At 42.7% G+C, this 60,948-nt stretch overlaps 2 long non-coding RNA genes across 4 annotated transcripts; one reads left to right on the top strand and one right to left on the bottom strand.

Moving 5' to 3' along the window:
• On the top strand, window positions 3,426-31,593 carry LOC102161624. 2 transcript variants are annotated; one of them, XR_002345330.1, is made up of 3 exons: window positions 3,426-4,147; window positions 30,181-30,295; window positions 31,334-31,593. It is a non-coding gene; the product is annotated as an uncharacterized LOC102161624 (long non-coding RNA). The 2 variants fall into 2 exon arrangements; XR_001309099.2 differs by lacking the exon at window positions 3,426-4,147 and having other exon boundaries at window positions 29,791-30,295.
• Window positions 18,108-41,504, bottom strand: LOC100736945. Of its 2 annotated transcripts, XR_002345327.1 has the most exons (4): window positions 40,894-41,504; window positions 33,215-33,335; window positions 19,819-19,969; window positions 18,108-18,384 (listed from the first exon to the last, which is right to left on the bottom strand). It is a non-coding gene; the product is annotated as an uncharacterized LOC100736945 (long non-coding RNA). The 2 variants fall into 2 exon arrangements; XR_002345326.1 differs by lacking the exon at window positions 18,108-18,384 and having other exon boundaries at window positions 19,355-19,969.

Raw genomic sequence — 60,948 nt, 5'->3', positions numbered from 1 at the left:
TGGTTTAGGTTGGAGATGCAGCTTGGATCTGGTGTTGCTGTGGCTGTGGCGTAGGCCAGCAGCTGTAGTTCCAATTCGACCCCTAGCCTGGGAACTTCCATATGCCACAGGTGGGGCCCTAAAAAGAAAAAAGACCAAATACATCTAAGAGTTCCTAAAATGAATAAATATGGTCTTTTTCTCTCTGTCTGCTTCCCAAAACACAAAGATACCAGGACACACAAAAATCAGAACAAAGCTAAGCCTTTACCATACCTCAGGCAACTCAGCTGTACAGGAATGGACTTGGGGCAGAGGGAACTCGGCAACAAAATAGGAACCCGGGAACTTCAGCAGGAGGATTTCTGGTCACTTCCTCACCCTGCACACAGCACTCCAAAGGGGTGGGCAAACCACCTAAGCCACCCTTCCTGCCCGACCCCTGCACCCAGCCCTACCCTCACCCTATAAAAGGGACCACCCTGCCCCTCCTCAGGAAGCGAGTAAAGGAATCTGTTACTTGTTTTCACTGCCTTGGGCTGCAGCAGCGTCCCGATAAAGGCTTGTCTGAATTTCTTGTCTGGCCTGTTATCAATTTCTATTAATTAAAGAGTCCAAAAACCCTGGTTGGTAAGTGTGACCTCTACTTTGTCATGAAAAACACAAATATAGGCCTATATTGCTCCTGATCTATAGAAAACTGATGGATAATGACTTTAAAATCTCCACACAGTAACAGCAGCATTTATTTATTCAGCAATGTGCCAGGCATTCTTCTAGGGAGTCACTTTTTTCTCCCCCTTTATGGCCGCACTTGCAGCATATGGAAGTTCCCAGGCCAGGGTTCGAATTGGAGCTGCAGCTGCCAGACTACACCATAGCCACGGCAACACCAGATCCGAGTCTCAATGGCAACTAGGTCTTCACACTTAACTCTGCTAAGCCTCGAAGCAATCCTGTGAGCTGATACTCCTATTCTCAGTCTACAGAAGAGAAACTATGGAATAGAGAGATTATTTGCCTAAACTCACACAATTTCAGAGGTAGGATTGGAACCCAGATACTCTAGATCCAAAGATGCTACAGCATATTGCCTTTCACAGTCCACATAAATATGTGATCTTAGACTTTCTGTCAAGTCTCACACACCTGTTAACACACGCACACACAATCTCCTCATAGATTCTCTAAGAGAATACTTCTGTTGATGCAGACATCTCTGCTCAAAACCAATCACATCCTCCTCAAAAAGCCAAAATCAGTCAAAAGCCCCATGAAGAAACCATGTCACTTTCTGATTGAAACTCCTCAACTCATCTTCTATCTAGTTTTGCTTCTAAATTTATGTCTGGAGCCAAAGAAAGCACTAATCTTCTTAACAAATCGCTAAAGCTATAATACTATTCTCCAGAATACCTGTTTCTGTTTATCAGAATGCTGAGGAAAGACACACACATGGGGTCTTGAACAATTTGTCAAGGTGAAGGCAAATATTACCTGAAAAGTAGAAGCGGATTTAAGGAATACTTGGAGGGAACCCCATCTCATGATCCCATCATTAACTGGGAAGCCTAGGACCAGGAGATAGATAGGTCATTATCAGGCGGGGCATCTTGGGAGGAGGAAATCAAATATTACAAACCCTAAAATATAAAAATGCGGCGTTCCCTTCATGGCTCAGATGTAACGAACTCAACTAGGATCCATGAGGAGGGGGGTTCAATCCCTGGCCTCGATCAGTAGGTTAAGGATCCCTTGTTGCTGTGGCTGTTCTGTAGGCCGGCAGCTGCAGTTCCAATTCAACTCTTAGCCTGGGAACTTCCATATGCTGCACATGTGGCCCTAAAAAGCAAAAAAAAAAAAAAAAAAAAAAAAAAAAGAAAAGAAAAGAAAAAGAAAATGAATGTTTAAGAAAGAAATACAAAACTTGACTTTCCCCCTTCTCAGGGCTTTTCCCTTATGGAACTGAAGATCTATCGAAGGAGAAAAGTGTCTTAAGAAAACAGTTCTTTCTTGCAGACTGGTTACAATAGAACTGTCCACAACTACATTTGTCTCATCATCTACAACAAAGATACCCAGTGGCAAGTAAGAAAGAGTCTTCTCTTGGAAATGTGGAGTCAGTTAATAATTTTAAAACCTCAGGATTCCCAGAGTTCTATTCCCACAAAAGTGCTATGAACTTATAGATTCCAATCCTTAGCATGAGGGAACCTGGTCTTTACCTTGATGCAGCTGAAGGGTCAGCAGTGTTCTAAAGTTTCTGAAAGACTCTTTTGAGGGAATCCTATGTCTGACATGTCACTTTCATTCTGCTGGAAGTGCTTCAAGCTCAACTTTTGTATGTGTGTGTGTCTTTTTTTTTTTTTTTTTTAGGGCTGCACCCATGTCATATGGAGGTTCTCAGGCTAGGAGTCTAATTGGAGCTGTAGTTGCTGGCCTACGCCAGAGCCACAGCAATGCAGGATCCGAGACAGGTGTGCGACACACACCACAGCTCAAGGCAACACCGGATACTTAACCCACTGAGCAAGGCCAGGGATTGAACCTGCGTCCTCATGGATAGTAATAAGATTCCTTTCCACTGAGCCACAGTGGGAACTCTCAAGCTCTAAACTTTTCAATCCATGACTGAATCTGTGCTTTTCTGCTTTAATTTCTGTCTCAAATGCCTGACTTCCCTCTTGGGGGTCATTTCTCCAGAGCTGGATCTCACATAGCTAAAACCTAGAGTGGCAGAGAGGGCAACAGGGAACCAAGTGAATAAAGTTCTAAGAAACCAAGGATCCTATAAGTGGCCCTGGGTGGTCAATATTCCACTGATGCCTCCCCTGTGTAAGTATTTTGCTGGGCATTAGGGATAGGGGCTCTGATGGAGAATGCCTACTTGCAACCATACTCTGATTTAACACAGGCACTGGGGTCTTGTGAAGTCCCCTGGGGTCTTTTTCCACAAAATTCTCTGCTCTGGGATTGCAGAAATGAAACTCTAACCATCCACACCAAATTACATAGTCTAATTAAGAGTTAAAAAAAAAAAAAAAAACTCTCACTCAGAGACTTAACCAGCAGGAAACTCATCAGAGCTATTCAAAGAGCTTTTTAAAAATACCTGGGTCCTGACCCCCGTTGCAACCTCTGAGTGAGGCCTAGACTTAAATGTTTTTTAAAACCTCCATATTAATTGTGCTACATGTTCATGGGTGTAAGAACCAATAGTTTGCAGTAAATGGAGTTCATTGCTTTTCTGTATATTTACTAATGTAATAGAAGGAAAACACAGTGCTTAAAAAAAAAAAAAAAACAACACCTCTCCACCTGAGAGTTCCCGTTGTAGCTCAGCTGGTTAAGGACCCAGCATGCAGTGAGCATGCAGTGACCCAGCAACTGTGAGCATGCAGTTTGGTCTCTGGCCTGGCTCAGTGGGTTAAGGATCCAGCATTGCCACAAGCTGCAGCAGAGGTGTCAGCAGAAACTCCAATCAGGTATTGCCATGCCTGTGGCACAGGCTGCAGCTGCCATTCCACCCCTAGCCCTGGGAACTTCCTTATGCACAGGTGCCCTGGGCAAAAGAAAAAAAAAAGCTCCACCTGGCTACATTCAGTCAAACCCAGTCTCTCTCTGGTCACAGCTGTGCAGTCACAAAATCAATCCTACAATAGGCCCTGCCCCCACTTAGAGCAAACACACTGGCGCCATCACACATCCCACACACATACATTTACACACGTACATCGCATAATGCTCCATCACTTACAGTTGCACAACCATCCTCCACAGCTCACATACACACAGGTATGGGGTGGGCGTTTTTCACCTTGAGCTCCTCCCACAATCCAGCTTTGGCCACCCCAACTCATCAATGGGAGGTGAAAAAACCGAGGGGACCCCGATTCCAGCCAAGGGTGGTGGTGGTACTGTTTGGGGGTTGGGGGTAACACAGTACAAGCCGGGAAAGCCAGGATCTGCCGATTGTGCGAGGAACCGGCCACACAGAGGATCACCAGCCCGCTCCAGATTTTGCGGCGCTCTGGCCCGCAGGACCGCGCACGCGCAGCGGGGGTAGCCTGCTGAGGCAGCTCGCTGGAACCCGACCCAGGTCCCCAAAGCCCGGAGGAAGGCGGAAGCCTCAAGCCTGCGTGTGCTTAGACCCCGACTTCAGTTCCAGGTAGGAACGCTCATGTTGACCGTGGGTGTGACCTGACGTGAGCTCCGTGGTGGGGCGCGCGGGGAATGTTTGTGTTTTGTCCTCGAGGAAGCCGTAGCGCCCGGAACCCGGTGCGGCACACGCAGAGGTTTGTGTGTAGGGGTGTGTCTCGAATGGGGGCGGCCCCCTGTGCGGGACCTCCTGCGCGGTCGCGCGTTGAGCTGCTCTGAGGAATATTGCCACCGATTGTGGAAGCGGACAGAGTCCTGTTGCCGCGTAGTGTTTCCTCTGATATGTCAATTTCTGGATGATGTCTGAGATGGGCGTGAACTTGTATGTGACGGCAGGAGGGCGGAGACCAGCTCAACAGGTGAGGGCTGAAGCATGGGTGCTGTGGAACTTAAGAAAAAGTTAACATAAAACAAGACACAGAGATATTTATCTTCATTAAAGGTGGGAACCGGGGGACTGAAGGTCTTAGGGACCAAGAGCGCCTCAAGAAACCACACTGCTTTTATTGTGCTCTTTGGGATGACGTCAAGTGAGGAGGGGGTTGTAGGGGCAGGATATAGTTTTGTTTTGTTTTTTATTATTTTAAAAGTCACAAGCTGGTAGATGGTTAAGCTTTTACTCTAACCTTTAGGCATTTAACAATCATTAGCATTTGAGGAAGCTTGGCATCAGCTGTCTACACATGGCATCTAGAGAATCATCATTATGCTTCCGCAAAGGGCAAGCCTATCTGAAGCAACTCCGCGTGCCTAGGTTTACACCTGGGTCTCCGTGCTGATGCATATTCTGCTAACTACCCGCTCATAACCCCCCTGGGGCCATGAGGTTCCTCTTTCTGTTATTTTAACAGGACACATCATGCTGTGCAAACTGCGTGCCAACCTGAACAGGTCCGGTGTGCCTAGACCAACGCATTATGTCCTCATTCAGCTGACCCTGTGAATAACTTATGCCTTTAGGTCTTTGTTCTTCAGGCGACTGTTTTTCAAGCAGGAATATGGGGTAAAGTAAAGCAGGACAAGATGGAGTTTTCAGCATAGAAAATAGAAGCAAAGAGGCTAAGAAAAGATTGTAGAAACATGTCTCTCCACAGAGGAGAAGTAACAGGTAGGGATTTGTGAGTGCGCTTTTCTGACTTTGTGGAATTATTTAGATGAGGCACAGAATGATGTGGTGCCTTTAGGACTGTGGTTTTGTTGAGTAGATGAGAAAGAAGGTAACTGTGAATGTGTCTGTTATAGTTGTCTTAGGATTTATATAATGGTCGTGGAAGGCATGTCTTGCATTTGTTGTCTAGCATGTGTTCCACGGTGGCAGACTGCTGAGTGACTCACGACTGTGCCTGACTGCCACTAGCTGAGTGTCTGATATTGGCTTTTATTTGAACCTACAGAACTGTGACTGCCAATTAAGGAAGTAAAATAATTACAGGTGTAAGCATTGAAAAGAAGGTGGTAAGACTATCATAGTTTCCAGGTGATAGCATTGTATACCTGGAAACTCCATATCAACAAACAACAAATACGTCGAATTAAGGCTCCATGCTTTGCTTGCAAAATAAAAGCTCTAACTACCACTTTGAACACTTCTGTGAGTTTTGTCCTGCTCCTGGACAGAATCTTGGCAGGTTTGATAGCTTCTTCGGTCACTGTAAGATAATAAAAATGAGAGCACTCTCAATAAGTAAAATTATTTTTGCTCATTGAAGTATTTCCTGGAAAAAGCAATGCTTCATATTCAATAAAGCAAAAACTTTCCACCTCCTACAATTTGGAAATAATAATTTTAAAAAGTTCGTTTCTTCTCACTATCCTAGACTGTAATTGGACTCCTTTACTTTATCCCTTCTCTGTAGGTGGTCCCTGGCTTTTCTGGGACTGAGCTAGGAGATGAGAAAAATAAGGAGCAAGAGGGAGTTCCTGCTGTGACTCAGTGGTTAACAAACCCAACTAGTATCCATGAGTTTTTTTTTTTTTTTTTTTTTTTTGTCTTTTGTCTTTTTTGTTGTTATTGTTGCTATTTCTTGGGCCGCTCCTGGGGCATATGGAGGTTCCCAGGCTAGGGGTCGAATCGGAGCTGTAGCCACCGGCCTACACCAGAGCCACAGCAACGCGGGATCCGAGCCGCGTCTGCAACCTACACCACAGCTCACGGCAATGCCGGATCGTTAACCCACTGAGCAAGGGCAGGGACCGAACCCGCAACCTCATGGTTCCTAGTCGGATTCGTTAACCACTGGGCCACGACGGGAACTCCTATCCATGAGATTTGATCCTTGGCCTCGCTTAGTGGGTTAAGGATCTGTTGCCGTGGGCTGTGGTGTAGGTTGAAAATGCGGCTGGGATCTGGCGCGGCTGTGGCATAGACTGGCAGCTACAGCTCTGATTCGACCCGTAGCCTGGGAACCTCCATATGCTGGGAGATGCAGCCCTAAAAAGACAAAAGGGGAGTTCCCGTCGTGGCGCAGTGGTTAACGAATCTGACTAAGAACCATGAGGTTGCGGGTTCGGTCCCTGCCCTTGCTCAGTGGGTTAACAATCCGGCGTTGCCGTGAGCTGTGATGTAGGTTGCAGATGCGGCTCGGATCCCACGTTGCTGTGGCTCTGGTGTAGGCCGGTGACTACAGCTCCGATTGGACCCCTAGCCTGGGAACCTCCATATGCCTCGGGAGTGGCCCTAGAAAAAGGCAAAAAAAAAGACACAAAAAAATTATTGACTTAAGTAATTCTTTATGTATGTATCCTGGATACCAGTCCTTTGTTAGATATGTTTTTTGACTATTTTCTCCTAGTTTGTTCCTTGCCTGTTTGTTTTCACAAAGATGTTATTTGGTGGGAAGTATTTAATTTTGAAGAACTCTTAACACTTTTAACTTCTAATGGTTCTTGTTTTCTGTCACATAAGAAACACGTGCCTATCCCCAAGTCACAGTTGTGTTTTCCAGTAATCGCTCTTTGGCTTTAGCTTTTATGTTTAGGTATGTGGCCAAACTTTTATTTTTTATTTATTATTTATTTTATATGATGGCTAAATAGGGTAAATAATAGTTCTCTTGTGGCTCAGTGGGTTAACAAGGATCCTTTCTTGTCACTGTAGTAGCTTGGGTTGCTGCAGTGGTACTGGTTGGATCCCTGACCTGGGAACTTCTGCATACCACGAGTGCAGCCAAAAATGGGAAAAAAATAGGGTAAATAATCATGTCCTTTGCAAAAAGATAGTTTTACTTATTTCTAAGTGATGTGCTTTTTATTTCTGCTTCTGCTTTATTATAATGGCTAAGACCTCTAACACATGTTGAAAGTGATAGGAGTGGGTACCCTCAGCGTCGTGCTCCTAATCTTAAAATTTACCGTTAAGTGTGATGTCAACAGTTTGTTTGGGGGAAGTTTTTTTGGTGGATGCCCTTTTTTTTTTTTTTTTTTTTTTTGTCTGTTGTCTTTTTTAGGGCCGCACCTGCCGCATATGGAGGTTCCCAGGCTAGGGGTCGAAACCGAGCTACAGCTGCTGGCCTACACCACAGCCACAGCAACACGGGATCCGAGCTGCATCTGCAACCTACACCACAGCTTGCAGCAACACCTGATCCTTAACCCACTGAGCAAGGCCAGGGATCAAACCTGCAACCTCATGGTTCCTAGTCGGATTCGTTTCCACTGAGCCACAACGGAAACTCCTAAAACATTTTCTAATGTCCTGTAAGATTTATTCTTTGAACCATGGGTTATTTGAAAGTGTCTATTTTATTTCTAGATATATAGAGTTTTCCTACATATATTTATTTCTAATTTAATTCTCTTGTGGTCAGAGAACACATTCTGTACGATTTCAGTCATTTTAACTTGATTGATATTTCTTTTATGGCCCAGCATATCCTCGTGAATAAACATTCACTTGGAACCTCGAAAAGAATGTGTATCCTACTGTTGCACGGGTACAGTGTTCTATAAATATCAGGTCAAAGTGGGTGATAGTTTTTAGTTTAGGTCAGCTTGTATATGTCTCTTCTGATTTTCTTTTTGTCTAATTATTGTATCAGTTGTTGAAAGGGGTGTTAAAATCTCCACCTTTTAAAGTGAAGTTATTTATTTCTCCTTTTAATTCTTTCTATTTTATTTCATGTATTTTGAAACTCTGTTGATAAACACATAAATATTTATGATGAACTGACCTTTTATCATTATTAAATGTCCCTCATTTCTGGTAATACACTTTGTCTTGAAGTCTAGTTTGTCTAATATTAATATATCAATTATATTAATGTATTAATATGATTTATTAATAATATAATACATATTAATATAGCCACTCCAATCTTCCTATAGTTACTGTTACATATATAATTATATATATGTTATTCTATATAATTTCAACCTATCTATAGCTTTACATTTGAGATAAATCTATTTTTTTATTTTTTCTGACAATTCCCACCTTTTATTCAAAGTACTAACTTTTTTTTTTTTACTCAAATGAATTTATCACATCTGTAGTTGTATAATGATTGTAACAATCTGATTTCACAGGATTTCCATCCCACAGCCCAGGCACATCCCCCCACCCCCCAAACTGTCTCCTCTGGAGACCATAAGTTTTTCCATGTCTGTGAGTCAGCATCTGTTCTGCAAAGAAGTTCCGTCTGTCCTTTTTTCAGATTCCACATGTCAGTGAAAGCATTTGATGTTGGTGTCTCATTGTATGGCTGATTTCACTTAGCATGATAGTTTCTAGGTCCATCCGTGTTGCAAAAAATGCTGGTATTTCATTCTTTTTAATGGCTGAGTAATACTCCATTGTGTATATGTACAACATCTTCTGGATCCACTCCTCTGTCAATGGACATTTAGGTTGTTTCCATGTCTTGGCTATTGTAAAGAGTGCTGCAATGAACATCGGAGTACATGTGTCTTTTCGAGTCGTGGTTTTCTCTGGATAGATGCCCAGGAGTGGGATTGCTGGATCAAATGGTAGTTCTATGTTTAGTTTTCTGAGGAATCTCCATACTGCTTTGCACAGTGGTTGCACCAATTGACAATCCCACCAACAGTGTACTAGGGTTCCTTTTTCTCCACACCCTCTCCAGCACTTCTTGTTTGTAGACTTTTGGATGATGGCCATTCTGGCTGGTGGAAGGTGGTACCTCATCGTGGTTTTGATTTGCATCTCTCTAATAATGAGTGACGTTGAACATCTTTTCATGTGTTTCTTGGCCATCTGTATGTCTTCTTTGGAGAACTGTCTGTTTAGATCTTCTGCCCATTTTTTGATGGGGTTGATTGTTTTTTTGGTATGGAGCTGCAGGAGGTGTTTATAAATTTTGGAGATGAATCCCTTGTCAGTGGATGCCCTTGCAAAGATTTTCTCCCCTTCTGTGGGTTGTCTTTTTGTGTTGTTTAGGGTTTCCTTTGCTGTGCAGAAACTTTGAAGTTGGATTAGGTCCCATTTGTTTATTTTTCTTTTTATTGTCAGTACTCTGATAGGTGGATCTGAGAAGATGTTGCTGTCGTTTATGTCAGAGAGTGTTTGGCCTATGTTTTCCTCTAGGAGTTTGATAGTGTCTGGTCTTATATCTAGGTCTTTCATCCATTTGGAGTTTCTTTTTGCATATGGTGTTAGGGAGTGTTCTAATTTCATTCTTTTCCATGTGGCTGTCCAGTTTTCCCAGCACCACTTATTGAACAAGCTGTCCTTTCTCCATTGTATATTCTTGCCTCCTTTGTCATAGTGAGTTGGCTGTAGGTGCGTGGGTTGAATTCTGGGCTTTCTATCCCATTCCACTGATCTATATTTCTGTCTTTGTGCCAGTACTATGCAGTTTTGATGACTGTTGCTTCAAAGTACTAACATTTAAAGTAATTATTTTTATAGTTGGAGTGCATATAGTTGGCCACCATGTATTATTTGTTTTCTATTGGTTACATCTTATTTATCTAACCTGAACACCCCACTGTCTTTTATTTATTTATTTATTTATTTATTTATTTTTGTCTTTTGTCTTTTTGTCTTTTGTTGTTGTTGTTGTTGCTATTTCTTGGGCCGCTCCCGCGGCATATGGAGGTTCCCAGGCTAGGGGTTGAATCGGAGCTGTAGCCACCGGCCTACGCCAGAGGCACAGCAACGCAGGATCCGAGCCGCGTCTGCAACCTACACCACAGCTCACGGCAACGCCGGATCGTTAATCCACTGAGCAAGGGCAGGGACCGAACCCGCAACCTCATGGTTCCTAGTCGGATTCGTTAACCACTGCACCACGACGGGAACTCCCCACTGTCTTTTATAATTGAATGTTTTAGAATTCCATTGTAATTTATCTAATTGTTGCATAGTGTTATAGTTACCAGATGTATAATAGCTGCATACATTATAAAAACACAAGACAGTGTTTCCATTGTGGCTCAGTGGGTTAAGGACCTGACATAGTGTCCATGAGGATGTGGGTTCAATCCCTGACCTCATCCAGTGGGTTAAGGATCCAGCATCGCCACGAGCTGTGGCATAAGTCACAGATGCAGCTCAGATCCAGTGTTCCTGTGCCTGTGGCATAGACAGGCAGCTGCAGCTTCAATTCTACCCCTAGCCTGGGAACTTCCATGTGCCGTGGGTGCCACACTAAAAAAAGCAAAAAAAAAAAAAAAAAAAGGAAGCAGCAGCAGCTTCATTGCATACATCCCCGTGTGAAGCTTTCCATTGCCCTTTCAGTGACAAGTCTGACATGTGTTTTGAGAGGCCAGGCCTAGGCACAGGGGCATTAATTCAAGAGGGTTAATAGTGAGGTTGTGCTGCAAGTATGAATGCTGCCTCCTATGTGGTGTGACTCCCTCGTGAATTTAAAATAGCCAGTAGGGGCTGCTTAAAACTAAACTTTTGCCCAATGGGTACATCCCCTGCTGTATAGCACAGAGAACTCTACCCTATATTCTGTGATAATCTGTGTGGGAAAAGAATCTGAAAGAGAATGTGTGTACCTGTGTAACTGAATCACTTTGTTGTATAGAACAAATGATCACAACCTTGCAAATCAACTATATGTCAATAAAATTTAAGCAAAAAAAGAGAAATTAGGAGTTCCTTTCGTGGCTCAGTGGTTCACGAACCCAACTAGGATCCATGAGGATGCAGGTTTGATCCCTGGCCACTGTGGGTTAAGGATGCAGTGTCGCCATGAGCTATGGTGTAGGTCACATATGTGGCTCAGATCCTATGTTACTGCGGCTGTGGTGTAGGCTGACAGCTATAGCTCTGATTCGACTTCTGGCCTGGGAACTTCCATATGCCTCCATGCAGCCCTAAAAAGGAAAAAAGAAAGAAAGAAAAACTAAACTTTTGCCAGCAAGGCAGGAATGGAATTTTAGTGCCCTCTAGTGTTGGGCTATGGCAATGATGTTGAAGAGATCAAGTGACTATGGGTGACAGTGCCACCCCAAAACCCACTGGCTGTCATGTTGCCTGCTGGGGTCTGCTCAGTGGCCTGCAGTGTACCAGGCCCAGACTATTACCCAAAGCAACCATAGCTGGGATATGAAAATCTCAAAGGCCAAGCACTAACATTTGCTCCGTGTGTGTTGGAGCCTGAAGCACCGGGGGCTGCTGACCAGTACGGGGCTAGTGCAGACCGTTGTCCCAGTTTCAGGTCTCAGTTGTCTGGGGAGATCCTGCATTCCTCAGTAGGGGCTGCTCTTGGATGTGACAACGTTTTAAAATGTAGATCTTATTTTTACTCAGGTATGGTGAGACTAACAGATCAGGAGGTGAAAGCTAGGTGGTTGTTATCATAGTTCCAAAGTGTGGGGGGGGGCACACCGTGCCACACAGGGCCACATGAAGGAACATAGGGTCAGTGGTAGGCAGAGAGAGGGACGGAACTCTGGGAGAGCCTTTATTGTGGCTTTCATGGAAAGGAATGGGCAAGGCAGGTAAGCAGGCTAAGCAGGTTTGGAATTGGCTTGTTTGAATAATTTCACTGGGCTCAGGGTGTAGGTGCTGCCCCAGTTGAATGATACCTGGTTCTGGGGTGATTAGGGCAGAAAAGTCATAACCCCCAGTATAAGGGAGTATAAAAGTCAGATAGAGGATCTGATTTGGGATTAGGGCCCTGGATTGGTTAGTTTGCATATGAAAGGCACACTCACAGGAGAATCATTTGCTAACTCTAGGAATCTAATGCTGAGAGCATCAGTCTCTCTTGGTCAGCAAGGCCCCAGATGTCAAAGCATCAGATACAGAAATTAGAAAATGTGGTTAATACAGACCTATTTTAATCTTCCTTGGCCTTTTTCTGCTCTCCACACCATGGTGGGTATGGGTCCTGGAATTGTCAATTAGGTCTCCTTTATAGCTTGAAAATTTTGGCAAAGCTTGTGGCTTAAGCAAATCATCATCATCAGGGCGCCTGAATAGCTCTAGCAGATAACCGAGGGGCGTTCGACCGTGAATGGGTAATAATCAACAACCTCCAAAGTCTGATTTCCATCAAAATTGGGATGGGAATGGAGTTCCCATTGTGGCTCAGTGGTAATGAACCTGACTAGTATCCATGAAGATGCAGGTTCGATCCCTGGCCTCACTCAGTAGGTTAAGGGTCTGGCATTGCTGTGAGCTGCCGTGTAGATCGCAGATGCAGCTTGGATCTGGCATTGCTGTGGCTGTGGTGTAGGTCAGCAGCTGCAGCTCCAATTCGACTGCTAGCCTGGGAGCTTCCATATGCTGAGTGTGAGGACTGAAAAAAAAAGAAAAAAAAAATTGGGATGGGAGCAAGATTCCAAAGGGATAGAAGCAGGGAGGAATTTCCTCTCTGGTGTGATCTTGATTTGTGAAGCGTCACCACAGAGAGCAAGGAAAGGCAATTGAGATGTTATCAGTGCATTTTGCCATAGGGTAGAGCGCCCGTAGGGGCCAGGTATTTAGTTTAATGAAGGCCATCTGGCAGGAGATAGACTCATTTAGAAGGCCTATTTTTCTGGCAAGAGAGAGACTCATTTACAAAATATTGATTTTGCAATTTTGTTAAGGTTTATTTAAATAAACCATGTGGAAGCTTATACAATCAGCAGCCTTGGGCTGAGAGGGAAGGTGAAAGTTTTATTGAATGCTTAGTTCAAGAGGCCAAGGTTGTGTATTTGAGAAGTGAGTGCTTTGGTCAGTAATGTCTGGAACTCCAAGGGGAATGAAGAGCATTCTACTGAGGCCAGGTAGGGAGATTCTGCAGTCACATGTCTAGTGGGCTAGGCCTGTAAGCTGCTCAGGTGGGCATGCGCCATGGTCAAGGCATAATGAATGGCACCAGCAGAGGAGGGCAGTGGCCTGATAAAATCTATTTGCCAGCCACTGTAGGGGCAGGACCTACAGCAATTATACTGCCAATGACAGGTCTGCCTGCAGAGAGTGCATTGGCTTGTCACCACGTTGATCATGACAGAACAGAGGAAAAGCTTTCTGCAATCACATCAAGCACTAAAGGAGCACTAAAGTCTCCCCTGATTTCTGATATTTCATGGGCCATTGGACCAGAAGTAGAGAAATGGAATCTGAGGAAGTTTTTACCTTAGTTTCTAAAATTTGTGCTCCTCTGTCAGCTTGGGCATTAAATAGGGCGGAAGCAATACGAGCCTTGGTGTAGGCAGAGACACCTGTGACCTTAGGACTACAGAGTCCAGAGAAACAGAGGCTGGAGCAATGAGATCACAAGCAGGTGTATCGACCAACAGAGTGGCTGGGAGCACTGGGCAGAGCGAACTCAGGCTCCCCCCTATTGGGGCAAGGGCTTTTTTATAGTTAGGGTTTCATGTGATAGGTCACGTAGTCACAAGGAGAAAGGGGAAGGGGGCTTGGGAAACAGGGAAGGGGGATTTAGGTCATCAAGTGTAACCTTCTGGCTCTGTTTATTCTGAGGTTTAACAGCTCCTTAAATTATCTTGGTCCTGGGGCCTTCATCCATGCTGGAGTCTGTTTTTCCTGTTTGTTTGGTCAGACGAAATCGTGGCTGGAGCCTGGGTGGGATCTTGATGGTATGGTTGTTTTATGTCTTCTCTTTGGTATTTTCCATCCAGTTTATAGATACCACCTAACACCTGTATTTTTATCTTTGATAGCTAAGAGGCAAGGCAAGGCCCAAAGTTCTTTATATTATACCAAAGGCGGAGGCCTTGAATGAGGAATTGCTGTTGCCATTGACTGGATTAAATGGCTTGATTATTGGCAGTCATCCAGGATTGTTGACCAGGACATCTTCCAGTGCCATGATGGCCACCCACAGTACAGCCAATTGTGCTGACCCTTAGATCCCATCCTTTATCAGAGATGTCTTGGATGAGGGATAAAAAAAACAGCAGCCCTCTAGCGAGCTGTCATGCGAAACGGTGGTGCTACCATCTATAAAATAAGCAAACTCAATTTCTCTTTACTCCAATGATCCCAAAGGGCTCCCCAGGTAACCAAGGGGTCTGGGAGAGGGAAGACCTCCTCCAGTATGACGGCATCTGGCAAGGGACTGAGGACAGAGGAGGTTACTTCCTCCTACAGGTGGGATACACCAGATCCCAGGTGTGGCACTGTCCTGAAAGTACCACTTCCATTTCAACAGTGGGAGCTCAGAGGCCCTGAAGGGTGCTGTTTCCATGACCCAGAACATAATGGGCAGCTAGGTGTGAAGTCACAGGGGGGCAGGTCCTTTGAGAGCTTCCACATCCAGGTTGACTCCGTTTATAGCCAGCAGTTGTAGCTCTAATGGCGCATAACATATGGAAGGAGAGGGCAGATTTTTGCACCCGAAGTCCATAGGCAACTTATGGCCAGTTGGGGTGGTCCACAGACCCCAAGAAGTGTAACAGGTGGTTGCAGAGCTTCCACCATGAAGGAGTCTCCATGAGGTAGTAAAGGAAGCAGCGTTATATGGTCATCTGAACCGACTCTAGGTCCTCCTGTTGTAAAGGGCCCACATGCACAGGGCTTGCAAATGAAAGCATAACTAAGCTAGTAACTAAATTAGTTACATTGGTAAATAGGAATATGTTTCTTCTAGAAGCCAAAGGAGTCTAATAGGTGTTGGTCTTGGTCGAAAGTGGTTGGGGCTGATAAAGTTCGAAGTTGCCTTTTAACTGCATCAGGAATGGAGTTGCCTTCAGCAGACCAGATGGGGCCTGAGAATTTAACTGAGGTGATAGGCCCCTAGGCAGAAAAATAGCCATCCCCTCTCAGTAAGTGCAGTGGTAAATGTTTGTATGTCCTGTGTCAGAGTGTCTAGTGAATATCCTAACTTGAGGATGTTGCCATACCTTGGAACATAGGGATTCCTGGATCTGATTGAGGTCCTTATTTTTGGGGGGCTATGCCCATAGCATGCAGAAGTTCCTGGGCCAGGGATCGAACTCTGGCCACGGTGGTGACAATGCCAGATCCTTAATCTGCTGAGCCACCAGGGAACTCCTGGTTGAGGTCTTTATCAGCAGAGATTGTGTGCAACACCCAGGCGACTTAGGTACCCCATGGGCAACCGAGTAAAAATGTACTACATCTGTCTAAAGCTGAATTTGAACTGAAAATCTTTTGAAATTGATGCGGAATAGAATATAGGAGCCAAGTCTATAAGAGCAAAGCATTTAGCGGTAGAAAATTGGATGGTGTTGGTCATTTATTCCCCCACCTCAGCTTTACTAAGATAAAACTGACAAGTAAAATTATATATGTTAAAATATTTATTTACGTATGTGTAATGTGGCTCCCATTGTGGCTCAGTGGGTTGTGAACCTGACTGGTATCCATGAGGATGAGGGTTCGATCCCTGGCCTTGCTCAGTGGGTTAAGGATCAGGTGTTGCTGCGAGCTGTGGTGTAGGTCACAGGCTCTGCTGGGATCCTCCAGTGCTGTGGCTGTGGCATAGGCCAGCAGCTGTAGCTCCACTTTGACCCCTAGCCTGGAAACTTCCATATGCTGCAGGTGCAGCCCTAAAAAGCAAAAATAAATAAATAAATAAATAAATAAAGTATACAACATTTTATACACACACACAGTGAAATGATTTCCACAATCAGGTTAACACAGTCACCTTATAGTTAGCTTTGTGTGTTTGTATGTGGTGAGAATACCCAAGGTTTACTGTCTTGGCAAATTTCAAGTGTATAGTACAGTATTATTAACTATTATTAACTAAGGTCACCATGCTATATATTAGGTCCCCAGAACTTACTTTATAACTGAAAGCTTATACACCTTTGGTCATTTCAGTTTTGTTAGAGCCCATTTTAATGGGTGGGACCATGGCATTAAGGTTATAGTAATCCACTGTGAGGTACCACTCATTCTTTCCATGTTCAAGACAAGCCATATTTGATTGTATAATGGAGAAACAGTGGTGATAATCACCTCGTCTCTTAATAGATCTTGTGTAATGGCTCTCCATCCATAAAGGCCCTGTTTCAATTTATATTGGGCCATATCAACAGTTTTAATGGGTTGGGGAAGATCCAGAAGGTCCCATTTGGTGAGGCCAACACTAAAGGCCAAAGTTTTAATTTTATTCAAATGACCATTTGACTGATGGGAGCATCTGTATTGACAATGGAAAATCCAAAGAAGGTGTGAGGTATGACCACTGGAAAATTAGGCAGTTATTGTGCCAATAGTCAAGGTAAGGTGGACTCATTTGCCTTTAATTTTATGTCCAGTAATGTCCCCAAAGAACACAGTGAGTTCCTCCTTTAAATTTAGTGGGGTTTCTGGGAATTATCATGATTTGGAAACTGGTATCAATAAAGACTATAAAAGGTTATGTATTATGTGGTGACCAGTGGACCACTATGGTTGTAGAGGGTTTATTGTGGATGGTGGTTGGGGTTCTGAGGGCATGCTATGTCCCTATGAGGCTAGGGAGGTAGCCACTTACTCTGGTTAGGGAATGCTGAAGAAGATCCTACACCTTAGGGACCTGGGGTTGGGTGAGGAGGTGAGGGGTCTTCAGTGAAGACTGTCATAGAAGGACCTGGAGCTCCTTGTGGGGTAGGGGGGGGGAGTCTTATAGGGATAAGATCATTGGAAAAGCTCTGAGTGCAGTCTTTAGGTGAGGGTTCTACAGTGGTAGAAGGTAGCCCTGACAATCTTGAAATGGGGGCTGACTTCAGTAGCAGGATCTGTTAAATAAGTATCTGTGCCACAGGGAACCATAGGTGTTTTTTTTTTTTCTCCCAGATAATCCAGAGTCAGGATCTTTGTTGTGACAGTGGCATGGGTAGCAGCAGCAGAAGAAATATTTTAAGGTCTTAGTCAGCCATCTGCTCTTAAAGAGTATAGACCTCAGCAAACCCCATGACTGCTTTCTCTAATGACTGCTAATGGCTGCATATATTCTGCAGGGACCAGTCTTCCCCCCCAAATATGTCTAAAGAACAGAGGCCAGTGCCCAGTTGAGACACACAATCAGCAGTCACAGGCTGCATCATTCCCCTGAGCAGTCACAGCTTATGTTCGAACTGAGACACACAATTCTAAGACACATACAGATGTATCCAGGGAAAGACATACAGCCTAGGACCACCTTAAGGAGAGCCCCCATCCTATTAGCCAAACCCTAAGCACCAGCTATCAAAATTTTTGACTTAGGTTGATTAAATCTATAACTGAGGCTCTGGAGGACACAGCATATGTTGTACAGAGAAGAATGCAAAGTGTAACCTTGACAACAAGTAGCAGAACCATCTCCCACACTATTTAAGTGGTTTGTACCCAGTTCCCTTTGTGGCTCAGCAGAAACATATCTGTCTGGTATCCATGAGGACACAGGTTTGATCCCTGGCCTCACTCAGTGGGTTAAGGATCTAGCGTTGCCATGAGCTGTGGTGTAGGTTGCAGAGGCAGCTCGGAACTGGCATTGCTGTGGCTGTGGTGTAGGCCAGTGCTACAGCTCCAATTCAATCCCTAGCCTGCGGACCTCCATATGCGGCAAGTGCAGCCCTAAAAAGCAAAAACAAAACAAATCAAAACTGGAGTCAAGGTCTTTATTACAAATAGATACTCTTACTATCAACAGTTTACCACTTAGTATTTAAGCACAGAGATGCCTCATGTCAAATAAATAGTAAATGGTAGCATTTTCTCATTCACCACATTCTCTAGTGTAAATCTGTAGAACTTTAATAAGGTTTGAATCATGATAGAAAACTCTTCTGAATTCCCTGATGTTTGGTGGGTTGGGGATCTGGCATTGTCACTGCTATGGTGTGGGTTCCGTTCTTGGCCTAGGAACTTCCGCATGCCATGGACTAGGCAAAAAAGAAAAAAGAAAACTCTTCTATATTCATTATCAGTTTTTCTCAGTATCAAGTTTTCTGGTTCTGAGTAAATCGAATACCAGGTAAAAGGAGTTGATACATCCACTGTATTTTACTCTAGCTTGAAATCTGATTATCAGTGACAAATGAATGGCAAGATTATGTTAGAGTATGAATCTACTGATATTGAGCAAGGTGTGCAGTCTGTCTAAAGCCCTTCCCACATTTCTTACATTCATAGGATTTTTTGCCAGTGTGAAGGCTCTGATGTCGGGCAAGTTCTGAGCCACAGATAAAGGCTTTCCCACATTCCTTGCATTTATAGGGCTTCTTGGCAGTATGAGTTCTCTGATATTGAGTAAGTTGTGAGGCACAAATAAAGGTCTTCCCACATTGTGCACATTCATAGAATTTCTCTCCAGTATGAATCTGATGTTGTTAGAAAAGTTGGGAACCACAAATAAAGGCCTTCCCACATTCTTCACATTCATAGTATTTCATAACAGGATGAGTTCTCTGGTGTTCTGTAAGTTGTGAGCCATGAGGAAAGGTCTTCCCACATTCCCTACATTGATAAGTTTTCTCACCAGTATAGATTTGCTGATGTTGACCAAGTTGGGAACGCAGTCTAAAGGCCTTCCCACATTCCTTACAACCATAGGGATTCTCACCAGTATGAATTCTCTGATGCCAAGTGAATTCTGAGCCACAAATAAAAGAGTTCCTACATGCTTTATGTTTATAAGGTTTGTCACCACTATGAATTCTCAGATGTCGAGTAAGGTGTGAAGATTGGGAGTTCCCGTCATGGCTCAGTGGTTAACAAACCCGACTAGCATCCATGAAGACATGGGTTTGATCCCTGGCCTCACTCAATGGGTTAAGGATCCTGCATTGCTGTGTCTGTGGTGTAGGCTGGAAGCTATAACTCCAATTGGACCCCTATCCTGGGAACCTCCATATGCCACGGGTGTGGCCCTAAAAAGACAAAAGACCAAAAAAAAAAAGAAAAGAAAAGAGAGGTGTGCAGATTGTCTAAAGGCCTTCCCACATTCCTGACATTCATAGGGTTTCTCATCTGTATGGATTCTCTGATGTTGAATAAGATGTGAGTCACAAAAAAAGGTTTTCTACATTCCTTACATTCATAGTGCTTCTCAACAGTGTGAACTCTTTAATGTTCAGTAAGATAGGAAAAATGACTAAAGACCTTGTCACATTCCTTACATTTATAGGGTTTCCTACCAATATGAATTCCTTGCTATCCTATAAATCCTGAACCATAAAGGCCTTCCTACATTCTTTGAATTTATAGAATTTCTCTTCAGGATAAATTTGCTGATGTAGAGTAAGAGGTCTTTGTAGGCTGAAAGCTGGCATTTTTTCGTAGGTCATTAATGCTTGGCCCAGATATCCCCCTGTTACCTCTTAAACTGGCCTTTGCATGTCCAGGCATCTCTGATACTGGAGCCCACAAGGCTATGACTTGTTTTCATTATCTTCTGTTGGGATGATGTTACTTCACAGATTTCTTTTTGCAGACATGATTCCTTGGTTTTACATCTGAACTCCAAGTCTGAGAGATAACCAGAGAGTAAACACATGATGTTTCCTCTGTGGGGAGATATAAAACTTCTCTGGTAGAAATGGGGGGAAAACTGAACCATCCTGGATTCCCCTGACACTAACATTTCCATCAACAGTCATATATTAGGGTGTGTGTACTCCATTAGAACCCAGCAAAGTTTTCCTCCTGCCTGTTTACATTAAAAATATTCATTATGGGAGTTCCATTGTGACTCAGAGGTAAAGAACATAACTAGTATCCATGAGGATGCAGGTTTGATCCCCAGCCTTGCTCAGTGATTTAAGGATCCAGCACTGGCGTGAGCTATGGTGTAGGTTATAGATGTGGCTCCGATCTGGCATTGCTGTGGCTGTGATGTAGGCCAGCAGCTACAGCTCCGATTTGACCCCTAGCCTGGGAACTTCCATATGCAGCAGGTGTGGCCCTAAAAAGACAACAAACAAACAAAAACAACAAAAAAACCCCACCCCATTATGATTCAGATTGCTTTCAAATTATACTCATCTGGATTTTTTGGTTTTTATAAAGACTTCCACAGAGTTCCCATCATGGCTCAGCAGTAATGAACCTGACTAGTATCCATGAGGACACGGGTTCTATTCCTGACCTCACTCAAGAGCTTAAGGATCCCGAGTTGCTGTGGCTGTGGTGTAGGTCAGCAGCTACAGCTCCCATTTGACCCCTAGCCTGGGAACTTCCATATGCCATAAGTGCGGCCCTAAAAACATAAAATAAATATCTTCCAAAAAAAAACAACTCCCATGCCTATCTTTTGTGTTTGTTTGTTTTTGGTCTTTTCTCTTTTTAGGGCTCCAGTCTTGGCATATGGAGGTTCCCAGGCTAGGGGTCCAATGAGAGCCGAAGCCAGCGGCCACAGCCACAGCCACGCCAGATCGGAGCCACATCTGCAACCTACACCACAGCTCACAGCCATGCCAGATCCTTAACCCACTGAGCGAGGCCAGGGATTGAACCCACGTCCTCACGGATACTAGTCGGGTTCACTAACTGCTGAGCCATGACGGGAACTCCCCCATGCCTATCTCTTTCTGAGGTTATAAGTTAAAATATTTTTAATTTATGATAGAAACCGCTTTAATGGAACAAACGAATATGGAACAAATGGAATATTCTCTCATGCAATCAGATCACCTAACTTGTACATAATTCCAATAATCTGCTTTTCTTGCTGATAAAATGCTCCTGTCCAAGGCCAATATCTTAACTGGATATTGAAGGCTGTCTTCTCTGACATAACCTTTTCTTGCATGTGCTTTTGCAACCCCATCCCTTCTCTTTCACAAATAATTTTCCTGCTCTCATGCTTTTGTCCCATCAGCATATAAAGACATTTTTTAAAAGTCTCCTTTAAAGTATACACACACACACAACTTCCTTGATCCTAGAAACGCCTATAGCTACCAATCATTTTTTTGCCCTCTATTTTACAAAATTTTCACACTAGTTAGCTCTCCTCATCATCCACACATGGTCTCACTTCCTATTTTTCTGCATTAAAATAGTTTCCCATACATAAATGTAAACTGATGAAAGTGGAAAAAACCCATTATAGCAATTGCTCATCCTCAACAGTTGTCAACTTACAATCTTGTTCATCCATCCACTTCTCACAGCCAACTCCATAGATTAATCTGAAGCAAATTCTAGGCATCTTATTATTTCATCGGTAAATATTTCCACATGAATCTCTAAGACTAAGGACATCTTTGCAAAGCATAATGATATAGTAATCACATCTAAAATTTAACAGTAATTCTTTAAGATCTAATGTCCTGCTTAGGGATGTGTCCTTTCTTTCATTTATTTATTTTTATTTTTAGGGCCACAGGTGTGGCATGTAGAAGTTTCCAGGCTAGAAAATCAAATCAGAGCTATAGCTGCCAGCCTGCACCATAGCCACAGCAATGTGGGATCCGAGCTGCGTCTGCAACCTACACCCCAACTCATGGCAATACCAGATCACTGGGGACATGTCCTTTCTTAAGTGAAGATGGTATATATGGCCTTCAGTTTGAAAAAGAAGTCATAAATGCTTAAGAAAGATGAAGGAGGTTGTTTGGAAAACAAGTCAGTACTTTCCGAATTCAAGTGTAGATCAGAATCACCTGAATACTCTATTAAACAATAGATTGTTAATATACCACCTCACATCAAATAAATAAGAATTTATACCAATAGGATTTGGGTTTCCTATTTTTAATGCATTCAGTGGGTTAAGGATCCGGTGTTCGGTGTTGCTATGAGGTGTGGTGTAGGTCGCAGACACACCTGGGATCCCACATTGCTGTGGCTGTGGCTGGCAGCTGTAGCTCTGATTCAACCCCTAGCCTGGGAACTACCATATGCCAAAGGTGAGGCCCTAAAAAGCAAAAAAAAAAAAAAAAAAAAAAAAAAACAGAATAAAATTCAAACTCCTTACAGTAGCTTATGCAAGTCTCCATAATCTTATTTTTCTTTGACATATCTCAACCAAAATCCTATTCAACAACTTCTCAATCTACTTTTCCCCACTGTTCATTATGTACCAAATATTTTATCACTTCTGAGCATCTGAAATAAGCCAAGTCCTTTACCTTTTCAAAAATTTCTACAGACTGTTCAGTTTGTTAGAAATTCTCCGAACTTAGCTCTTTGCATGGCTGGCTTCATATCATACTGCAGGTCTCAGGCGAACAGTTACTTCCTTAGAAAGACTGAGCTAGACAACAATAAATTCACTTCTTCCATAGTATTTTCTCATTACAATTTTCCAGATTTTAAAAGTACACAGTACCTTAGTCATGTGTAATCTTTTATATTCTTACTGTTAAGCTTGTAAGGGGCAGGAACAATGGCAGTTTTACTCAACATAGAAAAATCAAATATTTTACTCATAAAAGATGTTCCATAAGCATTCCTTGGTGGCCTTGAGGTTAAGCGTCTAGCATTGCCACTGCTGTGGCTCAAGTTCAGTCCCTAGCCCGGATACCTCTACATGCCATGGGTGCAGCCAAAAAAAAAAAAAAAAAAGTGTTCCACAATAATTGTTTAATGAATCACTGGATTAATGAAATGGGATTATTATAGGGATAACAGGAAATAACATGCAGATATGGAACCAAGAAAGAACATAAGAGTTATCATTTGTGTGTATAATTATAGAATAAATTTAAACATCTGTCCCTGGTTTTATTCTCTCACATCAGTGAAATAATATATGTATTTTCTTTCTTTCTGTATTTTCTCTCTCCCATACTGAAAGTCTCAGTTTCAAAGACTTCAACTAGGAGTTTCCGTCATGGCTCAGTGGTTAACGAATCCAACTAGGAATGATGAGGTTGTGGGTTTGATCCCTGGCCTCATTCAGTGGGTGAAGGATCCGGCGTTGCCATGAGCTATGGTGTAGGTCACAGACGCAACTCAGATCCCATGTGGCTATGGCTGTGGTATAGGCCGGCAGCTACAGCTCCAATTCGACCCCTAGCCTGGGAACCTCCATATGCCATGGGATCAGCCCTAGAAAAGACCAAAAAAAAAAAAAAAAAAAAAAAAAAGAATCCAACTAAATTGCTCATTTATTTTATTCCAGTCTCCAAATAACAGTGGCAACACAACCATTAATATGTTTACTAAAAACAAAGTTAAGATTTTGTGAGTCTGTGTGTAGTTTGTTCTTAAGATAACCAAAGGATAAAAGGATACACATTCAAATTGAATTGTTTTCTTTCTCTTTTGGTTTCAGGGATTTTTTTTTTTTTTTTGACTGCACCTGTGGCAAATGGAAGTTCCCAGGCTAAGAGTCAAATTGGAGCTGCAGCTGCTGGCCTACACCACAGCTCACAGCAACACCAGATCCAAGACTCGTCTGCGACCTACACCACAGCTTGTGGCAATGCTGGATCCTTAACCCACTGAGCAGGGCCAAGGATCGAACCCACATCTTCATAGATACTAGTTGGGTTTGTTTCCCCTGAGCCACAATGGGAACTCCTCAGGCATTTTTTTAAGTTAATTTTGTTTTATAATTGTGTAAGGTATTTATATAGTTCCCAACCTAGATCTACCTAGGTCTATAGTGAAAGAAGTCCTCTTCATCCTATTCCTTTCCCTTTCCTGGTAGATAACAACTGAAAAACACTTTATTTCCTTTCTAGTCATTCCTATCTCCTTCCTTCTTCGGACTTTAGGTTTCCTTTGTTCTTCTTTTTCTATTCTTTTAGGCAGTAGTTTAGGTTGTTTGAGATTTTTCTTTTTTTCTCTTTTGGCCATGCCCACAGCATGTGGAAGTTCCTGGGCCAGGGATCAAACCCACACCACAGTAGTGACCTAAGCCACTGAAGTGACACCACCAGATCCTTAACCCATTGCACCACAGGAGAACTTAAGATTTTTCTTGTGTGTTTTTTTTTTTTTTTTTTTTTTTTTTTTGAGGAAGGCCCTGTATCACTATAATTTCACTTGGGAGTGCTTTTGCTGCATCCCATAGACTATATTTGTTTGTTTTTTTTGTCTTTTTGCTATTTCTTGGGCCGCTCCCGCGGCATATGGAGGTTCCTAGGCTAGGGGTCTAATCGGAACTGTAGCCACTGGCCTACGCCAGAGCCACAGCAACGCTGGATCCGAGCCGAGTCTGCAACCTACACCACAGCTCACAGCAATGCCGGATCGTTAACCCACTGAGCAAGGGCAGGGACCGAACCTGCAACCTCATGGTTCCTAGTCAGATTCGTTAACCACTGCGCCACCACGGGAACTCCTATATTTGTATGACTGTGTTTTCATTGTCATTTGTCTCAGGGTATTTTTAATTTTCTCTTTGACTTCATCATTGACCCACTGGCTTTTCTAGTAGCATGTTGTTTAGTCTCCGTGTAATCCTTTTGTTCTCATTTTTCTTTCTGTGGTTGATTTCTGGTTTCATGACATTGTGGTCAGAAAAGATGCTTGAAATAACTTCTATCCCCTTAAGTTTGTTGAGGCTCAATTTGTGTCCTAGTATGTAGTTTATCCTAGGGACTATTCCTTGCACAATTGAAAAGAATGTGTATTCTGGTCGTGTCCTGTAAATACCAATTAAGTCTAACTGTTCTACTGTGTTAAGATCTCTGCTGCCTTATTCTAAAAAACACTTAAAAATATAATACCCTTCCTGTTTTTGGCAAATAGCAGCATTTTTTTTTGATCTTTTTAGGGCCACACCTGCAGCATATGGAGGTTCCCAGGCTAGTGGTCCAGTTGGAGCTTCAGCTACCAACCACAACCACACAAGATCCAAGCCACATCTGCAAACTGCACCACAGCTCACAGCAACACCGGATCCTTAACCCACTGATAGAGGCCAGGGATCAAACTCACATCCTCCTGGATACTAGTTGGGTTCACTACCACTGAGCCATGACAGGAACTCCAGTAACAGCATATTTTAGTATAATCAGTGTTTGGCCTCAGTTCTGTCATTTTGAATTATGATACATAAACACTTGAACATCCACACATTCATATATTTTTTCTAGACAGTCTTTCACTACATACACAGTTTTACTTACTCTTTATTTGGAGGGCATATCTCATCATATTTAGTCAAGTTTTTATTTTTGATCCAATGATTATTTTTATTCTACTAAATTTATATAATAACTTGTTTTCTTCCTCTCTTTTTGCTAGTACCTACTGGTTTCCTAATATAAGGAATATTAGGAACATGAAAATAATTAACCTCTTCTCCCTTCCCTAGGTTCTGATTTGAAATAGTCACTCCCTCTGTTAATATCTATAAAGTAATTTACAAGCTTATTGTACTTTTCATATACCCACCTCATGTTCTCACCCTACTTCCTGGATGATTATAACTACACATATCTACTATACCTAAGCATACTTTCTTCCTCATTGCTACCACTTGGTGTTAGATATACAGATTACTATATACTTAATGCTCACTCCAGTCCCTAGGTTGATATCACTCAATTTCCTTTTTTTTTTGTCTTTTTTTTTTTAGGGCCACAATCACGGCATATGGAAGTTCCCAGACTAGAGGTCAAATTGCCACAGCTACAGCAATGTGGGATCCAAACCACATCTGCAACCTACACCACAGCTCACAGCAATTCTGGATCTTTAAGCTACTGAGCAAGGCCAGGGATCAAACCCACATCTTCATGGATGCTAGTTGGGTTCATTAACTGCTGAGCCATGATGGGAACTCCTCAGTTTCCATGTTCTGAAGCTCATCTTCTGATTGATTCCTTGGGAAGGGGTTAGGGGAATAATACTCCCTGACCTTCTGCACACATATATAACAATTTGGTTAGATATAAAATTCTTGGCTCAAAATCAACATCTTTTTATAACTTAAACAGAAAAATAGGCATTGTCTTCTGGAATAAAGCTTTGCTGTAGAAAAGCCAGATGAGGAGTTCCTGCTGTGGCTCAGCCGGTTAATAACCTGACTAGTATCCATGAGGATGTGGGTTCAATCCCTGGCCTCACTCGTGGAAGGATCCCACATTGCTGTGGCTGTGGTATAGGCCAGCAGCTACAGCTCCAATTCAACCCTTGGCCCAGGAACTTCCATACGCCACAGGTGTGGCTGTAAAAAAAAATAAAAAGGCCAGATGACAATCTGATTTTCCTTTCAGGTGAATTTATACCTGGATGGCCAAAGTTATGACCTCCTGAACATATGGTTTCCTTTTTCAAAATATAGCTTCAGTCCTTTTGTCTTTAATTTTAGTTATCCTGAATCAATTTTCGCAATTGTTCTGTTCTATTGTACTCTTATTGGAATTCTTATTGGCAGATTTTTCACTGCCTAACTTCTGTATCTATTATATTCTAATTCCTCCTCTCTCCTTCATTTCTTTTTGATTTTGAAATTTTTTTTCTCCTTCCAATTCCTGTTTCTCTCAAGGCATTATCTGTCATGCATTTTCATTTTTATTTTCCTTCAAGTTTGATCCTCACCTCTGAAATGATGTTTAATTTTACTTCTAATTATTTACTGAGTTCTATCACCATCTTTGTGGATTTTTTTCTCCAAACACCTCATATCTGAGTTTTTTAAAATTCTGTTGTATTATTATTTGAGTGTTTACCATTTTCAGAAATGTGAATCTTGTTTTGAAACATTTTGACAGTTTTGTTTTATTTTTTTAAAGTATAGTTGTATAGTTGATTTACAATGTTGTTAATTTCTGCTATACACCAAAGTGATTTTTTTCATATTCTATGAAAAAAATTCTATGGTTTATTATAGGATATTGAATATATTGTCCTGTGCGATACAATAGGACATTGTTGTTTATCCATTCTGTATATATAGTTTATGGCATTTTTTTCTTAATTTTATTTTATGGCAATTTTGTGAAAGGTTAAGCCACAATCTTTGCCTATTGGTTTATTTAGAATTTTTATTTTATTTTATTTTACTTTGGTCTTTTTTTCAGGGCCGCACCCATGGCCTATGGAGGTTCCCAGGCTATGGGTCCAATCAGAGCTGTAGCCACTGGCCTACACCACAGCCACAGCAATGTGGGATTTGAGCCATGTCTGTGAGCTACACCACAGCTCACGGCAACGCCGAATCCTTAACCCACTGAGCGAGGCCAGGGATCAAACCCGCATCCTTGTGGATCCTAGTCGGGTTTGTTAACTGCTGAACCACGACGGGAACTCCTATTTAAAAATTTTTCAGGAGTTCCCATCGTGGCGCAGTGGTTAACGAATCCGACTAGGAACCATGAGGTTGTGGGTTCGGTCCCTGCCCTTGCTCAGTGGGTTAAGGATCCGGTGTTGCCATGAGCTGTGGTGTAGGTTGCAGACGCAGCCCGGATCCTGCGTTGCTGTGGCTCTGGCGTAGGCCGGTGGCTGCAGCTCCGATTCGACCCCTAGCCTGGGAACCTCCATATGCCGCGGGAGTGGCCCAAAGAAATAGCAAAAAAGCCAAAAAAAAAAAAATTTTTTTTTCATTTAAATTGACAGCAAAGCTTTCTTGTGCACAGTTCAATGAATTTTAATATGCGTAGAGATTCATATAACTACAATAATGATACAGAATAGTTCCACCCAAAAAAAGAAACTCCCTCAGGCTACCACTTTATACTCTCTTCCTCCCCTAGTCTTTCTCACAGAGCTATTCTCATTTCTACAGTTTTTTTAATTTCCAGACTGTTATATAAATGGAATTATACAGGAACCTTTAGAGATCTTTTTCCCACTCAGCATAATGCTCTTGAGATCCATGCAAGTTCTTTCATGTGCTTATAGTTCATGCCTTTTTCTTGCTGAATACTATTCCATTATATGTGTCATTCACCTACTGAAGGACATTTAGGCTGTTTTCAGTTTGGGGCAACGATGTACAGAACTACTACAAATATCCATGTGTAGGCTTTTGTGTGAATATATGTTTCCATTGCTCTAGGGTAAATACTCAGGAGTAGGATTGCTGAGTCATATATGTTTAACTTCATAAGAAACCGCCAAATTCTTTTCCAAAGTATGCCATTTTGCATCCCTTCCAGTAAATTGTAAGAGTTCCAGTTTCTGTATCCCTGCCAGCACGTGGTACTGGCAATGTATTTTATTTTAGCCATTCTAATAGATGTTTAGTAAGTAGTATCGCATCATGGTTTTCGTATGCATTTTCCCAGTGGGTAATGATGTTGAACATCTTTTCATGCATTTATTTGCCATCCCTCTATCCTCATCGATCAACTGTCTGTTCAAGTCTTCCTCTTTGACTCATAGGCTATTTAAAGGTTTATTTATTTCCAAGTGTTTGAAGGTTTTCCTCTTTGTTATTAATTTCTCATTTAATCACATCATGTCAAAGAACACAAGATGTATAGTTTCAGTTTGCTTTATGATCTAAACTATGATCCAAGATAGGGTCTATTTTAGTGAATGTTCTATACACACTTGAAGAGTGTGTATTCTAATACTGTTGTGTAAAGTATACTATAAATGTTGATTACATTCATTTACACGATTGTTACTTAGTCCTTCCATATGCTTTCTGCTTTTCTGTCTACTAGTTTTATCAATTTTTTTTTTTTGCCTTTTTTACTTTTTAGGGCTGCAGGTGGGGCATATGGAAGTGGGGCTAGGGGTCAAATTGGAGCTACAGCTGCCAGCCTATACCAGAGCCAGACCTGAGCCACATCTGCAACCTACACCTCAGCTCATGGCAATGACAGATCCTTAACCCACTGATCAAGGCCAGGGATTGAACCCCCCTCCTCATGGATGCTAGTCGAGTTCATTTCCACTGAGCCACAGCAGGAACGCCCAGTTTTATCAGTTATTGACAAAGGCATGTTGAAGTCTGTAAAACTGTATATGTCTCCGTTCATTTCTGTGAATTTTTTCTCTTGTTAGGGACATACACATTGAAAATCATTTCTCAGTGAATTGGTCCTTTTATCATTATGTCGTGTTCCTCTTTAGCCCTGGTAATTTTTACACTTTTCAGTCTTTGTTACTGTTAATTATAACTATTCTAGTTTTCTTTTTATTAGTGTTTGCATAGTGATCTTTTTCTGTCCTCTTACTTTTAATGTACCTATCTGTGAAGTAAGTTTTTCATAGGTAGCATTATATCAGTCATGTTTTTGGGGTTTTTTTTTTGTTTTTTTGGGTTTTTTTTGGTCTTTTGTCTCTTGAGGGCCGCACCTGCAGCATATGGAGGTTCCCAGGCTAGGAATTTAACTGGAGCTGTTGCTGCTGGCCTACGCCAGAGCCACAGCAACGCGGGATCCAAGCCACATTTGCGACCTACACCACAGCTCACGGCAGCGCCAAATCCTTAACCCACTGAGCAAGGCCGGGGATGGAACCTGCAACCTCATGGTTCCTACTCAGATTTGTTTCCAGTGAGCCACGACGGGAACTCCTCTTACTCCATTTTAATTGAAATGATGTTATCCTACATTTAGGAGAAGAATTAGGCAAGGGTAGATTTATGGCTTCATAGCATTAAAGCTCCTCCCCTGTGGTCTCCTAAGAGTGTTCAAAACGTAGCCTAAATACAAACTCCTGAAATCTGCTTCCTCCGCTCCCCTCCCCCAACTTTTATCTAGCCCACCTTCTTCCTTTGCTCCTGTCACCCTGTCCTGTTGTTCAATTGGGATTCTACTACCAGAAATGTCTCCTGAGTAGCAAATGTTGTCCTAAAAAGGCATCTGTGGTTTGGTTTCTAGAGTTTATGGGGCCCAGGCTGCTCTCACACTTTTATCTGCGCTGAATTTACCTGCCTATAGGAGGCTGCCTTTCACTTCCAGCTGCTGCTCTCAGACGAGCCTGCTATACTTTCTAGTAAGTATATTTATGATCCGATTATTCTTTTCTCAGAGCTGTCAGAGACTCCCCTGCTTTATTTCTGCTTCGTCCCATAAAAAGCTTATTCCCCGTTAATCCGCTGTCAGGGTTTGAGGGGATGACTTGCCACTTAGCTTTGATGTAGATGTTACCTGAGCACTTCTATTTTGCCCTGAGTTCCTCTCTTATTTGTTTTGTTTGGTAGGCGATGGGAGGATTCAAGGAAAGTGAAAAATTACCCATTCACTGCCACCATTGTTTCAGAATTCTCTTCTTTTTTTTTTTTTTTTTTTTTTTTTTTTTTGCTATTTCTTGGGCTGCTCCCGCGGCATATGGAGGTTCCCAGGCTAGGGGTCCAATCGGAGCTGTAGCCACCAGCCTACGCCAGAGCCACAGCAACGCAGGATTCCAGCTGCGTCTGCAACCTACACCACAGCTCACGGCAACGCCGGATCGTTAACCCACTGAGCAAGGACAGGGATTGAACCCGCAACCTCATGGTTCCTAGTCGGATTCGTTAACCACTGCGCCACGACGGGAACTCCTCTTCTATTTTTTTAAAAGCCATCTCAGGAGTTCTCATTGTGGCTTGGTGGTTAATGAACCTGACTAGGAATCATGCGGTTGCAGGTTCCATCCCTGGCCTTGCTCAGTAGGTTAAGGATCTGGCATTGCCGTGAGCTGTGGTGTAGGTCACAAACTCGGCTCGGATCCTGCGTTGCTGTGGCTCTGGCGTAGGCTGGGGGCTACAGCTCTGATTAGACCCCTGGCCTGGGAACCTCCACATGCCTTGGGTGCGACCCTAGAAAAGACAAAAAAAAAAAAAAAAAAAAAAAAAAAAAGCCCTTTCAAATCAGGAGTGATTTTTGTTTCATAATTCCGCTGTGAAAAACCACTCTTTCTAAGACCACCAAAACCCTCCCTTTTGTCAGTTACTGTTCTTCCAGCAGGTGTTACAGTGGATCTACTGGTGCATCCCTCCTAACTTTCATCATTTTCTACTTTGTTCACCAGTCTTTCTCATTCTCCTTTTAGATACCACGTAGGGTGATCAACCATCTCAGTTTGCCTGGAATTATCCTGGTTTTAGCGCTGCAAAGTCCTACATCCTGGAAAACTTCAGACTTGGGCAAACCAGGACCTTAGTCAACCTTATGTCCGATCCTCTTTTCTGGACTTCTAAGTGGAAGGACGTCTCAGAGCACAATCTTTGAGCCTCTTCTCCTCTCAGTATTTCACTCATTTATCAAGTGATTACATTCAGTCCAATTGCTTAATAAACTGTCTGCTGAAGATTCCCAGCTCTTAGCTTCTCCACTCTCCCAGGAGCTCACATATCCAACTACTATTGATCCTGTTGGCTCAACCTTAAAAAAACAATCTGGAATCTAGTCATTTTCTCAACATTTCTACTGTTCACGAGGGCCAGAGAATCAATATTTTAGGCTTGCAAGCCATAGTCTCAATTGCAACCATGCAGCTTGGCCACTATAGCACCAAAGTAGCCAGAGACAAAGGAATAGGTGTGGCTACGTTCCTATAAAACTTTATTCACAAAAATCAGGCAGATGCCTCATAGGCCGTACATAGTTTGCTGACCTCTAGTCCAACATACCGTCTTATGTGTGAATTACTAACACCACATCCTAACTGGTTATCTTATTCATTCCTTCTTTTAACTGCAGTAGCAGTCAGAAAGTTTTTTGTTAATTAAAACACACAAACAACAGTGTGTTGTATATCTGTATATACATGTATTAAAAGAGTACGAGGGAGTTCCTGTTGTGGCTCAGTGGTAACGAACCCAACTATATTCATGAGGGTGCAGGTTCAATCCCTGGCCCCGCTCAGTGGGTTAAAGGATCCAGCATTGCTGTGAGTTACAGTGTAGGTTGCAGACATGGCTCGGATCTGGCATTGCTGTGGCTGTGGCATAGGCCAGCAACTGAAGCTCCCATTCAACCCGTAGCCTGGGAACTCCATATGTAGAGGGTGTGGCCCTAAAAAGACCAAAAAAAAAAAAAAAAAAAAAAATTCGCACTGAGCGACAACGGGAACTCCATACTGATACAAATGAATTATTTTTTTTTTAGAAAGAAATTTATTTATTTATTTATTTATTTTTTGTCTTTTTGGTCTTTTTTTTTTTTTTTTTTTGTTATTGTTGCTATTTCTTGGGCCGCTCCCACGGCATATGGAGGTTCCCAGGCTAGGGGTTGAATTGGAGCTGTAGCCGCCAGCCTACGCCAGAGCCACAGCAACGCAGGATCCGAGCCGCGTCTGCAACCTACACCACAGCTCACGGCAACGCTGGATCCTTAACCCACTGAGCAAGGGCAGGGACCGAACCCGCAACCTCCTGGTTCCTAGTCGGATTCGTTAACCACTGCGCCACGATGGGAACTCCAAATGAATTATTGAATAAATAAATAAATAGAGGAGAACAGACAAATGGCCTGTGCAGAAGAATTTTGGTTTTTTGTTTTTGGCCATGCCAACAGCACATGAAAATTCCTGGGCCAGGGATTGAACCCAGACCCCAGCTACTGCAGTGACACCAGATCCTTAACTGGCTGAGCCACAAGACAACTCCAGAAGAATTTTAAATAACACGTAGATACTCTAAGGAGGTGGAACATAACTCCATGTCCTTAAGTGTGGATTATGTATAGCATTTCCTTCCAAAAAGTATGGTGTGGAACAGAGGAAAGTCACTTTATAGTGGAGACACCTGACAAACATGACCTGAGTCAGATGACTGTCATCAGTGTTAAGACATGTTGATCTTATGTACCCACAATATTACATGATAAGAATGGCACTTTACCTGCGGTCTTCCTCCCCCAAACCAGAACCTCAGTCTAATCATGCAGACAATACCAGACAAGTCGCAATGAGAGACAGTCTGCAACATACCTGACCGATACTCAGACCTGTCAAGGTCATCACAAACAAGGAAACTCTGAGAAACTATCACAGCCAAGAGGAGCCGAAGGAGACTTGACAGCTAGATGTATGTGGTATCCTGGATGGGATCCTGGAATAGGAAAAAAAAAAAAAAAAAAAAAAAAAAAAGGACATAAGATAAAAACTAATCTGGAGTTCCTGTCGTGGAGCAGCGGAAATGAATCCGACTAGGAACCATGAGGTTGCAGGTTCGATCCCTGGCCTTGCTCAGTGGGGTTCAGGATCTGGCATTGCCGTGAGCTGTAGTATAGGTCACAGACACGGCTCGGACCTGGCGTTGCTGTGGCTCTGGCATAGGCTGGCAGCAACAGCTCTGATTAGATCCCTAGACTGGAAACCTCCATATGTTGTGTGTGTGGCCCTAAGAAGACAAAAAATAAATAAATAAATAAAAAATAAAAAAACCTAGGGAAATCTGAGTCAAGTATGGGCTTTCATTAATTATGACATATGTACAAATAAAAGATGTTAATAGGAGATCCCATTGTGGCTCAGTGGAAATGAACCCAACTAGTATCCATGAAGATGCAGGTTCAATCCCTGGCCTTGTTCAGTGGGTTAAGGATCCAGTGTTGCCATGAGCTGTTGTGTCAGTTGCAGATGCAGCTCAGATCCCATGTTGCTGTGTCTGTGGGGCTGTAGCTGTGGCATAGGCCCACAGCTGCAGCTCCAATTCTACCACTAGCCTGGGAACTTATATATGCCAGAGGTGTGGCCCTAAAAATAAATTAAAAAAAAAAAAAGATGTTAATAATACCCAGACTTCAAGAAATACTACAAAGCCACAGTCATCAAAACAGTGTGGTACTGGTATCAAGACAGACAGACTGACCAATGGAACAGAATAGAGAATCCAGAAATAAACCCTGACACCTATGGTCAATTAATCTTTGACAAGGGAGGCAAGAACATAAAATGGGAAAAAGAAAGTCTATTCAGCAAGCATTGCTGGGAAACCTGGACAGCTGCATGCAAAGCAATGCATGTGTGTGAAACTAGAACACACCCTCATGCACAAAAATAAACTCAAAATGGCTGAAAGACTTAAATATATGACAGGACACCATCAAATTCCTCTCTCTGACATCAACATCATGAATATTTTCTTAGGTCAGTCTCCCAAAGCAATAGAAATTAGAACAAAAATAAACCCATGGGACCTCATCAAATTGAAAAGCTTTTGCACAGCAAAGGAAACCAAAAAGAAAACAAAAAGACAACTTACAGAATGGGAGAAAATAGTTTCAAATGATGCAACTGACAAGGGCTTAATCTCTAGAATATATAAACAACTTATACAACCCAACAGCAAAAAAACCAATCAATCAATGGAAAAATGGGCAAAAGACCTGAATAGACATTTCTCCAAAGAAGATATACAGATGGCCAACAAACACATGAAAAAATGCTCAACATCGCTGATTATAAGAGAAATGCAAATCAAAACTACCATGAGATATCACCTCACACCAGTCAGAATGGCCATCATTAATAAATCCACAAATAACAAGTGCTGGAGGGGCTGTGGAGAAAAGGGAACCCTCCTGCACTGTTGGTGGGAATGGAAACTGGTACAGCCACTATGGAGAACAGTTTGGAGATACCTTAGAAATCTATACATAGAACTTCCATATGACCCCGCAATCCCACTCTTGGGCATCTATCCGGACAAAACTCTGCTTAAAAGAGATACATGCACCCGCATGTTCATTGCAGCACTGTTCACAATAGCCAGGACATGGAAACAACCCAAAGGTCCATCGACAGAGGATTGGATTTGGAAGATGTGGTATATATACACAATGGAACACTACTCAGCCATAAAAAAGAATGACATAATGCCATTTGTAGCAACATGGATGGAACTAGAGAATCTCATCCTGAGTGAAATGAGCCAGAAAGACAAAGACAAATACCATATGATATCACTTATAACTGGAATCTAATATCCAGCACAAATGAACATCTCCTCAGAAAAGAAAATCATGGACTTGGAGAAAAGACTTGTGGCTGCCTGATGGGAGGGGGAGGGAGTGGGAGGGATTGGGAGCTTGGGCTTATCAGATACAACTTAGAATAGATTTACAAGGAGATCCTGCTGAATAGCATTGAGAACTTTGTCTAGATATTCATGTTGCAACAGAACAAAGGGTGGGGAAAAAAATGTAATTGTAATGTATAACTGTATAACCTGTAAAGATAACTTGATCCCCTTGCTGTACAGTGGGAAAATTTAAAAAAGAGTAGAACTCAATGCAATATAATATGGAAAAATAATAAAGAAAACTCAATAAAATTAAAAAAATAAAAATAAATTCTTTAATCCCCCCCCAAAAAAGATGTTAATAATAAAGGAAACAGGGACTTCCTGTGTGGCTTGCAGCAGAACTACTAGAACCACTTGCTTCTACAGTGGCTGTGATTTGACCCCTGGCTTGGGACCTTCCATATGCCACAGCTGCGGCCACTTGTTTATTTAAAAGTATAGTAATAATAAAGGAAACAGTGTGGGGAATATAGGGACTCTTGGTACTATCTTTACAACTTTTCTATAAATCTAAAAGTTTACTTTAAAAAAAAATGAGAAAGTAACAAGTGATTAAAGATCCAAATGGAACTTCTAAAAATAAGAAAATGAAATTGAAATTTAAAAGTCAGCGGATGAATTGGAAATATGAGACTGTAGTCATAATGCGTTTTTTTCCAAATACTTCCTAGCTTTATCTACTGAAGGTCAGAAATAGTGACCAATCCAGCAGAATGAGCAGGCTAATGATGAGGTTGCTGTCTCTGAGTACCACTTCTCACTCCAAAGAATCAGGGCTCCTTGGAGCACGGCAGAGCCTAGAGCCTATTATGAACCTAGAGCAACGTGGCATATTAGAAAAGCAAAGAAGCTATCGAAGACATCCTTGGGTCATGTCAAGAGGACTTAGGAACCAATGTGAAGAGGCTTCCACTGGCCAAAGATGGGACAATTTGAGCTTATGAAAAATAACTATAGGAGTTCCCACTGTGGTATAGTGGGTTTGAAAGGATGAAAATACAACCTAAGCTAATGAGAAGCTTAAAATTGTTCTGAATTCCAGAGTTTGTTCCTTATAGGTAAAAGGTTAGGTTTTTTGCTGTTTTAAAATATGCGGAAGTAAAATAGGCCCTGAGTACGTGTCTCTAGGCATGAAACTTCTTGAAACTATTTGAGATAACAAGAAAAGGGAGTTTCTAACTGCTTGTTTAGCTTCTGTAAAACTGCTTGCAAAAGATAAAAGGAGAGGAGGTTAATCTCTAAAGCAACCTCAAATTGGTTGCGCCATAAAGATGTTGAAACGTTGATACACATATCTTGGTGACAACATGTCTCCGCCACCCCGAAACATGCGCAAATGTGTAACTCCAAAACAATTTAAATTAATTGGTCCACGAAGCGTGGGCTTTGTTGTGAACCCCATAAAAGCTGTCCCGACTCCACACTCGGGGCCGCAGTCCTCTACCCCTGCGTGGTGTATGACTGTGGGCCCCAGCGCGCTTGGAATAAAAATCCTCTTGCTGTTTGCATCAAGACCGCTTCTCGTGAGTGATTAAGGGGAGTCGCCTCTTCCGAGCCTGGAGGTTCTTTTTGCTGGTCTTACAGGTTAAGGATCCAGTGCTGCTGCAGCTGTGGCACAGGTTGAAGCTGCAGCTTGGATACGATCCATATGCCTTCAGTGCTTTCACTGCTGCAACCTAGGTTCAATCCCTGGTCTGGGAACTGAGAGCCCACATTAAGCTGCTGTATGCCATGGCACAAAAAAAAAAAAGTAACTATAATGTAATGAATGATGAAACATCAAATACTTTTTAAACCTATGAGTTTATAATGATAATTTTTAAATTCTCTGGTAGTTTTTAGAAGATGAAATCAAGGAGTTACTGTGGCGGCGCAGTGGAAACAAATCCATCTAGGAACCACGAGGTTGTGAGTTTGATCCCTGGCCTCGCTCAGTGGGTTAAGGATCCGGTGTTGCCACGAGCTGTGGTGCAGGTCGCAGAGCGGGCTCGGATCTGGTGTTGCTGTGGCTGTGGTATAGGCCAGTAGCTGTAGCTCCGATTGGTCCCCTAGCCTGGGAACTTCCATATGCTGCCGCAGGTGTGGCCCTAAAAAGAAAAAGAAAAAAAAAAAAAAAAAAGAGAGATGAAATCAAGAATGGCTGCTAACTCCACAAAAAGAGAAACAATGGAACATGATATGCTTCCTGATAAAACACACAATACTGATACAGCCTGTTAATAGGGAATAAAGAGGAGAGAGGTACATCTGTTAAGTAACAGGACAGATGTTCCAGTTTTTATGAATCAGTGACTAGATGACTGCTCTGAAGACATTTTATGTCACGTAACAGAGAAAAGAGGCTAAAAATACAAAAGTGAAGTTAAGAGTCATGAAGAAAAAACAAAGATCTTATCGGTTTTTCAAAAAAGAACAAGGAAACTATTCCCAGATGTAATAGCTAAAATTTACTCAGAACTGATGAATTTTTCTTTCTGGGACCATTTTCCCTTTTTTTTTAAGGTATATTCTTATAAGTTTCTTTCTGTTCATGGTTAATTCTTTCAAGTCTGTTCACTTGAAAATGTATTTTACCTTTTATCATTTTTAGAAGAGTAGAATTACAAACGTTTATCATGAACAGAAAGAAACTTCTAAGAATTTCTTTAAAAAAAAATGAAAGTGATCCTAGAAGGAATAACAAGGAATTATAGAGTAAGACATTGGAAAATGTCAACAGTGAGTGTGTGTACTGAAATAATAATAGTATTTACCTATTAAGATTCTGAATAATAATACCATATATAGCCAGAAGATGGGAAAGTGGAATTATAACATTTTATAATCTTCTCGAGCAGGACAGAGATTTTAATAAAGATGCTGATTTACACCTTTTTTTTTTTTCTGTCTTTTTACCATTTCTTGGGCCGCTCCAGCGGCATATGGAGGTTCCCAGGCTAGGGGTCCAATCGGAGCTGTAGCCACCAGCCTATGCCAGAGCCACAGCAACGCAGGATCCAAGCTGCATCTGCAACCTACACCACAGCTCACGGCAACGCTGGATCCTTAACCCGCTGAGCAAGGGCAGGGATCGAACCCGCAACCTCATGGTTCCTAGTCGGATTCGTTAACCACTGTGCCACAACGGGAACTCCTGATTTACACTTTTTTTTATGGCATATTGGCAGTTCCTGGGGCAGGAAGTGAATCTGAGCCGCAGCTTCGGCAACACTGGATCCTTTAACACACTGCTACGGGCCAGGGATCAAACCCACACGTCTTCAGTGACCCGAGTCACTGCAGTCGGATTCTTAACCTACTGTGGCACAGCAGGAACTCCACAGATATTGCTTTACACTTTAATTAGGTATGGTGAAATTTCAAGAATAAGAACAAAAAGAACAGAGAACATAATACCTAACCAACTGTGCTTGCCATGTGCCAGGCACTGTCCTAACTTCTTTACACATATATGAACTCATTTAATCCTCACAAGAATCCTATGAGTGGGTATCACTACCATCTATATTTACAAATGAGAAAGTAAATGCCCCAAGGATAAGCGAATTGCCAAAAGTCACATAGCTGTTAAATGGCAGAGCCAAGGACACCAAAAACAAAGGCAGCAAAAGCAAAAACAGGTGGGACTACATCAAACTAAAAGGCTTCTGCATAGCAAGGGAAACCATCCAAGAAATGAAAAGGCAATGTCCTGAATGGGAGAAAATATGCAAATCATGAATCTGGGATTCATACCTAAAATATATAAAGCACTCAACTCACTAGCCAAAAAAATAAAACGATATGCTTTTAAAGTGGGAAGATCTGAACAGATACTTTTCCAAAGATATACAGAGAGCCAGTAGGTGAAGGAAAGTACACTCAACATCATCAAGCATCAGGGAAACGCGAATCAGAACCACAGTGAGGAATCCTCTCACATCTGTTAGAATGGCCGTCACCAACAAATATATAATGAGTGTTGTCAAGAATGTAGAGAAAACAAGGAACCCTTGTGCACCGCTGATGGGAGTGTAAACTGCAACAGCTACTGTGGCAAACCATATGGAGGTTCCTCAAAATATTAAAAATATAACTACATATCACACGGCAATTGCTCTTCCGCATATTTTGACAAAGAAAATGAAAATACTAAAAGATATACGTACCTCCATGTTCACTGCAGCATTATCTACAATAGCCAAGACCTGGAAGCAACTGAGTGTCCATAGGTGTATGAATGGATAGAGAAAGTTAAATGGCTGGACCTGAGGGCATTAGCTAAGTGAAGTAAGTCACACAGAAAGGACAAATACGGTATGATCTCATATGTGGAATCGAAAAAACAAAACACCAAGTTCATAGATACGGAGAACAGATTGATGTTTGCAAGAAGCAGGGGTAGGGTGTTGTGTGTGAAACAGGTAAAGGGAGTTAAAAATTAAAAACTTGGGAGTTCCTGTCGTGGCAGAGTGGTTAACAAATCCGACTAGGAACCATGAGGTTGCGGGTTTGATCCCTGGCCTTGCTCAGTGGGTTAACGATCTGGCGTTGCCGTGAGCTGTGGTGTAGGTTGCAGATGCGGCTCGAATCCCGCATTGCTGTGGCTCTGGCACAGACCGGTGGCTACAGCTCCGATTAGACCCCTAGCCTGGGAACCTCCATATGCTGTGGGAGTGGCCCAAGAAATAGCAAAAAGACCAAAAAAAAAAAAATTAAAAACTTTTCCTTAAAATAAGTCATGTGGATGTAATGTACAGCGTGGTAACTGAAATTAATAATACTATATTGCATCTGAAAGCTGCTAAGATAATTTTTTTTACACTTTTTTTTTTTTTTTTTTTTTTTTTTGTCTTTTTAGGGCCGCACCCACGTGGCACATGGAGGTTCCTAAGCTAGGGGTTTAATCGGAATTGTTGCTGCTGGCCTACGCCACAGCCACAGCCACACCAGATCCAAGTCCCCTCTGCGAACTACACCACAGCTCATGGCAACACTGGATCCTTAACCCACTGAGTAAGGCCAGGGATGAAACCTACAACCTCATGGTTCCTAGTCGGATTCATTTCCGCTGTGCCATGATGGGAACTCCAGCCAAGAGAATTTTAAATGTTCATATTACAAGAAAAAATTCTGTAATGTTGTACAGTATTGAATATTAATTAGACTTATTGTGATCAAAATACATGTAAACATCAGATCATTTATGTTTTACCCTGAAACTAATATAATTTTGTATGTTAATTACATCTAAATACAGTTTTATTTAGGAGTTCCCGTCATGGCTCAGTGGTAACAAACTCAACTAGTATCATTGAGGAGATGGGTTTGATCCCTGACTTGCTCAGTGGGTTAAGGATCTGGCATTGCTGTGAGCTTTGGTGTAGGCTGGCAGCTGCAGCTCCGCTTTGAGCCCTAGCCTGGGAACTTCCATATGCCACAGGTGTGGCACTAAAAAGATTAAAAAAAAAAAAAAGTAATTGTGTTTATAGCCCATATAGATGTAAAATTATCTGACTATAATAGCACAAAGGAGGGGAAAGGAAGTGGAACTATTTGGAACAAAGCTTCTGTATTTTATGGGAATTAAATTGGTATCAACCTGTGAGTTCCTATCATAGCTGAGTGGTAATGATCCAGCTAGAATCCATGAAAACACGGGTTCAAACCCTGGCCTTTCTTAGTGGGTTAAGGATCCGACGTTGCCGTGAGCTGTGGTGTAGGTCGCAGACGAGGCTTGGATCTGGCGTTGCTACAGCTGTGGCGTGGGCTGGCAGCTACAGCTCAAATTCGCCTGTGGCCCTATAAAAAAAAATTAGTATTAATCTGAAGTAGACTATGACGAATTACGATACATTTTGTAGTCCCTAGAACAGACCATCAGGAAAATAACTAGTATGTGTATATAAAGTTTTAAAACCAACAAAGGAATATAAGTGGTATTCTAGAAAATATCTAAATGTAAAAGAAATCAGGAAAGAAGGAACAGAGGAAGAAAAAGTCATAGGACATAAAAATAGCCAAATGGCAGACATAAATCCAACCACATTAATAACAACACGTGTGAAAGAATCAAACACTCCACTCAAAGAGCAGACATTGTCACATGGCTGAGAAAACAAGATCCAGGAGTTCCCGTCATGGCTCAGTGGTTAACGAATCTGACCAGGAGCCATGAGGTTGCAGGTTTGGTCCCTGGCCTCGCTCAGTGGGTTAAGGTGTTGCTGTGAGCTGTGGTGTAGGTCACAGATGCGGCTCAGATCTGGCATTGCTATGGCTGTGGTGTAGGTGGCTACAGCTCCAATTAGACCCCTAGCCTGGGAACCTCCATATGCCATGGGTGCAGCCCTAGAAAAGACAGAAAGACCAAAAAAAAAAAAAAAAAAAGAAGATCCAACTATCTATTGTCTTCAAGAAACAGTTTAGATTCAAAGATACAATAAGGTTTAAAGTTTAAGGATGAAAGAAAATATACCTACCAATATCAGAAAAGTGGGCTTACAACAATAAAAAGTGTTATTAGAGACCAAGGGAGGCCAATTCATTAAAAAAGTTACTAGATTCAAGGGAGGAAGATATAATAATGATAACTATATATATACACCAAACATCAGAGCTCCAAAATATAAGAAGCAAACATTGCCAGAATTAAAGGAAGAGACAGTTCTACAGTAATGGTAAAAGACCTTAATACTCCACTTTTTCAATAATGGAGAGAAAAACCAGACACTAAGGAAATAGAGGGCTCGCTTTATACAACACATAAACCATTGGATATAACGGATATATACAGAACAATCTGCCAAAGCAGCAAAATGCCTGCTCATTCTTCTCAAATGCACATAGAACATTCACCAGGATAGACCATATATTAAGCCACAAAACAAATCTTAATAAATCTGAGGAGTTCCCATCATGGCTCAGTGGTTATCGAATCTGACTAGGAACCATGAGGTTGCAGGTTTGATCCCTGGCCTCGCTCAGTGGGTTAAGGATCCGTCTTTGCTGTGAGCTGTGGTGTAGGCTGGCAGCTGTAGCGCTGATGAGACCCCCTAGCCTGGAAACTTCCTTATGCCGAGGGCTTGGCCCTCAAAAAAAAAAAAAAAAAAAGACCCCCTCCAAAATTAAAAAGTAATAAAAGTAAATTTGAAAAAACTGATATTAACTAAGTATCTTTTCCAATCACAAGCCATACACAGATGAACAAAAATTGTATGATTCAGCTCATACAGAGTAGTGAAATTCATAGAGACGAAGTAGAATGTGATTGCCAGGCTCCGGGGAAGCGAGGAAGTGTGAGCTACTCTTTAATGAGTATATCGTCTCATTTTGGCAAGATGAAAAAGTTCTGGAAATGAATGTGAGGATGGTTGTACAACAAGGTGAATGTACTTAATGCCACTAAATTTACACTCAAAAAAGGTAAAAGCAGGAGTTCCCATCATGGCTCAGTGGTTATCGAATCTGACTAGGAACCATGAGGTTGCAGGTTTGATCCCTGGCCTCACTCAGTGGGTTAAGGATCGGCGTTGCCGTGAGCTGTGGTGTAGGTCGCAGACGCAGCTGGAATCCTGCGTTGCTGTGGCTGTACTGTAGGCTGGCGGCTACAGCTCTGATTCGACCCCTAGCCTGGGAACCTCCATATGCTGCGGGAGCAGCCCTAGAAAAAGGCAAAAAGACAAAAAAAAAAAAGAAGTAAAAATGGAACATTTTAAAACAATTTTACTAAGTAACTCCTGCAAATTAATTAATTATTAAGAAAATAAACCTAAGCAACCTAGTGGAAAAGATGGCAACATTTCACGTAAAAAGAAAGTAAAGTATATATATATATATATTTTTTTTTTTTTGTCTTTTGTTGTTGTTGTTGTTGCTATTTCTTGGGCCGCTCCCGCGGCATATGGAGGTTCCCAGGCTAGGGGTTGAATCGGAGCTGTAGCCACCGGCCTACGCCAGAGCCACAGCAACGCGGGATCCGAGCCGCGTCTGCAACCTACACCACAGCTCACGGCAACGCCAGATCGTTAACCCACTGAGCAAGGGCAGGGACCGAACCCGCAACCTCATGGTTCCTAGTCGGATTCGTTAACCACTGCGCCACGACGGGAACTCCTAAAGTGTATATTTTTAAATGCTTAACGTAATAGATTAAAACTAGGAAAATGTAGTAGAACTTTCACTATTGTATAGTGAAGAATTAACTTTCTCTAAAGAGAGAGCTGGCCTCTGTTTTGGCTCCTGGGAGGTAAACTCTGTAAAGCCTTAGACCTTCCCAAGTGAGAGGCGTGTCTTTGTTTTTTATAGACGACCCCTTGGACCACAGTTAGTTCTGCTGACTCAACGACTCCTGACAATACTAAGAGAGAGATTAGCTACATAGAGAGAGATTAGCTACATAATGAAAGAGTCGGGTCTTGGGGCCAGGTGAAACCAACCTCCAGAGAAGGGGAGGGAGCTGGAGGCTGAGTTCAACCTCATGGATGCTAACTCAAGCATGCCTGTGTAATGAAGCCTCAATAAAAATATGGACCCTGACACACAGGGGAGCATCCTCTGTTGGCAGTAGTCCATGTGTATTGTCCCATCAATGACGTGAGGGCTAAGCATCCTTGAGGACATGGAACCTTCACATTTGGGAACCCTTGCAGATTCTGTTCCATGTGTCTCTTCCTTTGGGTAGTTCTAATCCTTTTGCTGGTATCCTTCCTTATACTGTAATAAAATTAATTATAAGTATAGTGCTATCCTGAGTTTTGTGAGTTGTTCTGACAAATTATAAAATTCTAACGAGTCTGTGAAGATCCCCAAATTTGTTGCCTACTGATCTGAAATGAGGTTGACACTGTGGATACCTGAACTTTCAGCTGGGGTCAGCAGTTTGGGGCAAATTTGGCAGCCTGGAGGACTGTGCTTTTAACCTTGAGTTTGGCTAACTCTGGGCAACTACACTGGCAGAGATTTTAAAATGTGAGTTCAAACTCTAAGTACAAATGAGGAAATGCCTCAAAGAAGACTCCTTCTGGAAGATCACATTTAAATTTCTAGTTCATATACCCTATGAACTAGAAATTCCACTTCTAGGTCTATATCCTAGAGAAACTCATACACATGAGCAACAAGAGAGATTTACAAGAATATTCATAGCAATTTAGTTCAAAAGAAGCCAAATGCCACTGACCCAGAGAACAGCTCTGTAATATGTGACATATATGTGGCACATAAAGGGATAAGGTACTATAATGAAAATTAATGAACTACAGCTACATGCAAAGACACGAATGAATCCTATAAATATATTAAGTGAAAAAAAATCAGATTAGAGAATGCTCCACATAGTACAAAATCATTTTTATAACATTGGATAACAAAAGATCTAAATCCAGGGGGTTCCTGTTGTGACTCAGTGGGTTAAGAACCCAACACAGTGTCCATGAGGATGCAGGTTTGATCCCTGGCCTCCCTCAGTGGGTTAAGGATACACTGTTACTCTAAGCTGTAGCGTTGCTGTGGCTGCGGCATAGGCCTGCAGCTGTAGCTCCAATTCAACCCCTAGCCTGGGAACCTCCATATGCCAGCGATGTGGCCACAAAAAGAAAAAGGAAAAAAAATATGAATCCATTGCTTAGGGGTACTGACATATATGACAAAATTATTAAAAGTCACAGGAAGAATAAACAGAAATATTGGATTAAGTACCGTGGGGATGTTAGAGAGGCAGTAAAACAGAATGAAAAGTAAGCACAAGTTAGGTGCAATGGAATTAGGTGTCCTTGAGATGTAGGACAGAGTCATGGATTTTTTGCTGTTAACCTTTAATTTATTTATTTATTTATTTATTTATTTTTGTCTTTTTAGGGCTACACCCTCAGCATATGGAGGTTCCCAGGCTAGGAGTCGGATGGGAGCTGTAGCCACCGACCTACGCCACAACCACAGCAACACCAGATCTGAGCCGTGTCTGCGACCTACACCGCAGCTCACCACAGCACCGGATCCTGAACCCACTGAGCAAGGCCAGGGATCGAACCTGCATCCTCATGGTTCCTAGTCAGATTGCTTTCCACTGAGCCAGGATGGGAACTCCCATATGTTCTCTTTTTTTATATCATTACTTTACACAATAAAAAGAGATTTTTTAAACACACACAAAAAGTAGAATGTTCTGGGAATACTTCATACAGGCCAAAACTAAAATAATTGCTCTTTAATTATGTGGAGATAAATCAACAGTGAAAACCTTGTGCAAAAGAGAACTGTCTAGAATGACAGAGATGCCACAGAACTTTCTGAGGAGCTAGAAATGCTCTGAATCTGTCCTGTTCAATATGGTAGCCAGCAGCCCCCCCATGATTACTGAGCACATAAAATATGGCTAGTGTATCTGTAGAATTAAAATTTGGGGGAGTTCCCATTGTGCCTCAGCAGGTCAGGAGCCCAACTAGTATCCATGAGGATGTGGGTTCAGGCCCTGGCTTCACTCAGTGGGTTAAGGATCCAACATCGCTGCAAGCTGCAGGGCAGGTCACAGATGCAGCTCAGATCTGGTTGTTGCTGTGGCTGTGGTGTAGGCCTGCAGCTGCAGCTCCTATTGGACCCCTAGCTTGGGAACTTCCATATGCCTCAGGTGCAGCCCTAAAAAAATTCTTTTTGGTTTCATTACTTTATAACGTTAAATTTACATAGTCAATGTAGGAGTTCCCGTTGTGGCACAGTGGTTAACAAATCCGACTAGGTACCATGATGTTGTGGGTTCCATCCCTGGCCATGCTCAGTGGGTTAAGGATCCGGCGTTGCTGTGAGCTGTGGTGTAGATCGCAGACATGGCTTGGATCTGGCATTGCTGTGGCTGTGGTATAGGCTGGTGGCTACAGCTCCGATTAGACTCCTAGCCTGGGAACGTCCATGTGCCGTGGGAGTGGCCCTAGAAAAGGCAAAAATAAATAAAATAAATAAATAGCCATTGTAGTTTAGTGGCTACCATGTAGGACAGCACAGCTCTAGAGGATTCTCTATTCACACTGGGTTACAAGAATCTTTATGTGGTCCCTTCATGTAAAAAACTGAAAGCTTAAATTACAGTTTATGCCCTATGGGTTTTATACATATGGAAAAAAAAAAAAAAAGCAAAACTCCAACAGGGAACCCATTTTCAAAGAAAATTCTAGGCACTGACAACAGAAAATGGGTAACAAATCTATAATTAATGTTTTCAGTTAAAATAAAATGCTGTGGGATATCTTTTTTTTTTTTTTTTTTTTTGGTCTTTTTGCCATTTCTTGGGCTGCTCCTGCGGCATATGGAGGTTCCCAGGCTAGGTGGTCGAATCGGAGCTGCAGCCGCCGGCCTACACCAGAGCCACAGCAACGCAGGATTCGAGCTGCATCTGCAGCCTACACCACAGCTCACAGCAACACCGGATCCTTAACCCACTGAGCAGGGCCAGGGATCAAACCCGCAACCTCATGGTTCCTAGTCGGATTCACTAACCACTGAGCCATGACAGGAATTCTGATGTCATACTTTTTTCTTTATCCAAATCAATAATTAATACTTGTCTCAATTGATTTGAATAAGTCACCTTTCCCAGATCATGCATTTCTGTATGAGAACATCAAAAGCTTTAAAAGGTTTAAGCTTTTTTGGCCCAGGAATCTCACATCCAATAAGCAAATATGAAAATACTCATCTACATAAAGATGCATCAGAGTAATTTTAAGTAGAAAAACTGAAAAGCAACCTATTTATTTAATAGTACTTAAAAGTACGGTATCTGGCACTTGCTTTAAAATACTTCAGGGATGTGGGATGCAGAGCTCAATGGGGACAGAAGTGAGAGTGAAACCATGTTGATAACTGCTGAAGCTAGTAAATGAATTCATAGGATGTCTATTCCTCTGTCAGTAATAAAGTGAACTTTTTTGTTGTTTTTTTGCCATTTCCTTGGGCCACTCCTGTGGCATATGGAGGTTCCCAGGCTAGGGGTCTAATCAGACCTGTAGCCGCCGACCTACGCCAGAGCCACAGCAACACGGGATCCGAGCCGCGTCTGCAACCTACACCACTGCTCATGGCAACACCGGCTCCTTAACCCACTGAGCAAGGCCAGGGATTGAACCCGCAACCTCATGGTTCTTAGTTGGATTTGTTAACCACTGAGCCACGATGGGAACTCCTAAAGTGAACATTTTTAAAAAACACATTTGTAACGTTCTGTGAAAAAAAAACTAAAGTAAAATTATCTATAGCCTACAAATTATAACTCTTTTTTGGGTAGCGGTCCGTTACTTAAAAGCACATTTTTAAAAAAATTAAAAGGAGTTCCCACTGTGGCCCAGCAGGTTAAGAACCTGACATAGTGTTCATAAGGATGCAGGTTCGATCCCTGGCCTCACTCAGTGAGTTAAGGATCTGGTATTGCTGTGGGATAGGCTAGCAGCTCCTGCTCCTATTTGAGCCCTAGCCTGGGAACTTCCATATGCTGTGGCTGTGGCCCTAAAAAGCAAAAAAAAAAAAAAAAAAAAACAAGAAAAATTAGAGGTCTTATCTTTTCTATATATTTCAAAGGAAAAATCCCTCTGTGCTACTTCCAACTCAGTTTTGAGTTCCCACTGTGGCACAACAGAATTGACAGCATCTCAGCAGCACTGGGATTCAGGTTCGATCCCTAGGCAGGCACAGCAGGGTTAAAGGATCTGGCTTTGCCCAGCTGCAGTGTAGACTGCAGCGGGGATCTGATCCCTGGCCTGGGAACTCCATACACCACAGGGTGACCGAAGAAGGAAAAAAGAACAACTCAGTTTTGGTTCACTTTAAGAATGTCACCAACCTTTTTTTTTTTTCCTTTTCAGGGCCTCACGGGTGAGATATGGAAGTTCCTGGGCTAGGGGTCAAGTCGGAGCTGCATCTGCAAACTATACCACTGCAATGCCGGATCCTTAGCCCTCTGAGCAAGGCCAGGGATCAGACTGCATCCTCATGGACACTGTTGACTTTTTAACCTGCCGAGCCACACTGGGCGCTCCAAGAATGTCACTTACTTATTTGAAAATGGATCTCTCACTTGACATCTAAATCATCCACAGTTTACTTATTATCCTCAATTATTTCTGTGTGCTTTTTCCTCCTAAAATCAGGCATATCCTCTTCTCCCAGCACTGTCCCACATTTAAATCTTCAGCTCTTCCTTCTACGCACCATATCAAGAGTCTTACGGTTCTATTTTCTGGAAGTAACTTATGGACATGTTCTAGACCCTTATTAGACTATATCCCAATAACTTATTTACTTTAACTTCCACCTACAAAGAAAAGAAGGTTGCATGAATTTTTTAAGTCAACAAGTGCTGATTAAAAGTGAATGAACATCCATTAAGGCACGGAATTGCTATGTCAAAGCACTAGTCAGTGGGAAGAAAAAGAGGATTCAGTAGGAAAAATGAACGGTAAGGCTTACAAGTAAGGCTTACTTTCTAAGAGATTAAAAAATACATGAATTTGCAGTTCCTGTTGTGGCGCAGCGGAAGTGAATCCAACTAGGAACCATGAGGTTGCGGGTTCGATCCCTGGCCTTGCTCAGTGGGTTGAGGATCCGGCGTTGCCATGAGCTGAGGTATAGGTCGCAGACGCGGCTTGGATCCCGAGTTGCTGTGGCTGTGGTGTAGGCTAGCAGCAACAGCTCCGATGAGACCCCTACCCTGGGAACCTCCATATGCCACAGGTGTGACCCTAAAATTAGACCAAAAAACAAAAAACCCCCAAAAAACATGAATTTAAATTTAAAAGGTAAAGTTGTATGATATAAAATGCTCTTAAAAGAAAAAGGGCTTTGAGCCATGAAGACCTAGGTTTGATCCCTGGCCCCGCCAGTGGTTAAGGATCTGGCGTTGCCTTGAGCTGTGGTGTAGGTCACAGGCATGGCTTGGATCCCGCATTGCTGTGGCTGTGGTGTAGGCCAGCAGCTGCAGCTCTAATTTGACCCCTAGTCTGGGAACTTCCATATGCTGCAGGCGTGGCCCTAAGAAAAAAAAAGAAAGAAAAAGGGCTTTTGAATGGGAGGGAATTATGAGGGATGCGTGGCACGGAAAGTACAGGTGGGGATAAAAGGGAAAGACCTTACTGTTTTCCAAGTGTCTTTCTACAGACCTTTTCTTCACAACCCTGGGAGAGGCCTTCTAGGAAGGGATTCCTCAATCAACACTCTTATGGTGCTGCCTCCCTCACCAGCTGGCTTCTTTTCCTTTTTCTTTTTTTTTTTCTTTTTCTTTTTGGTCTTTTTAGGGCCGCACCCGCACCATATGGAGGTTCCCAGGCTAGGGGTCTAATCGGAGCTGCAGCTGCAGGCCTACACTGCAGCCACAGCAACGCAGGATCCGAGCCGCATCTGTGACCTACACCACAGCTCACAGCAACATCGGATCCTCAACCCACTGAGCGACGCCGGGGATCGAACCTGCAACCTCATGTTTCCTAGTCAGATTCATTTCTGCTGCGCCATGACAGGAACTCCAGCTGAGTTCTAATTGCAGCACTTCTCCATCTGCTCAATCTACTCACCTGGGCACCATCCTCCCGACATGTTCCTCAAAAACACCCAGGTTCTTTCCTTTGCTCCAATAAGAAAATCACATCAGGCTCAGGAATCGAGAGTCCTCTTTCTCAGAACCAATAATAAGGCCTAACCATGCTGTTCCTGAATTCAAACCGAGTGCTCAAGAAAACAGGCAGCTACACGCAGAACGAGAGGGAAGGAATAAAGCAAGAAGATAAAGGTACCTCAAAGAGCTGCTCGTCTACAGAGCACAAAGTAATTCCCAAGGAAATAGGTAGAAATCCTCCCAGACAACTGAAAGATACACCCAAAATTCACAAATTATTTGGGGCTAAGCATTAGGTGTTATTACCTGGTCAGATGGGTGACTGGAAGTCTCCATCATCACGTCTCTACAGACATCCCTCTGAGTTGAGTCCGGGCGCTCCCACTCCTCCTGAGCGACCCACGTCCCTGAACACCCCCAACCCCGGAAATGACAAAACCATCTAAGACTGGTGACGTTAAAGGAAATGTGTTCCAGATGAACGAAGAGATGGAGAAGGTCCCGTTGTGGCTCAGCAGTTAACACATCTGACTAGCACCCATGAGGACGCAGGTTCAATCCCTGGCCTCACTCCGTGGGTTAAGGATCCAGTGTTGTGAGCTGTGGTGTAGGCCGCAGACGCGGCTTGGATCCTGCATTGCTATGGCTGTGGTGTAGACCGGTGGCTATAGCTCCGATTTAGCCCCCAGCCTGGGAACCTCTATATGCCGCAGGTGCCCTAAAAAGAAAAAAAAAAAAGAGAGAGAGAGAGAGAGATGGAAAAGGAAACTGAGGGATGAAGAAGATGACACTAAGCAAATAGCTACACCAAAGATGGGGCAGAGTGAAGAAAAAATTAGTGTAGCCAGAACAAAGTACCTCCATCTTCTTGAATGTTCCTATTGCTGTAGACAAACCTCCTTCTTGCAGTGAGACATTCCCATTATCCCAGGGCTAGGGCTAGGAATGAACAGAACACACATTTATTTGTAGTTTCCCAAATAAATCAAGTGGAAAAACACACAGCAACCTGTAGATCTGGCAATTACTATTTATTTTAGGGATCACCCATAACTTATTACTATTTTTGTTGTGGAAAGTTTCAAATATAAAGTTCAAAAAAATTTGAAAATGGGAGTTCTCGTCGTGGCGCAGTGGTTAACAAATCCAACTAGGAACCATGAGGTTGCGGGTTTGATCCCTGGCCTCGCTCAGTGGGTTAAGAAGCCGGCGTTGCCGTGAGCTGTGGTGTAGGTCGCAGACACAGCTTGGATCCTGTGTTGCTGTGGCTCTGGTGTAGGCCGGTGGCCACAGCTCCAATTCGACCCCTAGCCTGGGAACCTCCAAATGCTGTGGGAGTGGCCCTAGAAAAGGCAAAAAGACCAAAAAAAAAAAATTGAAAATGAGTATCTGACATGCCAATTACTACTTACAATAAAATCGTTTCGAAATTTTTTATAGTTGATTTCCAATGTTCTGCTATTTTATTTTTTTCTTGTCTTTTAGGGTCACACCCTTGGTATATGGAAGTTCCCAGGCTAGGTGTTGAATGGGAACTGTAGCTACTGGCCTATGCCACAGCCACAGCCACACCAGATCTGAGCCTCCTCTGCAGCCTACACCACAGCTCGTGGCAATGCCAGATCTTTAACCCACTGAGTAAGGCCAGGGATCAAACTCTCATTTTCATGGATCCTAGTCAGGTTTGTTACTGCTGAGCCACAATGGGAACTCCTGGGGTGTTTTAATATGTACAATAAACTCTTAAATGTGAGATCATCCTCCCCCCCCCTTTTTTTTCTTACCTCTTAAAGGAAATGGTCAGAATCTTTTAAAAATATTACCCAACAAGCAAAAACTCTTTTGATCACAATAGGACTTTGAGGAGTTCCCATTATGGTTCAGCAGAAATGAACCCAACTAGGATCCATGAGGATGCGGGTTTGATCCATGGCCTCACTCAGTGGGTTAAGGATCTGGCGTTGCCATGAGCTGTGGTGCATGTCACTGATGCAACTCGGATCCTGTATTATGGTGGCATAGGCCATCAGCTGCAGCTCCAATTTGACCCCTGGCCTGGGAACTTCCATATGTTATAGATGTGGCCATAAAAGAGAAAAAAAAAAAAAAAAAAGATAGGAGTTCCCATCATGGCTCAGCAGAAAGGAATCTGACTAGTATCCATGAGGATGCAGGTTCAATCCCTAGCCTCACTCAGTGGGTTAAGGATCCGGTGTTGCCATGAGCTGTGGTGTATAGACCACAGACACGCCTCGGATCCCGAATTGCTGTGGCTGTGGTGTAGGCCAGCGGCTACAGCTCCAATTCATCCCCTAGCCTGGAAATCTCCATATGCTGTGGATGCGGCCCTAAAATGACAAAAACAAACAAACAAACAGAAAGCATAAAACTACTAGAGGCAAACATAGCCAGAACATCCTTTGACATAATCACAGCAGTATCTATTTTTTTTTAATCTATCTCCAAAGCAAAAGGAAATAAAAGCAACAAACAAACAAACAAACAAGTGACCTAATTGAATCTAAAAGTTTTTGCACAGCAAAGGAAACCATCGACAAAACAAAAAGACAATCTACAGAATGGGAGAACATATTTGCAAATGATATGACAGATAATGGGTAAATATCCAAAATATATAAACAGCTCATACAACTCAACATAAAAAAAAAGAAAAACCAAGCCAATTAAAAAAGAGAAGAGGGGAGTTCCCATTATGGCTCAGTGGTTAACGAATTCTACTAGGAACCATGAGGTTGCGGGTTCAATCCCTGGCCTTGATCAGTGGGTTAAGGATCCGGTGTTGCCGTGAGCTGTAGTGCAGGTTGCAGACGCGGCTCAGATCTGGTGTTGCTGTGGCTGTGGTGTTGGCTGGCAGCCGTAGCTCCAATTGGACCCCTAGCCTGGGAACCTCCATGTGCCACGGGTGCAACTCTAAAAAATAAGTAACAATAAAATAAAAAGACTGTTTCGCGGAGTTCCTGTCGTGGCTCAGTGGTTAACAAATCTGACTAGGAACCATGAGGTTGCAGTTTTGATTCCTGCCCTTGCTCAGTGGGTTAAGGATCCGGTGTTGCCGTGAGCTGTAGTGCAGGTTGCAGACGCGGCTCAGATCTGGTGTTGCTGTGGCTGTGGTGTAGGCTGGCGGCTACAGCTCCAATTAGACCCCTAGCCTGGGAACCTCCATATGCCCCGGGAAGCGGCCCTAGAAAGGGCAAAAAGACACACACACACAAAACTAAATGGGAAAATACAAATCCCAGCCCCTCCCTAAGCCATAAAACCCAAGAACAACAGGATGGATTCAGAGCAGATATGCTCCAGCACTGAGAAGGGCCCAGGTGTCTCTGCAGAAGGGATTCAGAAAGACCATTACCCTCATCTCAGAATGTTAATCGGGACCTCAGGTGAGAACAATAACTTGGCCCCATACAGTTCCCCCCTTTGCAGGTGCAGCCACATTTCTCAAGCTGAGCTGCCCAAGTTACAGCTGAAGTCAAAGACAGAGTCCTCAAGCTAGAAACCCAATATGCTCACACATGTTCAGCACCTACAGACTTTCAGAAGCTTCTAGTATGCATCAGGCTCAAGACATAAAATCTCTTGGCTTCTCTCTGGCTGTATTTTGAACCACCAGATCGAAGGAGCTGCCCACCCCATGCCAGAGACCATAGGCCGTGCGTCCCTGGCCATACAAACTAGACAGGGAGCAAGATAAGAGCACAGACGCACCCATGATGGATATGGAGTATGAAGGAGAAATAAACCTGTCAAGATACAGATATTTGGGTGTTAACACAGCATGGCCTGGCCTATCCTGGCATTGCTAGTCATTAATAATACTGAATTCCCTACCCACCCCCTCACTGTCCCTAGAACACTGGGGAGTATATACTTTAGACTTGTTGTAGATGATACCAACATACACGTAGTTTTCAAATGGTTTGTAAATCAAAACCACAATGAGATACCACCTCTCATCTATTAGAATGGCAGCCAAAGACAGCAAAGACTAAGAATGTGGAGAAAAGGGAACCCTGTGCACTGTTGATAGAATGTAAATTGATGCATTACGGAAAACAGTATGGAATTTCCGCACAAATTTTTTTGTGTCTTTTCTTTTTTAAGGGCTGCACCCGCGGCACATGGAGGTTCCCAGGCTAGGGGTCCAATCGGAGCTGTAGCCGACAGCCTACACCACAAACACAGCAACGTGGGATCTGAGCCGTGTCTGCAACCTACGTCACAGCTCAGGGCAAGCCGGATTCTTAACCCATGGAGCGAGGCCAGGGATCGAACCTGTGTCCTCATAGATACTAGTCAGATTCGTTTCCACTGAGCCACAACAGGAACTACCCCCCCCCAATTTTTTTGTTTTAAACTACCACATGGGGAGTCCCCATAGTGCTTCAGCAGAAACGAAACTGACCGGCATCCATGAGGATGTGGGTCTGATCCCTGGCCTCGATCCGTGGGTTAAGAATCCAGCGGAGTCATGAGCTATGGTGTAGGTTACAGACGCAGTTCGCGGATCCTGTGTTGCTGTGGCTGTGGGTGTAGGCCAGTGGCTGCAGCTCTGATTTGACCCCTGCCTGGGAACCTCCATATGCTGTGGGGGCGCCCCTAAAAAGCAAAAAACAATAATAATAATAAAAACTACCACATGGGAGAGTTCCCGTCATGGAGCAGTGGTTAACGAATCCGATTAGGAACCATAAGGTTGCAGGTTCAATCCCTGGCCTTGCTCAGTGGGTTGAGGATCTGGTGTGGCTGTGAGCTGTGGTGTAGGCCAGTGGCTAGGGCTCTGATTAGACCCCTAGCCTGGGAACCTCCATATGCCATGGGAGCGGCCCTAGAAAAGGCGAAAAGTCAAAAAAAAAAAAAAAAAAAACCCAAACAAAACAAAACAAACAAACAAAAAAAACTACCACATGGGGAATTCCCATTATGGCTCAGTGGTAACAAACCTGGTTAGTGTCTGTGAGGATACAGGTTTGATCCCTGGCCTTGATTAGTAGGTTACGCATCCGGTGTTGCTGTGAGCTGTGGTGTAGGTCACAGATGTAGCTCAGATCTGGCATTGCTGTGGCTGTGGAATAGGCTGGCAGCTACAGCTCTGATTCAACCCCGAAAAAGAAAAAAAAAAAAAAACTGTCATATGATCTAGCTATTCCACTCTGGGTATTTATTAGAGGAAAACAAAAATACTACCTTGAGACGGACAAGATGGCGGAGGAGTAGGGGGACACGCTCGCCCTCTCCCACAAACACAACAAAAAAAAGCACATCTACAGAATAAATGACTCGCACAGAACAGCAACCAATCGCTGGCAGAGGAACCTAAACTCCAATAACGGCAAGAAGACATTACTGGGTAGAACGGGAGAAAAGAGGAGAGTGAGAGAAAGTGAATCCGAGCGGGACGGGCGCTCCCGAAGGGGAACTGCGGAGGAGAAAGGGTTCCCGCACCCTGGAAAGTCACCTACCGGGGGAAAGATCAAACAAACCGGAGGAATCTCCAGATGCAGAGAAGAGTGTAGCAGTAAGTTGGAGTACGGAAAAGCTGATCAAGAACCCAACAGACCATCTGAACTACGGGAACAGTCACCAAAAATTGAGACGCCTGGGTGGGGGCTGAGCACCGAGACCTCGCCTCTGAAGGTTAGTCCCCGAGAAAGGGCCGGGGGACGCCTGGGTGGGGGCTGGGCACCGAGACCTCGGCCGGAGGTTAGTCCCAGGGCTGGGGGGGCGGGGCGGAGCGGAAACTTCTTGGGAGGTCTAGAAACCATTTGACGGGGCAGAGACTGCCTGGGAGACTAGAAAACAAAGCTGTCGCAGAGGAAGGGAACAATACTCTAGGGGCGGGGAAGTGGAAAGCCGCATCAGAGGGAACCTGGGAGAAGAGCCTGGTCTGCGCCCCGTGCTGGGGAGGGGAGAGAAGGGGTGGGTCCCCATAGAATACCCCCCACGCCACAGCAAGCTTACAGGCCCACTAGCTAGCAGAAAGCTGTGCTTCCCAGTGCATTCCCTCCCCCCACCCCCACCACCCCCTACGCTCTCACCGAACCTGGGGCTGCCTGCCATCCAGGAGGGCTGGCCTCAACAATTGCCTGAAGCCTACCACCGCAGGGGCTGTCCCTACAGGCCTGCTTGCCCTTTGGAGGGGCTACACTTCTGCAGAGCAGCACCAAACACCACCAGCCCCCGCGAAAAGGCCTGCAGCCCAGAAAAGCTAGAACAAGCCTAGCCAGGCCGTGAATAGATCGGCCTAATTCTCGGACGGTTTTTCTGAGTTGGGCTGCCCTGGGGAGGAGCCTCTTGGGTCTCCAACGGCCCTGCTACCCGCCCAAGCCCCCAGGGGGTGCCCCACTCCCATGGAATAGCTGCTCAGCACCACCAGCCCCCTAGAAGAGCCCCTGCAGCCCAGAAAAGCTGCAACAAGCTCGGCCAGATTGTGAAAAGATCCGCCTACATTCTCAGGCTGTCCTTCTAAGTTGGGCTGCCCTAGGGAAGAGCCTCTTAGGTTCTCAGTGACCCAGATAGCTGCTCCAGCCCCCAGGGGGTGCTGCACGCCTGAGGAACAGCTGCCCAACACCGCCAACCCCCTGCAAGAACCCACAGCCTAAAAACACCAGAGCAAGCTCTGCATGACCAAGTGAAATCTGCTACCATCGTGGTGTGGACCTCCCAGTCCTGTCTACCCTCAGGAAGCCCTCCTTTGCTTCAAAGAAACACTGTTAGCCCCATCAACACTCCAGAAAAGCCACACTGCCTCAAAAGAGATTGACCAACAACGCCAGCCCTCAGGAAATATTCCACGGCAGTGACAAGGCAAACACTGCCCGATAATGGAGAGTACAACTCCCTCAGGAGAAAGAAAACAACAAGCAAGATGAAGAAGCTGAGAAACCACCCCCAGTCAAACCAACAGGAGAACTCACCTAAAACAGTCAGCAATGACACAGATCTCTGCAGTCAGACAGACCTGGAGTTCAAAAGAGAAATAGTGAAAATACTGAAGGAATTAAGAGAAGATATGAACAGTAATGCAGATACCCTCAGAAAGGAACTAGAAAATATAAGGAGGAGCCAAGAAAAACTAGAACATTCATTTGCAGAGATGCAAACTGAACTAGGGGCAGTAAAAACCAGAATGAATAATGCAGAAGAACGAATCAGTGATATGGAAGATAGAATAATGGAAATCACTCAATCCAGTCAACAGACAGAAAACCGAATCAAAAAACTGGAAAGCAATATAAGAGACCTATGGGATAATATAAAGCAGGCCAATCTACACATAATAGGAATTCCAGAAGGAGTAGAAAAAGATAAGGGGATGGAAAATATATTTGAAGAAATTATCGATGGAAACTTCCCAAATCTAAAGGATACTGGATTCAAGATACAAGAAGCACAGAGGGTCCCAAACAAACTGAACCCAAACAGACCCACACCAAGACACATCATAATAAAAATGGCAAAAGTTAGTGATAAAGAGAGGATCCTAAAGGCAGCAAGAGAAAAACAGAATGTTACCTACAAGGGAACCCACAAAAGAATATCAGCTGATTTCTCTACAGAAACACTACAGGCCAGAGGGAATGGCAAGAGATATTTAAAGTGCTAAAAGGAAAAAATATGCAACCTAGAATACTCTATCCAGCAAGAATATCATTTAAAATAGAAGGGGAAATAAAAAGTTTTCCCAACAAACAAAAACTTAAAGAATACAGCAACACAAAACCCAGGTTAAAGGAAATATTGGAAGGGCTTCTCTAAACCAAAAAGAAAGGAAGGAAAGGGAAGAAAAAAGAAAAGAAAAAAAAAAAAGAAGAAGAAGAAGAGGAAGAATAGGACTGAGGAAACTGCAATCAGAGAGCAGTCACTCAAATAAGCCAGCGTACAGACTTAATCATGAACATGCTTCAAACAAAATAAAATTAAAAAGAAAAAAAAAGTCATCAAAACCATAAAATGTGGGCAAGGGATGTTAGGAAGTAAATAACCCTTTTTGTTTGTTTGTATGTCTCTCTTCTTAATTTTAATATAGTAATGAAGTGTTTGAACTTACAGGACCATCAGGCTAAAACACACAATTATGGGAAGGGGTTAGCATATTTAAAAAACAGGGCAACCACAAGCCAAAACCAAATATTGCATTTGCAAAAAATGAAACAAAAAAATACACTCAAGGAGATAACAACAGGAGACCATCCAACCAAAAAAAAAAAAAAAAGAAAGAAGAATGGAGAACCATAGAATCAACTGGAACACGAGGTTCAAATGGTAATAAATAATCATCTATCAATTATCACCTTAACTGTCAATGGACTGAATGCCCCAATCAAAAGACACAGAGTGGCTGAGTGGATAAAAAGGCAAAAACCTTCAATATGCTGCCTACAAGAAACTCACCTTAGGACAAAAGATACATATAGATTGAAAGTGAAAGGGTGGGGAAAAATATTTCACGCCAATAGACATGACAGAAAAGCAGGAGTCGCAACACTCATATCAGACAAAATAGACTTTAAAACAAAAGACATAAAGACAAAGAAGGACACTATTTAATGATTAAGGGATCCATCCAAGGAGAGGATGTTACTATCATCAACATATATGCCCCAAATATAGGAGCACCCAGATACATACAACAAATATTAACAGACATAAGGGAGATATTGATGAGAATACAATCATAGTAGGAGACCTAAATACCCCCCTCACATCAATGGACAGATCCTCTAGACAGAAAACCAATAAAGCAACAGAGAGCCTAAAGGAAACAATAGAAAAGTTAGACTTAATTGATATCTTCAGGACACTACATCCAAAAAAATCAGAATACACATTCTTCTCAAATGCTCATGGAACATTCTCAAGAATCGACCACATATTGGGACATAAAGCGAATCTCAATAAATTTAGGAGCAGAGAAATTATCTCAAGTATCTTCTCTGACCACAATGCCATGAAATTAGAAATCAACCATGGGAAAAGCAAAGAGAAAAAACCTACTCCATGGAGACTAAACAACATGCTACTAAAAAACCAATGGGTCAATGAGGAAATCAAAAAGGAAATTAAAAACTACCTTGAAACAAATGATAATGAAGACACAACCTCTCAAAACCTATGGGATGCTGCGAAAGCAGTGCTCAGAGGGAAATTTATAGCAATCCAGGCCTTTCTCAAAAAAGAAGAAAGAGCCCAAATGGACAACTTAACCCTCCACCTAAACGAATTAGAAAAAGAAGAACAAAAAAGTCCTAAAGTCAGCAGAAGGAAGGAAATTATAAAGATCAAAGAAGAAATCAATAAAATAGAGACTCAAAAAACAATAGAGAAAATTAATAAAACCAAGAGCTGGTTCTTTGAAAAGGTGAACAAAATTGATAAACCCCTGGCCAGACTCACTAAAAAGGGAGAGAAAGAACCCAAATCACCAAAATTATAAATGAAAAAGGAGAAATCACAACAGATACTGCAGAAATACAAAAAACCATAAGAGAATACTATGAACAACTATACGGCAACAAGTTTGACAATCTGGAAGAAATGGACAATTTTCTAGAATCTTACAGCCTGCCAAAACTGAATCAAGCAGAAACAGACCAACTGAACAGACCAATCACTAGAAATGAAATTGAAGAGGTCATAAAATCACTCCCTACAAATGAAAGTCCAGGACCAGATGGCTTCACAGGTGAATTCTATCAAACATATAAAGAGGAATTGGTGCCCATCCTCCTTAAACTCTTTCAAAAGGTTGAAGAAGAAGGAATACTCCCAAAGACATTCTATGATGCCACCATCACCCTCATTCCAAAACCAGGCAGAGATACCACCAAAAAAGAAAACTATCGGCCAATATCATTGATGAATATAGATGCAAAAATTCTCAACAAAATCTTAGCCAACCGAATCCAACAACATACCAAAAAAATTATACACCATGACCAGGTTGGGTTCATCCCAGGTTCACAAGGATGGTTCAACATACGCAAATCAATCAGCATCATACACCACATTAACAAAAAAAAAAAGTCAAAAATCATATGATCATCTCAATAGATGCAGAAAAAGCATTTGACAAAGTCCAACATCCATTCATGATCAAGACCCTCGCCAAACTGGGTATAGAGGGAACATTCCTGAATATCATCAAAGCCATTTATGATAAACCCACAGCAAATATAATCCTCAATGGGGAAAAACTGAAAGCCTTCTCACTCCAATCTGGAACAAGACAGGGATGCCCACTCTCACCACTGCTCTTCAACATCGTTTTGGAAGTCCTAGCCACAGCAATTAGACAAACAAAAGAAATAAAAGGCATCCATATAGGAAGAGAAGAGATCAAACTGTCACTGTATGCAGATGACATGATTCTATACATAGAAAACCCTAAGGACTCAACCCCAAAACTCCTTGAACTGATTAATAAATTCAGCAAAGTGGCAGGATATAAGATTAACATTCAGAAGTCAGTTGCATTTCTGTATACCAGCAATGAAACATTAGAAAAGGAATACAAAAATACGATACCTTTTAAAATTGTACCTCACAAAATCAAATACCTTGGAATACACCTGACCAAGGAGGTAAAGGACCTATATGCCGAGAACTATAAAACCTTAATCAAAGAAATCAAAGAAGATGTAAAGAAATGGAAAGATATTCCATGTTCCTGGATTGGGAAAATCAATATTGTAAAAATGGCCATCCTACCCAAAGCAATCTACAGATTCAATGCAATCCCTATCAAACTACCCATGACATTTTTTACAGAACTAGAACAAACAATCCAAACATTTATATGGAACAACAAAAGACCCAGAATTGCCAAAGCAATCCTGAGAAACAAAAACCAAGCAGGAGGCATAACTCTCCGAGACTTCAAGAAATACTACAAAGCCACAGTCATCAAAACAGTGTGGTACTGGTATCAAAACAGACAGACAGACCAATGGAACAGAATAGAGAATCCGGAAATAAACCCTTACACCTATGGTCAATTAATCTTTGACAAGGGAGGCAAGAACATAAAATGGGAAAAGGAAA

This window comes from Sus scrofa, chromosome 6 (assembly GCF_000003025.6).
Source record: "Sus scrofa isolate TJ Tabasco breed Duroc chromosome 6, Sscrofa11.1, whole genome shotgun sequence".
In the NCBI taxonomy this organism is placed as follows: Eukaryota; Metazoa; Chordata; class Mammalia; order Artiodactyla; family Suidae; genus Sus; species Sus scrofa.
Note: the sequence above shows the minus strand (reverse complement) of the source record. Positions and strands in the feature narration are given on the sequence as shown.